The 51,075-nt window shown below is 45.9% G+C and overlaps 1 protein-coding gene and 1 long non-coding RNA gene across 2 annotated transcripts; one reads left to right on the top strand and one right to left on the bottom strand.

The window, feature by feature from the left end:
* Positions 1-33,883: 33,883 nt before the first annotated feature.
* LOC113835612 lies at positions 33,884-38,549 on the bottom strand. Its single transcript, XR_003485273.2, has 2 exons — positions 36,825-38,549; positions 33,884-34,223 (listed from the first exon to the last, which is right to left on the bottom strand). It is a non-coding gene; the product is annotated as an uncharacterized LOC113835612 (long non-coding RNA).
* A 2,408-nt stretch (positions 38,550-40,957) lies between these two features.
* Higd1a (HIG1 hypoxia inducible domain family member 1A) lies at positions 40,958-50,763 on the top strand. The gene is made up of 4 exons (XM_027415458.2): positions 40,958-41,098; positions 46,758-46,874; positions 49,978-50,112; positions 50,607-50,763. The coding sequence occupies exons 2-4, from the start codon at positions 46,778-46,780 to the stop codon at positions 50,654-50,656; spliced, it is 282 nt and encodes a 93-aa protein (XP_027271259.1). The 5' UTR covers positions 40,958-41,098; positions 46,758-46,777; the 3' UTR covers positions 50,657-50,763.
* Positions 50,764-51,075: the final 312 nt, after the last annotated feature.

Below are 51,075 nucleotides of genomic sequence, written 5' to 3'. Positions count from 1 at the left end.
GTCACTCCCCAGCTGTGACACCTAAGTGAGTCACTCTCTGGAGTACAGGAAAGGTGGCTGGGAAAGTTCACAGTTCTGCACAGGCAGCCAGGTTTCCATGGAACTCACTGAAGCACTTTCCCAGCAAGGCTGGTCCTTCCCTGAAACTAGTGGGTTGCAGGGGAGTGCGTCAGAGCCCCGGAGACAGTGCAGAAAGAGCCGCCTGTCCCTGACATAGCATTAGTGAAGGCCTGTGAGGGTCTAGTTCCTTCTGGTCAAGAGGAAGAACCTCTGGCCTGGATGGAGATCTAACATTCCAGTTGCGGGGTGGGGGTGGCTGGCTGGCTCAGGAAGGAGGGACTATCTCTAGAAAGGCAGATGTGCCTTAAGCAATGCCAAAATGTAGGAGTAATTAGTCCTTTAATGAGTTACTAGACCTTTCCTTCCTGGAATCCCCCTCCCTAACACAGTCCCTACCAGCGGAACCATCATGAGGTTTGGTTGAGTCTGCCCTCCTTTATGGGGTGCCAATTTTCTGAGGTCTTTCTTTCTGATGCCTGCCAGAGCCCATGCAGGCTTTTTAGGCACTGTGGTGCTTCCATACTTTTTCTAAAGCTCCTCTCCCAGCCAGTGGCCTCTGTGCTGGTGTAACATGAATGTTGTGACTTTTCCCTTCTCCCCTTCAGGGAGCAGCTGGAGTTCACAGCTTCCTGCCCTGGGGAGTTTCTTGAGCTTCCATTTGAGTTGCTCTCAAATTCTTTTATCAATGAAACCAAGAACCCCAAGAGAGATCTCTGGTTCCCTGTATCCGCCACAGGGCCCCAGGCCCTTCCTTTGTCCTCTAGTCACACATCTGCCTTCCAATGCCACCAACCACATACCCTGAGTCCTTCCTGCCTCCATTGCCCTTCCATCAGGTCTCTGGAGTGGTGACCAAGAAGCCCACATGGACAGCTGGCAGTAACTGCCCAAATGCCTACAACACGGAGAGGACGTGCTCTCCACCCCACAGATGGCTACCAGCTGTTTTATACCAGCCATAAGGCCAGCCAGTAAGTTGGAAATGGAGCTCAGACTGAATGTGGGGAGGCATTCGGGAACCCCCTGCTTCTCTCTTCTGCAGAGACCCGAGTGTAAACCTGGGAACCAGTGACTGGCCAACCTTTGTGTTTTCCACCACCTAGCTCTAGCCATCTCCCATGAGCCTCCTGTATTCTCCAGGTCTTCCCAAACCCCTGTTCTGATTCCTCTCCCACTCTGGGGCAAATGAGCACACAGGGCAATCTGCGATCTGCCACAGCTTGCCTGCACTCAGTATGGGTGGACCTGTCTCAGCCTCTGCCTCACTCTCTCCCCTTTCTGCTGTCTTCCTGGGGTGAGTTCAGGCTGTTCCCACTGAGCATATGAGGGACCACCTAGTCTTCCTCCAGGCTCCTGCCACTCTGGGCTCCTAACCCCACAACTGCTCTGTAGAAGAGATGCCAAGCAAGCGAGCCCACTTTTACTCACATCGTTAAGATGCTGTCTGCTGGCTGCAGAGGGCGTCTCGCTGGCCTTCTGGCTGGTGTTGTCTCTTCAGCACATCTGGCCACAGGAAGAGCTCTGGGCTGCAGGAAGAATGGAGATCTTCTACTGATGGGAAGGTATATAACCCTTCCCACAATTCCCAGTCTCTTGTCTCTGGGGAATGGGGAGATAGCTCAGGGGGTAAAGTGTGCTGGCCTTGCAAACACAAGGACCTGGGTTTGAAACCTGAAACCCAGGTTTAAAAAGGTAAGTGTGGTGACAGACATTTGCAATCCCAACAGTGGGGAGGCAGCATGCAGCCCCAGCCACAATGGTGGCCTCTCCCGGGGCAGGCCAGCCAGCCTAGTCTAATGGAGGAGTCCCGAGCCAATGGGAAACCCTGTCTCAAAATAAGGTAGATGGTGTGTTCCTGATGCACACACCAGTGCCATTTAAGAGCCTCAGATGCACGTTATGCTAGAGAGGGGATACAACGTGGGAAATACCAATACAGAGCCAGGTAAAAATACAAGGGAAGTTAATAGGGAAAAGTTTTACTTACAGAGCGACCCAGCCAGCCGGTGGGGCAGCAGTAAGAACAGCAAGCCGAAGATGAAAGGGAAAGCAGGGCCGTCACCTGAGCGCCCTCACTCTTAAACTTTCCCTACATCACCCTGGCCACGCCCTCTAAGGCGTGGTCAGGCACACCTGTAGCCAGCCCCTAAGGAAGCGTGGCTACAGCATCCCCTACAATTCCCCTTTTAGTCTAAAAGAGGATTAAAACTTAACAGTGTAAAGTATCCAAAATTAACAATCATAAAGGTGAAATATAAGGTATAACAATCTGCTTATGTTACGTCCTAACTATGTCTATTTTAACTAAACCATAAAGCCATCTGAAAGAGGTGTCCAAGCCTGAACACCTCCTTCCACTCCCAACCATAAACAATAGGAAGCTATCCCTAACTAGGTATATACACTATCCTAAGTGACAACAATGGGGAAAGGGGGTGTAGCATCCTCCAAGTTACTTCCTGATGAAATGGGATGACGACAGCCTTGTGGGGTCCTGTAGGAAGAAAATGTTAGTATAGTGAAAGTCTTGAATGGATTGTATCCAGTCCATGTTAGATGGGATTCATTTGATTGAAGATCTTGCTTGAAATCCTCAACTTGATTGAAGTCAGTACCCAAAGCTCTGGCCGAAGTGTCCGTTAAAATGGAGCAAGATGGATCCAGTGCAGTCAAGGAGGTATGGCCCAATTTCCTTCGGGAGTGTCCAGGGATTGCTGTCAGGCAGGTCTTCATTGGGTGTGTGGGACTCAGACATAAATGTTAGCAGAGAAATGTTTGCTTGTGTAAGTATGTATACTGGAAAAGGCAACCATGAGAGCATAACAATATGACAGGGTGTACACCTTGAAGGAAAGAGCCAAGAAAAGACAAAGACAGGCCCCAAATTCTCCTCTTATTCTGTATTACATCAATTGGCTTCTTGATACAATACAGAAATTCTAAAGTTTAGTTAGACAATGTGCTTGGATTTTAGAGGAGGAAAGTCAAATCCACCTCTAAATCCAGCATTGGTTTAATTGAATAGGGACTAGAAATAAAGAGAAATAGAGTTCTCCGAGAGACAGCTGTAACGTTTACTGTATAGCATGTTCTTTTTGTTTGATGGTTATAGCTACCTTCTCTTCTTAAGCATCTACCCATGCAGTGTCCTTTGACTTCTGGAGATGAGTTTTCCTGTGAAGATAAAAGCAAAACACTTCCCTTTCCTTTGGGAGGTTTCTATTTTGTTTATGAGATATAACTTAGTAGAATACCTATCATTTCTCCTTATCGAGAGGTTTTTCCTTTTCCACTCGAATCTTGATCACCTTTAATGGTATCCAAAGCTTTTCTTCTCCTGTGGAAACAAATGCAAAACCCCTACCCCAACATAACACATGTTCTGGTTTCTATACAGAGGTTAGTACATCTTTGAAGTATACCAGCTGATTAAATTCAGCGTTTTTTTTTCCGTCGTCCAGTATTGTTCTATAGCCATTTGTCCTTTCTCATTGGCATTAAGAAAGTTTAGTGTTAATAAAGCATTATGCAACCTATGTTTGGGGGGGTTTGTCTTCCAAGCTTGTTTGTGGAGCATCTCCTTAAGTGTTCTATTAGATCTCTCAACCACTGCTTGTCCTGTAGGATTGTGTGGTATACCAATGACATGCTTTATGCTATAATATTTGAGAAATTGTTCCAATTTTGTAGAGACATATGCTAGAGCATTGTCAGTTTTTATTTGTGCAGGTATACCCATAACTGCCATCACCTCTAGCAGGTGTGTAATAACAGAATCAGCTTTTTCAGAGTTAAGAGCAGTAGCCCATTGGAACCCTGAGAATGTGTCTATAGTATGATGCACATATTTCAAATTTCCAAACTCTGCAAAGTGAAAGACATCCATCTGCCAAACCTCATTTCTCTGAATGCCCTTAGGATTACAACCTGCTGGCAATGGAGTTTGATTATAAAAGGAACAAGTAGGACAGTTTCTCACTATCTCCTTGGCTTGTTGCCAAGTGATGGAGAAGTCCTTTTTCAAACCTTTGCTATTTACATGATGTTTCTTATGAAATTCTGAGGCTTCTAGCACACTTCCAATTAATAAACAATCAATCTCATCATTGCCTTGTGCTAGTGGCCTGGCAGACCTGTATGGGATCTGATATGTGTAATATATATAGGATTACTTCTGTTTCTGATAGTTTCCTGTAATTGTAAAAACAGAGAAGTTAATTCTGTATTATCAGGCATGAATTCTGCAGTCTCAATGTGTAAGACGACTCTCTCTGCATATTGAGAATCAGTAACTATATTAAGAGTTTCTGTAAAATCCACAACTACCATGTGAATTGCATATAATTCTGCCTTCTGTACAGATGTATATGGACTTTGAACTACTTTACTTACCTCACCTGCTTTATAACCTGCCTTACCTGATTTGTTGGCATCAGTGTAGAAGGTAAGAACTCCAGAAATGGGAGTTTGTCTTACAATACGTGGAAGAATCCAGACTGCCTTTTTTATGAATTTAATTCTGTCAGTTTGGGGATAATTGTTGCTAATCGTTCCCAAAAAGTCAGTAAGAGCTATTTGCCAATATTCATTATCCTTCCACAAGGAAGAAATTTCCTCATTAGTTAAAGGTACTATAATTTCTGCAGGATCTTTCCCAGTCAGCTGACAAAGTCTTAATTTGCCCTTTAGAATCAAATCAGAAATCTTTTCTATATATGTCTTTAACTTTTTATTCTGTTTATGGGGCAGAAATATCCACTCCAATATGGTGTCTTCCCTCTGCATCAGAATCCCAGAAGTGTATTCTCTGGATGGCAAGATAACCAGAATACAGTCTAAATCAATGTTTATCTAATCTACGTGCACATCCAATATTCTGTTTTCTACCCATTGTAATTCTTTTTCCACCTCAGCAGATAGTATTCTCAGACTGTTTAGGTCCTTATCACCTTTAAGAGCCATTTTTAAGTGCTTTAAGTCATGTCCTTCTACACCAATAATCATTTGTAATTGAGAAATTTCCCCTAATAATTTCTGAAGAGAATTAAGAGTTTGTTAATGATCCCTTCTAATTTGTACCTTTTGAGGTCAGATTCTTTGTAAGTCTATCTTATAACCTAAATAGTTAATAGAATCTCCTCTTTGTATCTTTTCTGGGGCAATCTATAATCCCCAACGAGGCAGAACTTCCTTCACCATTTCAAACATACATTCCAGAGTTTCCTTATTAGAATCTGATAAAAGGATGTCATCCATGTAATGATAAACAAGAGATTGTGAAAATTTCTTACGAATTATTTCCAAAGGTTGCTGTACAAAGTGTTGACACAAAGTAGGGCTATTGAGCATTCCTTGTGGCAAAACCCTCCACTAACATCTCCTAACTGGCTGTGAATTATTAAGAGTTGGTACAGTAAATGCAATTTTTTTCTATCATTTTCCTGTAATGGTATTGTAAAAAAACAGTCTTTCAGATTGATGACTATGATCGGCCATCCTTTAGGTATCAAGGAAGTTAATGGCATTCCAGGCTGCAGAGAGCCCATTGGTTGAATTACCTTATTTATGGCTCTCAGGTCTGTCAGCATTCTCCACTTACCTGACTCCTTTTTGATAACAAATACAGGATAATTCCAAGGACTGGTAGATTCCTCTATGTGTCCAGCCTCTAGCTGTTCCTGTACTAACTTTTTTAAAAGCCTCTAGCTTTTCAGAGGTCAAAGGCTATAGTCTTACTCAAACAGGTTCATCTGTAAGCCACTTCAATGGCAGGGCCTTTGGCTCCTCTGAAGGTCCATCATTTGTACCTAGTTTCTGTACAGCATGGATGGTTGGTAACCTTTTTCCATAGCGTCTTACCAGATCTTTTCTACTATCTAAAGATTGTACATAACTTGCATCTGACACTGGAGGAATATTAATCTGAGTATTCCATTGCTGTAAAAGATCACGACCACAGAGATTTATAGCTATATCTGCCACGTATGGTTTCAGTCTCCCTTTTTGTCCATCTGGTCCAATGCAGACCACGGAATTAACACTGTTGAACTCTAGAGTTCCAATTCCTAAAATTGTACATTCGCCTCTCTAAGAGGTCATCTCTGAAGCCAGGACTTTTGGGTAATAATAGTCACATCCACCCCAGTGTCTACTAAGCCAGTAATAACTTTATTATTAATTTTCACTTTCAACTGAGGCCTTTTATCATTAATAGAAGTTTGCCAAAACATGTGTTTCTCATTTTGTCCATTCACACTTGATTCTTCATCACTATTCAAACTACCATCTAGAGCAGTATCATTTTTCACAATAGGCAAAGAACTATCTATTTGTCCTGTGAGAGATTGTCTTTCACTGCTACTGGGAACCACTAGACCTTTCTTGATGTGGGGACCTTCTTGAGGTCCCCCTCGGGGTTTCCCGACCTTAAGGGGTTTCCTTGCATGTCCCTGGTCGATCTACATTCATTGGTCCAGTGTCTGCCCTTACCACATCTTCTACACAATCCAGAAGGCAGTGGCCTTCCATATGAGGCATTGTTAGAATTCGTTTGTCTACAATTTCTCTTGATATGTCCCATTCTACCACAGCTGAAACATCTAGGTTCCTGGTGCCTTCGTGGTCTCCAGGGGAAGGCTCTTCCTATCCAAGGTTCTGGTTCATAGTAGTAGTAACCTCTGGCCTCTTGGTACCTATGTTGACCTTTGTAAGGTGCTTCTCCTTGCCAAGCCCTTACATCCTCACCTCTAGAACTTTTAATCTCCTGTTGCCTTTTTTGTTTGTTTGTTTGGTTGGTTGGGGTTTTTTTGTTGGTTTGTTTTTCGAGACAGGGTTTCTCTGTGTAGCTTTGGAGCCTATCCTGGCACTCACTCTGGAGACCAGGCTGGCCTCGAACTCACAGAAATCTGCCTGCGTCTGCCTCCCGAGTGCTGGGATTAAAGGCGTGCACCACCAACCCCCGGCTTTCCTGTTGCCTTTTTTAAACCTTTCGAGATGGCTTCTCCTACCCAAGCTCCAGTATCTTTCACATTATAGTCAATGTTGGCTGCATGCAAAACCTATTATTCTAGCAGAGCTGATCTGATCTTTAAAGGCAAAATTATTCTTTTGCATATTAGGTTTGCATTTTCATAAGCTATTGTATATACAATTGATTGTCTTGTTTCTGGATCTGTTACCTGTAATTCTACTGCCTTAGTTAACCTTTGTAAGAAGTCCTGGAACTGTTCTGTTGGTCCCTGTTCTATTCTAGTATAAGCTTCTAGGCGTTCTCCTGGCTCACGAAGCTTATCCCAGGCGTTTAATGCTGCTTTCCTGCATAGGGACAGTATATCGTCATCATATTCAGCCTGAGCCTGTGGGTTAGCATAAATACCCTCATCAAGAATCTTATCTAGGGGGGCTTCAAAACCTTCCTTTATGCCTTGCTGCTCAAGGAGCTTCACTTCCTCCCTGACCAATGCCCTCCACTGGATTTGGCATGAATTCTCAAGTACAGCTGCTACCAATTGTTCCCAATCTGTGGGTATCACCCTGTTAAAAGTTGCCCATGAATGTAATAGCTGTTTTATGTATGGGCTATGGAGACCATATGACACAACTGATTCTTTAATTTTCTTAAGATCCTTCAGCTGTATAGGTTGCCACACATAAGCCATCTGTCCCTGAGGGTGTTTCTTAGAAGATGGCTTTTCTACCATGGTAGCTGGGTAGACTAATGGTGTACAAGTAACAACCTTAGAAGAATAGTTATGATACCTGGGTGGAGTTGGTGCCTCAGACTGGAGTGATTTTGTCTCTGAGGCATCCCAATGATCTTTAAGCCTAGTAATGATATCCTCATGAAAAGTTTCAATCTCCTTAATCATAAAGGATTCCAAGCATGTTAGTGAATCTGTAAATTGCTCTAACTGCTCCTCTACATGTTTTTCTAGGTCTTTAATATGCTTGTCCTTAGACAGCATCTGGATGGTATGGAAACTGCCTTCTAAGTATTGGAGGCTAGATTAGAGGTCATGATTTGCTGATTTGGAGTCCTCAGCATTCGACTTATGGACCTATCTAATCTGTCAGTCCTGTTCTGTAAATTATCTTCCAAACATTCAAATCTAGACTCAAATTTGTCATCTGCTGCCTTAGATGCTTCGATAATTGGGTGAATGGCATTGTCCAATTCTTCAACCTTATCCTGGGTATTTTGCACCTTTGCATCTAGTTTCTGGGTCACAGAGCTTATCTGAGTTTCTAGCTGGCTACAGATATTCTTTAGTTCGTCACGGTCCTCTGACAGCCTAGCCTCTAATGCCTCAGACATGGAGTATCTCTCTGTGTTTATCTTACCATAAATACGCTGCATCTCATCTTGGGTAACAGACAGCTCTGTCTTTAGCGTATTGGAGATAGAGCCAAGCTTATCATCCAACTCCTGTTCCACTTGCTGCACAATTGTGGTCTGAATTAATCTGTTCTTCAAAACCTCATTTCGTAAAGCTGTTATTTCCCGTAAGTAGGTGGTGAGGTTACCTTTGTCCCTGTTCCTGAGGACTCTGGCTAGTAATGTGATTTGTACCAGCAAGCTAACTGCCATTACTGCATATAGCCAGGTAACTGGCAGATTAGCGTCCTCCTTGAACATTGAATTCATGTAATAAGCAAAAATATTACCAATTGTAGCAAATGATAAATATTCCACCATGATTTTACCTGATTGCTACTCCAGATGCAGTAACTATCTTTGACCAGCAGGTGGCACAGACGTTCAGTTAGTCCGTGTGGCTTTTGGCAATGGTGGGTCAGGCAAGATGGCGGTGGTGGCAGTGGAGCTGAGGCTGCACTTTAGCTGGGAGTGTACAGCCTTGCAGCCACAACCACTAAAAGAAGTGCGGCTTTACGGCCACCTCAGCCAGGGGAAGCCACAGGCCCTGCTGAAAGCGAGCCCTACTCGGCTCAAGGGCAGGAGCCTTCTTGGCGTGGGTAGGCCACAGTCCAGACCGGTCTCGTGAGCACAGCTAGAAACTGTGGCGGCTGGGCAGACGGTTCTGAGAGGCTCAGCAGCAGCGGGAATGCACTTTTGTGTTGCAGCGGGCTGGCTGCGAGCTGGGAGCACCTGTGGAGAGAGGAAGAGCTGCTTTCCCAGCATAGTCTGCCGTCCTGGGGGGACCAGCAGGCTGTCCCAAATGGGGCCTAGGTTTACAATATCCCGCTCCTGACAACCGGATAATGTGGAAATACTAATACGGAGCCAGGTAAAAATACAAGGGAACTTAATAGGGAAAAGCTTTACTTACAGAACGACCTAGGCAGCCAGCAGGGCAGCAGTAAGAACAGCAAGCTGAAGATGAAAGGGAAAGCAGGGCCGTCACCTGAGCATCCCTCACTCTTAAACTTTCCCTACGTCACCCTGACCACGCCCTCGCAGGCATGGTCAGGCACGCCTGTAGCCAGCCCCTAAGCAGGCGTGGCTACAGCTTCCCCTACAGGGAGAGGCTGTGCTTCTTGGGAGTGTGTGACCAGGGGTCAGAGAGAGAGTGACACCTGACTAAAACTGTTGCTAGGAGCGATTCAGTCTCCTAATTCCCCCGTCCCCACGGCTGACTCCCCTCCTCACCCATAAGCTCTTCTCCTCAGGGAGTCACACATGAGTGTCTGTGGCCCTGGAACATGGATTTGGGTTGTGGTGATATTTCATTTATGATCTAATAAGGCTTGCCTGAAGATTAGAGTGCAAAGCTAGCCACAGCCATAGAGGCCAGGCAATGGTGGCACACACCTTTAATCCCAGCAGCCATAGTAGTTAGCCATAGAAGCTGGGCAGTGGTGGTGCACACCTTTAACCCCAGCACTAGAGAGGTAAATAAGACATGAGCTCAGGGTCTCATTCAGTATTCAGCATTCAGTTTCCAGTCACAGTGAGGACAGGATTGCCCCAGTCTGAGGTAGAGGTAAGAGCAAGTGGCTGGCTGTTTTGCTTTTCTGATCTTCAGCTTGAACCCCAATATCTGTCTCTGGGTTTTTATTATTCATACTATATCAGGTTGCCCCAGATACCATGTTCCATCATGGTAAGGGATTTACAAACTGTAACAGTCACAGAACAAAGGAAGTCATGGAGCAGGCACTTTACGGATGCTTTGGTGGAAACATGAGGTAGACCAGCATTGCACTCACCTTTACCCCACCTTCAGGCATCTCTGCTATGGGTCTCAGATACTAGCTGGTAACATTCTTAGCTACTGTGATAAAGCTAGAGGGCCTTTTCAGTTAATACATTTCAAAAGGATTCATCTGACAGTCACGAAGATGTTAGGTCAGACACAGAGGTGAGCAACAAATGGCTACCATGAGGGCTAAAGACAGCCCACGATAATTTCCCTGTGTTGGGCCAGAGCCCAGATGAAAAGAAAGATGAGTAGTGTTGATGTTTGCCCAGTGCTCGGGCTGGAGGCACACTGCTTTAAGGGCTCCATGTATGCCTCTTGTGTATTCCGCCCTCGGCTCCATTTTAAGAGAAAAATTATGCACAGAGAGATGAGCTCATTCAAATGTCAGGACTTGGATCTGGACCTGACTGAGTGAACCACACCCTCAGCCTCCACCCAGATGGCTGTCTGCACCCTCTGTTATGAATCCAAATATTTATCTTCTTCCTGTGCCTCTGTATGCTGTGGGTGTGTGTTTGCATGCTTTGCTCATGTGTAGGAGCATGTGTATTCCTCAGCGTGGTGTGTGTATGTTTTTGCGTGTATGTTTTGTGTGTATGTGTAAAAGCATGTGTGTACAACATCAGGAGTCTTCCTCTACTGCCCTCACCACTCCCCATTCATTGAGGCAGGTCCCCCACTTGAACCCAAGCTCACCAATGCAGCCAGTCCAGCTAGCCAGCTTGCTCCTGGGAGCCTGGCTCTGCCTTCTGAGAGGTAACGTTTCCTATGTAACCAAGCACCTGAGAAGAAGGAACCTAAAGGAGCTTGAGCTCAGGGCTTAAGAGGGGACGTAGTCCATCATGGTGTTGGGGAGGGACGGTGGCAGGGGCCAGAGGTCATGGTATGGAAGCGACGACCATGAAGCAGACAGTGGAGCAGTGGGGCGCCACCTCCTAACTGTTCCAAGGGTCTCCATCACAGCACCACCAGCTGCAGGCCAAGCATTACGACCTATGAGCCTGGAGGAGGTCAGTTTGGAGGCCTGGGCAATCTATGGGGCCTCTGGTAGTGGATCAGTGTTTATCCCTAGTACATGAATGGACTTTGGGAGCCCTCTCCACATAGAGGGATACTCTCTCAGCCTAGACACATGGGGGAGGGTCTAGGCCCTGCTCCAAATGATAGGACAGACTCTGAAGATCCCCCATGGAAGGCCTCGCCCTCCCTGGGGAGCAGGAAGGGGTTGGGATGGGGGTTGTGGGGCAGGGGAGGAGGGGAGGGAGAGGGAAGTGGGATTGACATGTAGAAGAAGCTTGTTTCTGATAAAATAAATAAATAAATAAATAAATAAATAAATAAACAACATATGAGCCTGTAGGGACAATTTCACATTCAAATCAACACTGCAGTTCAGGACGTACCCCATCAAACATGGTCCCTCAAGTTGCCAAGTAGGCACCCCTAAATGAGTCAGTAGAGAAAACGCCCCTTCCTGTCTCCTTCCCACCAGGAGGTCACAGGGGCCGCTGTAGATGACATGCCACACAGGAAACACAGAACAGAGCGAGGAAATGGTGGGAGATAGAGATGTGCCTGGAACAAGCAACCGGCTGCTGGGAGCAGAGGGCCTGGGTGTGGCTTGGAGTCTGGCTAAGGGAGGAGGGACAGCTGTGAAGCACTCGGGACGTTAGTCCTGACTTGTTTTCCCAGAAAATACAATGTCGAGGAGCTGAAGGATCTTGACGTATCAGAAGGGCTCTAGGACACTTGTTCGATCAGAGCCCCCAGCACAAACCTCATTTAACCACCCATTTGACTTCATCTGACCCTTGGTTCAGAGGTCAGAAGGTCTGGCACAAAGGCTACAGACACTCCAGGAACAGGGCAGAGGAAGGAGTGAGGGGAGCTGGCACGCTTACACCCAACGCAGCAGGACTGCTTTTGACACCCCCTGGTCCATGGCACACCCCACAGCACAGCTCTTCTGACTACAAAGCAGGCCCCACTGTTTCCTTGTTTTGTGTTTGTAGAGTTGGCTGTGACTCTTCCCCTACTTTCATAAGCCTCTGCTGGGTGGTGGCCTTAGTTTTGAAATGCTGCCCGGGAACATATTCAGAAGTGAGGGTTGAGGTGATCTCTAGGCTTTTCCAAGATTCCACGTGCCTGCTGTCAGCTCTGTGTCCCGGTCGGACTTACAAGGAGTGCCGAGAGGGGCCAGAAGAGCCCTGAGAGCCCCTCAGGTGAAGGTGGCTCCCCATTGCTCACACATTGTCTGGACCAGGCACTGCCACCGTGGGCATGCTATTTGACGGGTCTTCGTGTCACCTGTGGTGTGTGTCACCATGAGAACTTTCTCTGACTGATGTGTTACATCTCGAAACCTAAACACTCAGTATAGCCTCAGCTTATGGGGGAATAGTGGTAAAACCATGACTCTGATGCTGTCCTCAATGAGATATGAAAATAAAAACATGCTTGTCTATGTCCAGTCACCAGGTAGGCAGCCTTTTCCCTTCACAAAAGAGGGACCTGGCCTTAGCCCAGCCCTGCTGTCCCTGGGGCTGGGGGGACAGCTCAGTCAGCATGAGGACCTGAGCCAGGGTCCCCGGTGCTCAGGTAAAAAGCCCAGTGTGGTGGTGCACGCTCATAGCCTTGGCTTTGAGACAGCCTCTTGCTGTGTGGCCCAAGCTCCTTGGCACTCTATGGTCAAATCAGTGAGCTCTGGCTGGGTATAGTGGCAGTCTCCTTGTCTCTGTCTGTCTGTCTCTGTCTCTGTCTCTGTCTCTGTCTCTGTCTCTGTCTCTCTCTCTCTGTCTCTCCCTCTGTCTCTCTCTCTCTCTCTCTCTCTCTCTCTCTCTCTCTCTCTCACACACACACACACACACACACACACACACACACACACACACACGGTGGAGGTTCCTTTCCACCTTTTCCTGTCTACATCCCCAGTGACATCATGACTAACTTTACACCTGGAATGTGTTAGTCACCCCTCCTTAAGAATGAAGAGCTGAGACACAGAGGTTGAGGAGATTTGCACTAGGGCATGATGGGACTCGGTTTTCAATCTAAAACATCTCCCGACTGAGTTTATATGCCTAACTACTAGGCTTTACTGTTCCTTGAAGCTGGCAGGGCAGAATATAGCTAGGTGGGGAAATCGAAACAGAGAAAAAAGGCAGAGAAAGAGAGATCATGTACCACCAAAGAAGTAAGGTGCCTGAACATTACTGGTAAGCCACAGCCACGTGGTGATACACAGATTAGCAAAAATGGGTTAATTTAATTGTGAGAGCTAGTCAGTAACATGCCTGAGCCATTGGCCAGACCCTTATAATTAATATTAAGCCTCTGAGTGTTCACACGGGAACTGGTGGGCGGGAGAGAAATGTCCATTTACAACCTGTTGTCTTGTCAAAGGAAAGAACTCAGCGGAATGATATACGTAGTTTCAAGCAAAACTTTACTTAGCAAAACAAACACTTCAGAGAGAATGCAGGCAAGACACTCAAACACACAAAAGATTAAATTTTAAAAATTAAAAGGAAGAAAAGCCGGGTGGGGCAGCACACCTGTTTTCCCCTGTTGGAGAGACGGGCAGACCCCCTGGAGTTCGCTGCCTGTCTAGCAGAACTGGTGAACCCCATGTTCACCATGGACACATAGATATACCCCCATACAAGTAACATAGAAAAACATACAGTGTACCACAATCATTTTAAGTTATGGCAATTGATCCAGGAATGGTGAGACACACCCATGATATCAGCACTCAGGATGCTACGGCAGGAGAACTGAGAGTTCGGGATATATATATATATATATATATATATATATATATAGAGAGAGAGAGAGAGAGAGAGAGAGAGAGAGAGAGAGAGAGAGCGTAGGCTATACAGAGAATCTGTCTCAAAAACTAAATATTGACAAATGGTTATTTCAATAGACCTGGTAATCATGTATTCTGTTCCATGAGCTTAAAACCCCACTGTGAGACAGACAGCCTTGTAAACTTCACCAGCTTTCCAAAGGAAACCATGCATGAGTCTGTGGAAACATTGGACTAGAACTGGATTTCAGAGTCTCAAGTTCAAGCCTCAGCTCTGTCATTTATGTACTAAATGATCTGGGCCCCGGTCCCCCTCATCTGAGGTGCTGTGTTCCCATCTAACACCTAAGAGAAGATTGCCAAACACACACTGGGCTGCCTGTGAGATTCGGGGCCTGGAGACAGTAAAGCCCTCTGCTGGATAGGACACCCTTCCTATATCCTCCCTGCCTCCCCCACAGAGAGGTCATCTGGCCTCCTTGGCACGGCTGAGCACAGCTTTCTTTAGTAAGACCAAAAGTCTGACTTCAGACCATCATAGTGACCTAGACCACCTAAGAGGTGCTTGGTGTTTACTCCCAAGGAAGACTTGAGAATACCTGTAACTCAGTCTTCACTTCATGAGAAGAAAAAGTCCACAGGAAAACCCGAGCATTTGGCATAAGCCTAAGAAGAAGCAATGTAGCTCTCTCTGGCTTAGACAGAGGCTGTGAGGATGATAGGGGGTTCCCCATCCCACAGGCCGAGTTTTGTGAGATTTAGGCCTCCCATCTGTTCCAAGGAAGGGAGCCCCTGGGAACCTATAAGCTTGTCTACCTATGGGGCATGGAAGAGCCAGGCAGAAGTTTGAAAGCTGTTGGGAAAAAAAAACAGGCCCATCCTGTTCTGCCCTTACACAAGCCTGCAGTGTTGGGTGTGTCCCTGGGGATGCGATGCTATGTGTGAGTCTCACTTTGATAGATAGAACAGTCTCTCAGTGATTCTGCCAAATTACTTTATACCCCAATTTGTTTGTGCATTTGCAGGTGAAGGACATTTGTTTCCGGGTTTTGTGTATAAACAAAGCAGCTCAAAGTGTTCACATGCAAATCTTGCATCATGTCAGCTTCTTGTACTTGACGAACACTGAGAGCAGATTGCATCCGTGTGTGCTGTGGACCCCGACTCACAGATACATCTCTGCCTCCCACCTACTCTCAACTCTGTGCCTGAAAAAAAAAAAAGCCCACCAAGTCCAGTTTGTGCTGCCCATAAACTCACAAGTATACACACTGAGCATCATCTACCAGGGGCCACACCTTTAAAGAAAACTGACTCTACTCTGCCTCTGCCAGAAGCAGTCGGCTGTCTGCAGCACCTCAGTTACAGGGTGAGGGCTCCTAAGGCGTGAGTTGTGAGGGAGATTTCTAAAGATCTGGGGACACCTCTTTAAGGTTTTGTGTCCTTTTCTGTTCACTTGGAGCCACATTTTGTGTTGGTTCCTCACAGAAATGAGACAGCTCTCAATTTACAAGCCCTCAGTGACACCCTTGTAAGCCTGGCCTTCTTATAGAACCCCCACAATCACAACAGCTCTCCCAAGGTCAAGTATGGCAGAGAGTTGAGCCTCATCAAGGTCTCACAAAATCAAATGCTCCTAAAGATGAAGAGGTCTCTGTTAAATCCAGATCAGACACCTGCTCTGTCCAGGGGCCCCTGCAAAAGCTTCTCTTCCTTCCTTCCTTGCTTCCTTCCTTCCTTCCTTCCTTCCTTCCTTTCTTTCTTTCTTTCTTTCTTTCTTCCTCCCTTCGTTTCTTCCCTCCCTCTCTTCCCTCCCTCCTTCCATCCCTCCCTCCCTCTCTCCTTCCTTTCTTCCTTCTTTCCTTCTTTCCTTTCTAGGATCTTTACTTTTATATGTTTGCATGTGTGTACGCTCATTTATGCACAACTATGTAGGTAACCACAGAAGCCAGAAAAGAGCTTCAGCTCCCCTGGAGCTGAAGTTATAGGGGGTTGTGAGCCACTTGACATTGGTGCTGGGAGCTGAACTGAAGTCATCTGGCAGAGCAGCTCTTATCAGCTGAGCCGCCTCTCCAGCCCCACCAGCCACTGTGAAGGAAATGGCAAGCGCCCTCTACTGGGAGCATGTCTGTGACGCCAAAACATCCTAACAGACTCCACCCCACAGGTGCCTGGTTGCCAGAGTCTGGAACATCCAGGGACACGCGTGCCCACACCCACATGTCCTCCTCCTCACCACGCCCACATTCTTGTTGCACACTCTGTCTCGGCAATGAAAGGTCCCCTCCCCCCATGCTTATTGGGGAATCAGAGGCAGTGTGACCCACATGGAAACTCCGCCTCCCTCTGAGACCTATAGGAAACCCCACTCTGCCTCGAGGGTCTCAACTCCCACTGGTGCCCCCACCATGCTGCTGTCTGTCCATGATGTTCAGAACTAACTCTGCTAACTTTACTCTTACCTGAGAGGACAATCTGCCTCAGTGTCCTGCCTGTACCCCAAACCCAAGACCTTACACTCTGTGACCCCAAACAACCAGCCGATCCACAGTCTGTGGCAGGGAGGATCGTGTCTGAGGTAGTTAAGGGGTGGAAGAAATTTGCATAGAGTTTAGCAGATGAGAACTTTAAAGACGGTAATGCCTGCTGCGCACTACGTCCAGCTCATCTCTGCAAAGACTTGAAAGAGGGAGACCTGTGGGGAAAGGCAGGGGACCAACAAATGACCCGGTTAATCAAGATGGAGATTCATGGGCTCGCTGTATGGTCAAGGCCCATGAAGCAGGCTCTCCCTTCATGTCCTACACCCGAGACAACCCCCTTGGCGTCTGCAGACAGCGCCAGGAACCTTTTGAGTGCTCTTACCCGGCCCATACCAGGTGCCTCACAGTGCACGGCCTCTCTCGCCAGGCTGCGACTACTCCAGGGCTTCCGTGGTCTCTGAAGTGCATCCAGGCTGGGCTCATTCAGTTTGGGGTGTTTTTATTTTGTCATTTTTGTATCTTCAAAACTGCTCTAGAGCCCTGTGAATTATTCAAATGTTACCAGAGTTTTGGATCAAAGTCTACCTAGACTCTGGTAGTCCCAATAAGCTAGGTTCAGCCACCCATCCCCAGTATGCCACACGGGGAGTCGAGTAACGGTGGAGGGCAAAGAAAGGAGATGTACTCAGTGTGTGGCTGCACAGGGAAGAGGAACAAATAGAGAGGCCCAGTGGCCTTGTGTCTGTGTTCAGGGTATGGACACAAGGCTTAGACCATATGTCTGTGTGTGTGTGTGTGTGTGTGTGTGTGTGTGTGTGTGTCTGCCTGTGTGTGTATGCCTGTGTGTGTGTGTGTGTCTGCCTGTGTGTGTCTGCCTGTGTGTGTCTGCGTGTGTGTGTATGCCTGTGTGTGTGTATGTGTGTGTGTGTATGCCTGTGTGTGTCTGTGTGTATGTCTGTCTGCCTGTGTGTGTCTGTGTGTGTGTATGTCTGTCTGTCTGTCTGTCTGTCTGTGTCTATGTGTGTGTGTGTATGTGTGTGTGTGTATGTCTGTTTGTGTGTAGTGTGTGTGTGTGTATGTATGTATGTGTATGCCTGTGTGTGTGTCTGTGTGTCTGTCTGTGTGTGTGTCTGTCTGCCTGTGTGTGTCTGTGTGTGTGTATGCCTCTGTGTGTGTGTCTGTGTGTGTGTCTGTCTGTGTGTGTGTGTCTGTGTGTGTGTGTCTGTGTGTGTGTATGCCTGTGTGTGTGTGTGTGTGTCTGTGTGTGTGTGTGTCTGTCTGCCTGTGTGTGTCTGTGTGTGTGTATGCCTCTGTGTGTGTGTCTGTGTGTCTGTCTGTGTGTGTGTGTGTCTGTGTGTGTGTATGCCTCTGTGTGTGTGTCTGTGTGTCTGTCTGTGTGTGTGTCTGTCTGCCTGTGTGTGTCTGTGTGTGTGTGCCTGTGTGTGTGTGTCTGTGTGTGTGTGTCTGTGTGTCTGTCTGTGTGTGTGTATGTCTGTGTGTGTATGTGTCTGTGTGTGTATGTATGTGTGTATGTGTCTGTATGTGTGTGTGTGTCTGTGTGTGTGTCTGTGTGTGTATGTATGTATGTGTGTGTGTATGTGTGTGTGTATGTGTCTCTGTGTGTGTATGTGTCTGTGTGTGTATGTATGTGTGTATGTGTCTGTATGTGTGTGTGTGTCTGTGTGTGTGTATGTGTGTGTGTCTGTGTGTGTATGTATGTATGTGTGTGTGTCTGTCTGTCTGTGTCTATGTGTGTGTGTGTATGTGTGTGTGTATGTCTGTCTGTGTGTGTGTATGTATGTGTGTGTCTGTGTGTGTGTGTATGTATGTGTGTGTGTCTGTCTGTGTGTCTGTGTGTGTGTGTTGTGTGTGTGTATGTATGTATGTGTGTGTGTGTGTATGACTGTGTGTGTGTGTGTCTGTGTGTGTGTCTGTGTACCTGTGCAAGCTAGAGGTGGATGTCAGTTGTCTTCCTTGCTCTCCACCTTATTTTCTGCTTCTCTCACTGAACCTGGAACTGATTCCAGTAGACTAGTTGGCCAGCAAGCTCCACCTCCCCAGCACCAGGATTACGGGCAGTTACCACCAGGTCCAGTTTTGTTCATGGGTGCCGGGGATCCAAACTCAGGTTCTTTATTGCCTGAAACAGCTCCTCAACCAGAGGTTTAAACAGAAGGTGAGCATCTTTATAACAGTGCCGTCCTGGTAAAGGCATGGCTCTGATCACCATGTCTAGACTTGTTTCTCCTGCAAGTCTGACTAGTTGTCAAAATTGTGTAAAATCTCTCTGGAGACACGTTTCCCATGTAGCTGGCATTAGCACTTCAGGCATTCCCTGCCCCTAGAATCTCAAAAGAAATTTCGTTCTTTGTGTCATTTTTCAGTAGTCTGACAGCCAAAGAGGGAGACACGGATGTATCTTTGTTCCTGCTGGGATAGTTACAGGGAAGGCCATGCTTAAGAGACAGTCAAAGACACTTTCTGTAGTTGGTTGTGTTTTTTACTCTTTGCTCTTTGGGGGCATGCCACCCAGCTCCCAAATAAATACATGGAAACTTATTCTTTCTTATGCACGCCTGGTCTTAGCTGGGCTTATTTCTAGCCAGCTTTTCTTAAATTATCCCATCTACCTTTTGCCTCTGGGCTTTTACCTTTCTCTATTCTATATGTCTTTATTTCTTCCTCCATTGCTGGCTGGGTGGCGGGCCCTGGCGTGCTCCTCTCCTCCTTTTTTCTTGACCCTCCCTCTTGTTCTTCTATTTATTCTCTCTGCCTAGCAGCCCTGCCTATTCTCTACTGACTGTAGTACCATCTTCCTGCCAGTAGGGGTCGCCCTGGGCTCCCCAGAAGGTAAGCATAACAATCCTGCAGAAGACTCCCAGCTAACACGCCAAATATCTCCCACAAGGTGTCCCCCTGCTTTTCCAGCGCTGAAAAACTGCCTAATTTTTTTCTGAGACAGGGCTTCTGTGTAGCATTGTAGACCAGGTTGGCCTCGAACTCACAGAGATCCCCCTGCCTGTGCCTCCCAAGTGCTGGGAGTAAATGTGTGAGCCACCACTGCCTGGCCAAAAAACTGATTAATTACAAAAGCCAAGTGCATAGCAAGAATTATATTTTTAGTCACGTTCCTTCACCCAGTCCTGCTCCTTGAGAGTGTCCAGGCTTAAGTGGGTAAGAAGAACACAGGACCTGGGAGGCCTCGGCCCTTGCACAGAGCCTGTCAGTGCAGAGGAGGAAGGTGTCCAGGCAGACTCCCATACCAAGGCCCAGTACTGCAGGGCACATTACAGGTTGGGCTGCTTCTGTTAAACTCTTCTCTTCATCTTCTTTGATGCTTTAAGCTTCTTTCTGGAATCCACTAGGTTGAGCATGTAACAAAAGTCTCCAGGTTCCAGGCACTTACCTGCTGAGAATAATTGTCTAGGTCTTAGCCGCCAACACCTGAGGCTGGCTCTATCTGACTCTGTCTCTCTCTGTCTCTGTCTCTCTCTCTCTCTCTCCATATATATATATATATATTATATTATATATATATATATATATATTTGAAAACCTGCTGACCAGGCTGGCCAGGGAATCAGGTAAGCAATCTTCACTTCCGATACCCCTTCATGATAGAAAGTTCTGCAGAGTTGAGGGATGAATGGGACAGACCTCAGCACAATAAAGGTGATTTGCACCAAGCCCACTGCCAACATGCACCTACGTGGAGAGGAACTCAAAGCATTCCCACTAAAATCAGGAACAAGACAAGGTTGTTCACTCTCTCCACCCCTAGGCAATGTAGCTCCTGAAGTCTTTGCTAGAGCAATAAGACAACTGAAGGAGATCAAGGGGATACAAATAGGAAAGGGAGAAGTCAAAGTATCTTTATTTGAAGATGATTGTATATATATAAATGACACCAAAAATTCCATCAGGAAATTCCTACAGCTGATAAACTCTGCAAAGTAGCATGACACAAAATTAATACACAAAAATCAGTAGACTTCCTGTATACAAATGGCAAATGGACTGAGAAAGAAATCACAAAAACAATACCCTTCACAACAGTCACGGGGAAAAAAATGCCTTGAGGTAACTAATCAAGAAAGTGAAATATGTGTATGATAAAAACTTAAAGACACTGAAGAAGATATCAGAAGATGGAAAATCTCCCTTGCTCATTAATAAGACTACTATAGTTAAATATTAATAGGACTAATATAGTGAAAATAGCCATCCTACCAAAATCAATCTATGGATTCAATACAATTCCCATCAAAATTTCAACACAGTTCTGCACAGAACTTTAAAGGACAATTCTCAGCTTCATATGGAAACACACACACACACACACACACACACACACACACACACACCAAGATACCTAAAATAATCCTGAATAATAAAAGAACTTCTGGGGGTATCACTGTCCCTAATCTCAAATTGTACCACAGAGCTATGGCAATAAAAACAGCATGGTATTGTCATAAAAACAGACAGGTCAATCAATGAAATCAAATCCAAGACCCATATATAAATCCACACACCAATGGACAGCTGACTTTTTTAAATAAAGAAGCCAGAAATACACACTGGGGGGGGAAAGACGGCATCTTCAACAAATGTTGCTGATCAAACTGGATCAGCGACTGTGCGAAGAAGATTGCAAACAGCTGCATCCTTATCACCGTGCACTACAAACAGCTGCATCCTTATCACCATGCACTGCAAACAGCTGCATCCTTATCACCGTGCACTGCAAACAGCAGCATACTTATCACGTGCACTGCAAACAGCTGCATACTTATCACCGTGCACAAAACTCAGCTCCAGATGGATCAAAGACCAACGTAAGATGAGACACCCTGAACTTGATCAAAGAGAAGGTGGGGAACAGCCTTGGGCTCATTGGCACAGGAAAAGACTTTCTAAACAGAACATTGACAGCACCGACACCGAGACCGACGGTTAATGAATAGAATCTCACGAAACTGGAAAGCTTTTGTATGGCAAAGGACACCATCTTTCAGATAAAGAGGCAGTCTACAAAATGGGAAAAGATTTGTACCAACTACACATCCTTCAGATAGTTAATATCTAAAATATGTAAAGAACTACAAAAAATGGGCATAAAAATAAATAATCCAATTAAAAGATGGAGTACAGATCTCAAAAGAGGAAACACAAATGGGTGAGAAGTGCTTAAAGAAATTTTCCGCATCCTCAGTCATCAGGGAAATGAAAACCAAAGCTCTTTGGGATTTTAGCTTATACCAGTCAGAACACTCTAGGTCACTGAAGACGTGAAGTACGAGAAACACGCACCCATTTCTGGCGGGCGTGCACTCTTGCACAGCCATTACGGAAACAAGTATGGCAGTGCCTCAGAAAGCTGAGGCTAGGATCCTGCTATGCCACTCTTGGGCATAAGTCCAAACGATCCTCTCCCTATTTCAGAGACACTTGCTCAGCCGTGTTCACTGCTGCTCTATTCATAAAAGCCAGAAATTGAAACAGACAAGATGTCTGTCAATGGGTGAATGGCTAAAGAAAATGTGGTCCATTTACTCAACAAAATATTACTCAGTTGTTTAAAAACTGAAATCATAAAATTTGCAGGTAAATGGATGGAGATAGAAAACAAGATCATCCTAAGTGAGGAAACCCAGACCCAAAAGGACAAATATGGTATATATTCACTTTGATGTGGCTGTCAGTTGTTAAGGCTTCGATAAGCAAGCTACAATCCATATAACCACAGAGGTTAGATGGGCAATGGGGAGCTGGGGGAGGGTTGGAGCACCCTAGGAAGGGGAAATAGAATAGTTATGGATTGACAGGGGCTGAGAAGGCTGGAATGGGAAGATTGAATTAGGTGGAGGAGAAACAACTAAAACTCTAATAAACTAAACTAAAATATATATACACATGAAGGCAATCTAAGTACCAAGTAACGGGGTAGGTGGAGCCCCACTGGCTATCTCTCAGTACTGAGAATAGGTTACATCTAATTGAGTGGTTGGGCAAAGGGACCCCATGGGAATCCCCAAACAACTCAGGCTATTGCCAAAGCTGTACATAGCTCCCCATGAGCTGGTGGCAAGATCCCATTGCTGAAGACAACACCTACACAACTGACTGAACATGGAGAATTTGAGCTGGTGCCTACCAAGAGCCTTTGCCCCTTCTGACTAGTGTTCATGGTACTGGAAGTTACTCTGCAGGCTACCGAAGGAGAAGAGTAACCACCAAGCCAACAACAAACCCTTTGATCTACAATATGACCTGCCTACAAGGAGCATTAGTGCAATAGGGACGCAAAGCTTGTGGGAGTAACCAACCAATATCTGACGGGATTTAAGGCCCACTCCATGAGATGGGATCCATCTCTGACGCTAATCTGGGTGGCCAAGAACCTTAGACTATATAGACCAGTGACCTGGAGGAAAACCGAATACTACTGTTCTGCTAAAGGAATGTAGCAATAACATGACTCCTTACAACATTCTGCTATACTCATAGGTCAGTGTCTTGCCCAGTCATCATCAGAGACTTCCTCCTACAGCAGATGGAAACAAATACAGAGACCCAGAGCTGGACAACGTGCAGAGTGAAAGGTTTGGAACAGTCAGTCCTAAATGGGACATTTCTATCGAATCCCTCCCCCAGGGCTCAGGGAACCCTGAGAAAGACAAAGTGGAAAGATTGTAGGAGCCAGAGGGGATGGAGGACGCCAAGGAAACAAGGCCCTGTCAACACAGCAGGGCCAGTGCACACAGGAACTCACAAAGCCTGTAGCAGCACACAGGGCCTGTGCAGGCCTGCCTGGGCCACATGGCGTCCCGGCACTGAGAGGAGAAATGGACATAAACCCCCATTCCTAACCCAGACGCTATCTCCAACTGATAACTACTCACAAATGAAGGATTCATTTTCTCCAGTGACGCTCACTGTGGATACACAAACCACTCTTAAAGACTGGGTCTGGGCCCAACAATAAATGGGAAACACAAAATGAACTCAGCAACATTCTGGGATTTGTATACATATAATGGTTTGTGGTTTGTGTTTTTATTGGACTTCTATGTGTACAAATGTGTGTCTATATGTTTCTTATACTTTTTCCTTGGCTCTTTCTCTTTCATATGTTTGTTTTGTCCTCTATTATTATTATTATTATTATTATTATTATTATTATTATTGCCTGTTTTTATTCTAATTAGAGAAAGAAAGGCTGTGGATTTGTGTGGGCCAAGAAATGAGCAGGATCTGGAAGAGGAAGTCACAATCAGATTATATTTAAAATCTATTTTCAATTTTAAAAATGTAAATCTAAATTGCTTGGATATTTCAAATCTTAGTTAAAAGCTGTCATTCTACTGGACCAAATATGTCCCCCATGACAAATACATGAAACATCAAACATGCAAAGTCCCTTCTCTGTACACGATACTAACAGGTTTCTTTTCTTAGGTATTATATGATGATTCTCTTTATCAATGGCTAAAACATTTCCAGAAATCACAGTCCAGTCCATACTGTCGGGGTCATTTCAGAAAAGCCACAGGTTTTGAGCCAGTGTGGGTACATTGGCCCAGAACTAAACAGAATAGGAAACAAAACATTCACCATTATCTGACTTTGGAGAGGCTGAAGTTCCCTTGCTTACCCAGGTGGGAGCATCTGTAGCATGTCTACCTGGCCTAGGGGAAAACGGAGTGCATTGATTTTGAAGAGTTTGCAAAAGGGAGTCTAAGAAAGTTCAGACAGCCCAAGAAAGACATTGAAGGCTCCATTTCTCATGCTCTCCTTGAGCAGCAATGCCTTGCTAAAAGAAAGCTCACTCAGAATTTAGACACAGCATCACAAAGAGCCAGAGGAGAGGACACAAAAGCCAGACATTGCAGCAATCCAAGGGGGCGGGGGGTGGGGGTGGTAATCAGTCAGTTGTCATGTCTGCATTACAGCTCTGATCCTCTTGGGGGCGCTGTTCCTCGCCTTGTATACTACGATTGGTGGGGGAAGGCACAGAGAATATTAAAATGAGATTTTGCCCCTTTTAAGAGCTGCGTTGCAGAAGGCACAAGGGCCGGTATTGCTCATTGGTCAGGGGCTAAAGCTCTGCACCCTGGATTCTTCACAATAAAGCATCACATGTCCTTTAATATGAACAGGGACCATGAGCCCCCTTCTGGAACGGCCACCTAGTCAGACATTAGTGACTCTGAGACATTTGGCAGGAAAGATAAGACCTCATTATGTTCACAGTGGAGAGAAATGTGGACCCTGAACTAAATTAGTAAATGCCACAATGGGTATTTGGAAACAGATGCTGGAAACCCAAACTTAAAAGCAAGTGACTCTGATATTTGTTTATTAGAATTCCAGTGTCTTTTAAAGGAGTCATGGTGTCTGTGAGTTCAAAGCACCAGTCTTGTTCTGTTTTAACTGTTAGGTCCTGGGAGCAAACTCCAGGCCTTGTGCATGCAAAGCAAGCTCTCTGCCACAAAACTATGTCCCTGGCCCTGAACTGAGAGCTGAGACAGGATTGTGTAAGCTGGCTTCCCCCAAGAACACAGCCATTGAGGACAACCCTACCCTCAACTTCTCTAGCTCTACTGGTCCCCCAGGCACTCTGCCATGGAGGGGAACATCTTCGGTTTCCCTGTTCTGTTCTGTGTCCCTTCTGCCTCTCAATTAGCAAGATGAGGACATAAAAGGACTAAAGCTGAGGGGCGGACGGACCCAGAAGCTGGTGGTCAAGAGGCCTTTCTCCCGGCCACAGCTCTGAAGTCCTGTGCTGAAGCAGAGCCGTCCACTCCCTGGGATTCAGGGTGCCCTCATGTAAAACTTAAGTCACTCCAACTGACCGACAACTTGACAGGCTCTAGAATCACCTAGCTGGAACCTCTGGGAATATCTTCAAGGGAGTTTCCTAGATTGAATAAAATAGAAACAAACCAATCGACAGTGCTCATCCTTCTCTGCTTCCCAGCTTCAGATGAGATGTGACCAGCTGCCTGACTCTCCTGCTGCCCTGCCTTCTCCGACATGATGGACTGTCTATACTGTCTAAGCTCAAACAAACCCTCATTTCTTGGGCTGCTCCTGGCCAGGTGTTTTGTCATAGCAACAGAAAAAGAGCGAATGAACAGGGTAGAGCAAGCGGTGGGCACTGAGAAGAGGCCAAGGGAACAGAATGAGGCCCAGGAGCTCAAGCTCTCACTTGGCCTCCAAGTTGGGCATAGGTGACCACCGGCTCACACTGGCCCAGCCCATAATACCCATAATGGCTAACCTCTCCCGAGTTCCTTGGGAAGAGAATTTCTGAGCAGTTATAGGTAATTACCTTAGTCATGAGTTAAACAGGGGCTATTGCCTGAAGTACAGCAAGTTCCATGGGTAATCTATTTGCACCCAGTGAGCTAATCTGTTTAGAAAGCTGACACTCCCATGTGAACAGGAGCAATTCTCCTGTGCTTTGATTCTTCCAAAGTCCAGCCCTGCCACCGACTGGACACGACACACGGACGAATGCACACCTTACCTTTTCTGACTTCTGTGGTCCTCTCGCTGGCTCTCCTGCCACCCCTCTTCTTGCCCAGAGCTCACCCATTCTTCTCACTCACTCAAGCCCCTCCCATTCCTGTAGAGCTGCTCTGAGCCACCTCCAATGCTCTGTCTGACTCCTGACCTCAGGGGGCGCCATACTCTCCAGGAACATCCTGTCCTCAGTAATGTCACCATGTAATAAATGATGCCATGATGATCACATTGAAGGCCCACTTGTGTCAACCAGCATGCGCTGGTTACAGACTCCATGCGCCATTGCTCATATTATACTCCTCCTCATTGTACGTGTACCATTAACCATGCATGGATTGTGCTCCATAATAAAATTCATCTTTAGGATTACTGAGAAGAGCTGGTATTTTCACACACTCTATACCTGATAAGAAACTTACAGGAGTCCTTCAGGAAGCCCAGACATAAGCAGTCTTTGTCCTGAATTAGAGATCAAGTGTCAAGTTAGCATGTGGAACCTGTCTACCTCTCTGTATCTGCTGCCTCCAACTCTCTGAGCACTTGCACAACCAGTTTGCTGGATTTGTGAGACTGGGAAGTCTCAGAAACAATTCCTTTTGCCAGGGGCAGTGGCACACACCTGTAATCCCAGCATTTGGGAGGTTGAGGTACAAGAATCTTGAGTTTGAGGCCAACCTGGGCTACAGAACAATACCTTGCCTCAAAAAAGGAGAACTAGGAGGAGGGGTGAGGGAAAAGAGGAAAAGGGGGTGACAATTCTATTTGCTTTCTCCAGGAGAGGAAGGTTCTCAGGGACCACTTGGCCTGGCATATGTTATCTGAAGTTCAAATGTAGGTCAGCATCCTCTGACCTACCTCACTGGGACTCGAGTTTATAACTGGAGTGTTTTCCTCTTCCTGTTTACTTCATCTACATTCTTGCAGCAAACATATCTTTTATGGGGAAGATATGGGTATATGGTGATGAAAGACAATTCACCTTTCCTTCACTGCCCAAGGCTGTCAGACAGCTGTCATCGGGTTCTGATGGGGAGTTTTGGGGCCTCTCTTGTGGAGGACAGCCCAAGCAGAGGCCACTGACCAGCAATGACTGATGGGTAGGAATCGGGAGTCCTGGGGCTGCTTCCAACCTCACAGCTCTGTGAGTTTCCTTCCCAGCCCTGGGGAGGAGGGACAAAGGGGATAAGCCCCAACTCCCATTGGACATATCAAACCTTGAGGGTTTCCTGGGCAGATACCTTGTTTTCTTAACTGAACAGTAGGCTCCATAGCACCTATGGCTTCCTGGCTTTTGTTCCTGTCTCCACGATGCTTAGGCCACAACTCAATAGTCTCTTGCATTGTCAGCCAGGCCTCTATGAATCTTCCCTGGGAAACTGAGGTCACATGGGATACAAACAGAAGACTTGAAGTCATCTGAGATAGCACAGAATGTCAGAGAAAGGGGTGCTCTAAATTGAAGAGCTCAGTCCTATGGATCCCAAGGAACCCAGGAACCAGGGACTGTTGGCGGACACCTCAGCCCGGGTGGACTGTTGGTGGACTGTCTCTGAGCAACAGCCCAGTTTCTGGAGAACCACAAGCTGCAGAGCAGGCTAGCCCAGTCCCCCTGCCTTCGGGTTTCCCTCTCATACAAGGCAGCAGGTTAAGTTATTAGCTTATTTGAATTTGCTGTTGTTTTGATACCCCCAAATCCTAAAACTCTCTCCTGGTCACCACAAAGCAGGGTAGAAGAACCTAGAATGTGATCTGTTCTGATCAGGCAGAAAACCTCTTTTTTCTAGTCTACTCTGGGCAGCAGGTCCCTCCTCCTAGCAAAGGCATCAGCACTGGGAGTCACGCAGGGCCACCAATTTGGGTGAAGTATCTGTTTGTATAATCCACTTTTCTCCTAGAGCTGTAAAAGTAATTGCTCATTCATCTCTGGCAAAGGAGACCATTACTGCAATTTGGATCTAATTTAAATGTCAGCTCCATTTATGAGCCCACAATTCATTAAGCTGTCAAGGCAAACAGATGGTGCCTCTAATGGGGGTGAGGGTAGAATGCTTGGAGAGCATGGAGATCGGTCAATAAAAACCTATTTGCACTGCCATTGAGTGTGGTGCTCCCTCCTAGAAGAGGCACCTCACCTGAAAATTAGCAGACCATAAACAGACCTGAAACCCTTGTTGAGAGAGGGGGAAGCTGGCATCCTAGGCAGACTGTAGTTATGAAAGAAGACTATAAATGATGGGCAACCAGGGAGGTTCAAAAGCCCACTGCAGGCTAGGTGTGGGGTTACACACCTACAATCCCAGCGCTTCAGAAGCTTAGGCAGAAGGACTGCTAGTTCAAGGTCAGCCTGGACTTGCGTGAGGCTGTCTTAAAATGGAAAAAGGAAAACTCCTATGCAGCTGTCCACCTGACACTGAGGCCAGTGTCGCTGCATGCAGCTGCTCACCTCTGCAAAGACAGCCTGGAGTCACTCACCCAGTCCTAGGGTTTGATGGAAACGTCTGTGTGCAGGACACCAGCAAGCCCTGCAGTGACAGAAACATGGATACAGCAGTAGTTCTAATCCTGGGTGCTTGTAAGGCAACACTCACAACTACAATTCAATGTTGAGTGTCAGTCATGGTGCAGGTCCCAGCCAGAGAGAGACCTCGGAAGCAAAACTGCTCTTCCACTCCTTCCTTTGGGAGGGGTTGTCTTCCTGAAGGATACAGAGAGCTCTGCTTGCAGATCAAATAAAGATCATAAAAATAAGCCATTCTTTTCAGTTATGTTTATTAAGTTACAAGCTTGATCTTCTAAAATGTCAGCATATAACCCATTTACAGATGAACATTAAAGGAGAAAACTCTGCCTACTTGCCATCTACTGGGAAAAATAATGACAAAATATATGTGTGTGATGTAAAATTACAGAAATTTTTATAGTACTGAGTGTCAAATGTGAGCTTTGTGGATCACTAGCCAAGCACTCCATAGCTGAACTATATATATTCCCACCCTCCTGACTATAGCTTAGTTTTAAGACTTTGTTATTGGTGTGTGTATGTCTGTGCATATGTAATGTGCGTGTGTACATGTGCCAAGGCGCACATGTGAAGGTCAGGGGGCAACGCTATGAGGCTATTTCCCTTCTCCCACCTTTACATTGGTTCGGGGATCTAAGTCAGGTTGCCAGGTTTTTGTGGTCTCACTGGCACACTTTTTTAAATTTTGAAATAGTGTCTCAGCACCCAGGAAGGCCTTGAACTTCCCATTTCCCTGACCCCACCTCCCAAGAAGGCCATAAAATTGCACCACCAAACTCAAAGGAAAATTAACATAAACAGCAGCAATCCTGAGTCCCAAGTGACCCCAAACGCCACATTTTTTCCTCACTGGCACTTACTAGATGCTCTACTGTCTTGAATAATAACAAATTGTGCTAAATACGTCAGTGAATAAATCAACTCAAGACTAAAATATTTAAAGTATAATATTTTTGTTCCTGGTTACATAAACACATAAATCCTACTGCCTTTTTGGCTACTAATGGAAACTTTTTTTTTTACATGGTTGACTGAAAAGTAAGAAATTATGTAAACTAGAGATAAAGTCTACCTTTTCTTCACTTCTCTGCTAGTATACCAAACTGCTTATGAGCATCCTGTATTGACAGTTCCTATGCATCTCTTGAGTAATCAATATTGTATTTGTAGGTTAGCTAGGTAGGACCTAAAGGAATACACACACACTGAGGGGGCAGAAATGTCATGATGGTTGCTTATGCATCGCTTACGGTACACCAGACTACATTAGGACTTTGCTGTTATTTACTACCTACTCTTAGAGATCGGTCAGGAGCATCCTATCACAGATGAAGGAAGAGGTATGTAAGCTCCTCCCAAATCATTTAGCTCAGAAGCAGCAAAGCAAACTCAGTCTGTGGACCTTGTACTGTTGGAACAGACCCAGGCAGACATTTCATTTCCAGCCCATTTTACTCCTCTGCCAAGAACTGTAAATGTTCTCTGTTCTTGTCAATATCCTGCTTGGCTACCTTGACCTTCAAGAGAAAATACTCTCCGTTTTAGGAGGTGGGCCAGGGTGGCATTCCTGAAACTTGCTGTGTGGTCAAGGATGACTTTGGACTTCTGCTGTCTCTCCCTCTTGAGTGCTGGGATTAGACATATGCACCACCACACCCAGTTTATGCCATGCTGGAGACTGAACCCAGGACTTTGGGCATGCTAGCCAAGCAGTCGACCAACTGATATACCTGCCAGCCTCCCTGGTATTTTTCAGAAAGGGTCTCATGTAGCGCAGACTGGCCTCAAAACTTGCTCAAAACTTAGGGTGGCTTTAAAGTCTAACCCCACAGTACTAAGATTGCAGAGTGCATCACCTCAGTCAACACTATCCACAATCTTTAATAATAATGTAAAGCAAAGTCCTCCTGACTGTGACTCAAGCCTGCTCTCCATGACTAGGACTCTGCTTTTATCATCGTGGTTTCCTTTCCCGCTCACAGGCTCCAAGACACAGCTACCTTCTCATGGTTCCCACCATTCTCTAGGCAGGTTGCTTTGTAAGAGACACCCTCTCCATCTCTGCATTCAGTCCCCAGACCCCTTCTAAGAGCTGCCCTTCCAGAGTCTTTTCTAAGACTGAGCACAGTCAGGGTGGGATGGCCATGGAGTAGGTGACTTTTGACAATGTCCCCTGTACTGTGACAACTTCCTGAAATTCCACCCAGAGCACTTGCACTTTCTTTTCTGTGTCTATAGATCCATTCCTTCAACCTAACCTGACTGAATTAGTTCTAGGAAGTTACTGAGTCCTAAGTTTAGAGTCTAGCATCTGAACTGTCTGTATGTCTGCATTCCTAATCACTGATGATGGTCAGGTACAGTTTTCTCAAAAGGTCTGACACACACTTAAATCTGCTTTTAAAGGTGTTGATGGTGGGAGGAGCCTTACTCCTCTGCCCATGCATTCACAAGACAGACGAGCAATGGGGACAGTGTTCCCATGCTCCCAATTTTGGGGCCGGCCCACCCACACCAGAACTAACAGGGTTGGCTCTACTGGGTGAGCCAGTCCCCAAGTTGTGAGCATGGGAAAGCTGTCCCCATTTCACATCTGTTAGACCAACCCTGCAGCTGTCCAGGCCCAGAACCAGGGTTCTGACTTGGCCTACCCCAACATACACCCCGTCTATGATCTGCTGGAACACTTGAAGGAGCCTGACCTGCAGACCCCATGCTGCAGGATCTCCACAACACAGAGCGGCAGCAGGATGTCCAGGAGGAGCCCTAGGAAGGGCCCAACATGCGTGGTATAGTAGAAACCAGAGGCCCCTAACTAGACCAATGACCCTTTGCAATGAACACTTTCAGGTAAAGGTTATATGGATAAGGGGATTTACAGTGTGACTCTGTGTCACACAGTAGTTTCCATGATGAGATTTTTTAAGTTTTTCCCTTTATTTTTTCCTTTTTTCTCTTAAATTTTATTTTATTTGGGAGGAGGTGCAGGGGTGGCAGGCAGATCCGAAGGGACAAGGAAATGAATGGGATCAAGATGCATGATGTCAGGCTGGAGAGACGGTTCAGGAGTTAAGAGCACTGGCTGATCTTTCAGAAGTCCTGAGTTCAATTCCCAGCAACCACATGGTGGCTCACAACCATCTGTAATGAGACCTGGTGCCCTCTTCTGGGCTGCAGGCATACATGCAGACAGAAGATGCATGATGTAAAAGACATATAGAATAAATGAATGAATGAATAAATGAATGAATGAATGGTACTGAGAACAAGACAATGACACTTTAAGACTAAATGAACAACTGAACTCAGAGGCCTCTTTCCCTAGGACCTCATGTAAGAGCTGCTTGGTGCATGAACAATGGGGAGTCTCAAGAAGGGACAAGAGCAGGCTTGGTGGGTGCCTCTGTGTTACCTTTCTGTCTACAAGCACATAGGTGAGCTGAAATAATTTACAGGAAGGAGCCTGTGAAATGGGTCAGGGAGTAAAGGTGTTTGCAACCATGCCTGATGACCCACGTCCCATACCCAGAAGACACATGGTACACACACACACACACACACACACACACACACACACACACACACACAAATACATGAATATAAGTTTTTAAAAACTGTCATGGCCCGGCATGTCTCTGCCCCAAGCCACATTAGCCATGAGGTTCAGCCTGTGTGGGGGAGTGTTGACTTGGAAACTCCTAGCAACCCAAGGGGGATAAAGACCAAACACAGGCATCTTGTCATCTTTAGAGAGCTCTCAGTTCCATGCTGCAGACTGGAGTCTGTTCTTTATTCAGCACCTTCCTGGCTGTTCCTAACCATGCTTCCCTAGCCACGAGGCTGTTATTCTCTCCTGCTGTCGACCCCTCTCTAACTCTCTCTCCTCACTGGTTACTTACACACCTGGCTCTCCACCCTGGTGCAGGCCTATTCAAATGCTTAGTTCTGTAGAGATGCAAACTAGGGGACATTCCCCCCACTGAGGTCATGATATTCAATAGCAAATCAGCAAACAGGAGCTGGAGCTCCCGGTTACTGGAACCGCTGGAAAATTCACAGAGAACCCCTGTCTTGAAAAAACAAAAACCATAATTACTTACAGTAAGGCCAACGTGGTGATGCACCTCCTCTGTTTCCTCTCCATTCCATCTGCACCATGATAGGTGTCTGTCTGTCACTGTTGTAACGCCATGTGGAGTCAAGCACAGCAGACCCCTATAGCGTCTTCTGGGTGCTGGGTGCTCAGTGGTCCTGTGCTTGCTCGGCATGGGCAAGGCCCCAGATTCCATCTCTAACTCCGCAGGGAAAGCCCAAACCTGATGGGGAATGTACTGTGTATGTTTATCTTATTGTTAAATAAAATACTGTTTGGCCAATGAGACAGCAAGTTAGGACTAGGAGTCAAAGAGGATTCTGGGAAATGTAGTAGAGAAATGGTGATCCAGGCAGGAAGTGACATAGCAAGGAGACTCATATTTAAGAGAAGGAGAAACAGGAAGCGTCTCTCTTTTCCCCTCTGCTCCTGCTCCAGCAACACAATGTGATCCACCAGCAAGGAGGGACACCAATAAGGCGTCCGATAAGATAAGTCTTATAAAATATATAGATGTATGATAATTGAGACTGAGCTAGCAGATGAGAATCCTAGTCATTGGCCAAGCAGCTTTGAACCTAATACAAGTTTCTGTGTATTCATTTGGGCCTAACTCGGGTGGGCGGCTGGCGTAAAGCTCACACGTGGCGGTGGGGCTCAGGGGATTTGGTGGAAAGATTTATCCTAACACAAACCTTCTGGACCACATTAAGTATCAGATGCTGACCACCACCACTGCGGCTCACAGCCTAGCAGGAGGGCCACTACTACACCAGCGAGTGACAGGCCTCACGTGCATGGACCGGCACAGACAGAAGCTGTCCCTGATCAACTCAGCAGGCCTCAGGGGCCCAGAACAAGGGTGGGGTTATTCACCCTGCCATGAGAACATCACCACCTCACTATGGAACAAATTCCACATTCCATGCCCATCAGCTTAAAACAGAGTTTAAGTGGTACAGAAAAGAATAAAGGCACACTGGACTGCAGTGACAGGCTCCAGTGGATGACTGACTCAGGGGGACTGCAGTCACTCAACATTACCACTCGAACAGCCCTATTTCAACAGACCAGAGCTGGGCCTGGTGGTGTATGTCTGCAACCTCAACGCTTGGGAGGTTGAGGCTGGAAGATTGCCCCCTGAAAGACCCCACAGGGTGAGATCCTGGGGTGACCTCTCGGGAGCAGCAATCCCAGTCACCAGTCAGAGGCAAGAACTTGATGCAAACAGCAAGAGGCTTTATTATTCAGCAACCGGTGCACCGGGACCCAGCACGTTACTCACGCAGGAGCAGAGAAGCTGGACCCCGAGCTGTGGACTAGGGGCTTCTTAAAGGCAAAAACTGCAAACAGATGGGGTCTGGGGTGAGCGAGGGTAACAGTTCTGATTAGCTCGTTCCAGGTGGCCAACCGCAATCTCCAAGTGAGCGCAATCTCCAGGATCATGGGTCATTCAGGGCAGTTACATCTCTGTCTCTGGGAACCATTTGTTAGGGTGGAATTCTTCAATCTCAACTGCTCTTTCCTGTTAAGGTCATAAGTTCAGGTTCTCATGTATCTGCAAAGAAAACATCTTAGGCTGGGGTCCTTCAGGATCTCATTGCATAGTGGGCAAATGAGATGCCACCCAGCCAAAAGAGAAACTTTTTAAAAAGGCAGACCATAACGTTGGAGGCCATAAATTACTGAGTTTCCATGGTTACTTAAGGTCATACAAAGTACAGAGTTAGTTAGTAACTATACATTTTAAGGGAGATACATTTGACTGAGATAAGACAGGGCCTGGGCTTGCAGGGTTACAGAGTCACTGGGTCTGTCAGTTATCCCCAGGGCTGGGAGATCTTTATGACCAGCAATTAGCAAAGGAATGTTGACCAGAGTGTTGGACAGTTACCTCTCTTTCTCTGAGAGCAGGGGATCAGGCTCCAGTCATGGCACTCCTGATTTAAGGAGTTAAATTTCCTTTATCATTAGAGTTCCCTAAGTTTTTAAACTTTTATTAATTTGAATTTTTGGTCCTTCACCTCAAATTCAAGGACAGCATGGGATACATGAGCTAGCTTGGGATACAGAGCGGTCTCACAGTGTGGGGGATAAAAGATAAAACAAACCAAAAACAAGGAGCCATTGCTACAGTTGCACTTGGGGCAGCGGTTTGTTTTACTTTCATTGTTCATATCTTGTTGTAATAATCCTGTTGCTTATGTATCAGGATTTACAAAGTTTTATTTTGATTAATATTCATTGCACTGTTCAAGTAAGTGTTTACCAACCACCTTATTACAACTAGAGTTTGAATCAAAAGAAGCCTGGAAGCTACCAGTCCTTTATACCACATAGACCTGAGCACCTGCCCTTGAGCTGGCTCCAGAGAGGGCTCAATTACTTAGCGTCTGCCTGTGTGTCATCTAAACAGGACATTTAAATTCTCAAAATTTGTATTCCCATAAAAAGAAAGAAATGGACTGGGTAGTTTTAACGCCTTTAAAAACAGCTACCACAACCTAGCTCTTTATAAAAAATATAGAATGCATTCTTTGAAACGTTTCTTAATGTTTGTATTCTGTTTCTCTGTATGATCCTTACAAAGTGTTGAATACACGGAAGAAAACTGTATCCAGTTCATGATTTTTTTATAAGTGACTGCCATGCCAAAATACAGTCTTTATGTGCATGGATGTTTTGTCTGCATGTATTTCTGTGCACCTCATGTGTGTCTAGTGTCCAAGGAGGCTGGCAAAGGGCTTCAGAGCCCTGGGACTGGAGTTACAGACAGCAGTGAGCTGCCATATGGACGCTGGAAATCAAAAAACTAGGTCCTCGGGAAGAGCAGTTCTTAACCACGACCCATCTCTCCAGCCCCACAAAATGCAGCTTTACGAGAGTGCTCCAACAAGGCCTGGGCTGTGAGTCACTGCACTGAACAGCCCCCAGGGAAAGGACAGGGCAGGGATATGTGTGTCCCTTCTTTCGAAAGAGGGAGGATATGGAGTTGGTTTACCAACTGGTCTCTTTATTAACAGCAAGTTTATTTCAAGGTGATTTTCTCCCTCCCTTCCTCCCTCTCTCCCTCCCTCCCTTCCCTTTATGTGCATGTGCGTACACAGGCCTTAGTACAAGTGTGGGAGTCAGAGACAACTTGTATGAGTCCTGGAGATGGGACTCAGGTCATGACCTTGGTGACAAACTTTCATGTTTGAGCCACTTCACCATCCCTCAACTTGACTCTTAATTCGGTACTTTAATCAAGTACCAATAAACTTTTCTAAAAGCTAAATCTATTTTGTGACTGAGAAAATTCAAGATTACTTTATTTGTTTGTGTGTTGCCTGCATGTGTGTTTGTCTATCTTGTTCAAGGCTCTGGTCAATCCCCAGTACCACAGAGACGCTCAGAGGGTCCACCCTTATCAAAGCCCTGGCTCCATTCCCAGCGCTGAGGGGCAAAAGTAAAATAAAAATCCAGCCTTTTTTCTCATCTTCAAAATTCAAATTGCTTCAAAGTGGATCAGAACAAGGGAAGTCCCTGCAAGCAGAATCTAATAGTGGCCCCAGGATAAAGAGTTTGAAAGTGCATTTTCCACTCTGCTATACATTCCCTTAAATTACCTGTGTGATTCTATCCCACACACAAATTATTCCTGAACTCTCAGGAGAATGAGTTCAATATGTACAAAATGCAATTCTTTTTCTGTCTTAAAACTCACCTGCTTTTATAGCAAGTTTCCTACTTACAAGGGAAAAAATGTCTATTTGATCTCTGCTGTTTCCTAGTTTTTAAATTTTGTTTAATTATTTTTATGTTATGGGTGGACCATGTGTGCACTGGGAACTAACTGAAGCCAGGTCCTCAGCGAGAGCCACAAGTATTCTTAACTGCTGAGCCATCTCTCCAGTCTCCCAGGGTTTTTTTTTTTTTTCTTGTTTTAACATTTATTCATTTTGTGCAGGGTGGGGCTATAACTTGTCTCAACTTGTGTGTGGAAGTCAGAGAACAACTCCCAGGAGTTGTTCCACCAAGTGGGCTCTGTGAATTCAACTCAGGTCACTCAGCCAGCCCAGCAAGCTGAGCCTCTCATTGGCCCCTACTTCCTAGGTTATAGCATTTATACCAGCCATCATGTCTATTAGTAATTGGTTTAATAGGTACATGTACTTACCATGTAAGCTCCAAGGAGGACAAGTCTGCCTTGTCACACAAAAGCTACACTTTTTATGCCAGGCATGAGGCTAATTCTAAACAGGGTTCCTCATCCACCTCAGCTGGTACCCATGTCTCATACATGAAAAAAAAAAAAAAAAGAGTGACCGTCAAGCATGGTGGCACACATCTGAACCCCAGTAAGAAGGCTGAAGCAGAAGCATTACAAGCTTGAGGCCAGCTGAGACTACACAGTGAGATCCTATTTTTTAAAAGCCATTGTTAGTATGTTGTTAAGTTGGGACTTTCACCCAGGTCCGAATGAGCCTGTGTTTCATTTTCTGGAAACTGACAAGTTAGCTAAATTTTTCTGAAGTATACAAATCCCTGTCAAAATGAGTATGTTTTGGTCATTGCTAGTGCTAGCCCTTGCATGTCCAGGACCGAGGAACTTAATGACTTAAAGTTTATCTCATATTGGTCAATGGGGTTAAATTTAATAAGCAAGCTATGTCACAAACATGTTTGTATCTTTCTTCAACGTCAGAATTTATTGAATAACAATAAATCCATAGCTATGTCCATTTCATTAGCTTCAAGGAACCAAGTAGTCTTGTTTCATTTGGAACAGAACCACTGAACAATCATTTTCTCTTATTCCACTCCAATCTTAGTTACTAATATTACTGACTCTCAGATCACACATTTCATGCCACACAAGATTAGGTAGATTCTACAACTACTAAGAAAAGGCCATGAGAATCACAGGTTTCAGAAAGGCCCCATTACAGGCAAAAGCAGACAGCTGACATAGATCTAGCGTCACTACTGATGGCTAGGTGTCAAAAAAAAACATCAAAATGCTATTCAGGGACTAGGCCGCCTAGGTGCAGACATTAGGTCTAGACAACTATGTAGTTCTAGAGGGCAAGGCAGGCAGGGTGATGAGCTGAGCTGAAGCCACAGAGGCAGAATCAGGACTCCATCCAGTGAGGAACACAGAGTGACTGAATGACTGGCTTGCAAGCCCCAGTGCAAGCTCCTCCTGTTTTTGAGCTAGGGTTTTACCCTGTAGCCTTGTTGGCTTCAGACTTGCAATTCTCCCTCACACGCCTAAATCCTGGGATTATAGGTGTCACCACACCCAGCAATGTCTCTTTGTATATGACTCAGGTGGGGAAATTACGTCAACCTTTGGTTTGGTGTGTCTGCTAAGCCCATGGCCCTGGTTTCTCTGATATGGTTTTGATATGCCCATTTGTTCTGATTTAATTTGGTAAGTTCATAGATGATGCTTTTTTATTTTCGAAAATAAGTCCATGCCTTGTGTTTTGTGCTGCACAGATGGGGACATTCTTTGTGATAAGCTGTGTGTGTTCAATGTCTAGTGGTTGTGTACTCACCAGTAAGTTACCCTGCCTCAGCAAGAGCTCTTAAAGATGGAACCAAGTGTTAATTGTACAAAATGGAAGAACTCCAGGCAACGCATAGACTCAAGGGTACTTTTCTACACCTAAGGGTAGTAACCCAGAGCAGGGCAAGCTTTTTCTACAGTTAGGTTCTTTTACCATTGTTGGTTCCTACTCAGCAAGATTGTGTTCCAGACACCTATACAAAAAGCCCTGCACCAACACTCCACCACTGCTGGTGGGAGTGCCAACTTGTACAGCCACTGTGGAAATCAGTATGGTGACTCCTCAAGAAAATGGGAATGAGTCTACCACAAGATCCAGCAATTCCACTCCTAGGCATATACCCAAAAGAAGCACATTCATACAACAAAGACATCTGTTCAACTATGTTCATAGCAGCACTATTTGTAATAGCCAGAAACTGGAAGCAGCCTAGATGCCCCTCAACCGAAGAATGGATAGAGAAAATGTGGTACATTTACACAATGGAGTACTACTCAGCAGAAAAAAACAATGGAATCTTGAAATTTGCAGGAAAATGGATGGAACTTGAAGAAACCATTCTGAGCAAGGTAACCCAATCACAAAAAGACAAACATGGTATGTACTCACTCATATGTGGACCTGCTTTATGATACATAGTAGTGACTGTGCTTTATCAGAGCTGTTTTTAATGATGTTGCTCAGAATGGTTTCCTTCCAGATGATGATTGAGAAGCTAATTAAAAAAAAAAATGGTGCCAAGTACCACAAGGGTAACAGAACTGTGCTGTTTTCTGGGATTTTGTTTTTTAAATGGAGTGTGCTGGATGTCTCTACAATTTTGTTCAAATGACTGCAGAACCTGGAAAAGCTGTTGCTGCTATTGATACATAACATACTGCTATATTGGTATATATATAATATATATAATATATATATATATATATATAATTTGAATTTTTGAAAACTTTAGCTGTCCTGTCAACTTTGGAAAAAAGTATCCCAGTTTACCGTGTTGAGCTGGCATTATACAGAAATTAGCAGCCATATTGGTCTAGAAATGTTGAACTTAATTTTTTTCTATTTGTACAGGGGTAACGCACTGTATTAAATATGTGAGGTCTTATCTACATGGGTTTGATTACAGAAACTAATAAAGTATTCTCTAAAAGAAAAAAAAAAAAAAGTCCTGCACCATCACCACCAGGCATTACATGGTTCTTAACCACTGAGCCAGCTCTCCACCCCCAATGTGTGAAGTTTTTATCGCGCATAACATGAAATGTTTCCTGCATAGGACGTAACTTTTAACCTGAATTAGATTCCCGGGGCCCATAGTCAAAAGACAGAACGGTCTCCACATTGCACATGTGCTCTTCCCCACAATAAATAAAAATGTAATAAAATTTTTTTAAATATTTAGGCACCAAGTTCGTTGTGTAGCTAGTTATTGAACGATAGCTCATAAGATTAAGGAAGCTATCGAAACGCAACCTTCAAGAAACTCAAGAAAATATTTGAGGGCCCAACAAGATGGTTCGTTGGGTTAAGGGCCCAGACAGTAGAAAGGCTGGCGAATGTTGTCCTCTGACCTCAGCAAAAGCTCACACAAACGAGTAACTGTAATAAAGCTGGTTTAGAAAGAAACACTGAGGTGTGGGAGACTTAGGAAGTTACAAGAATCACCAGGTGTGTGTGTGTGAGTGGGTGTGTGTGTGTGTGAGTGGGTGAGTGAGTGTGTGAGTGGGTGAGTGTGTGAATGTGTGTGAGTGGGAGAGTGTGTGAGTGAGTGAATGAGTGGGTGAGTGAGTGTGTGTGAGTGAGTGAATGAGTGGGTGAGTGTGTGAATGTGTGTGTGAGTGAATGAGTGGGTGAGTGAGTGTGTGTGTGTGAGTGTGTGTGAGTGAGTGAATGAGTGGGTGTGTGTGTGAGTGGGTGAGTGAGTGAATGTGTGTGTGAGTGAATGAGTGGGTGAGTGAGTGTGTGTGTGTGAGTGTGTGTGAGTGAGTGAATGAGTGGGTGTGTGTGTGAGTGGGTGAGTGAGTGAGTGGGTGGGTGAGTGTGTGAATGTGTGAGTGAGTGTATGAGTGTGTGTGTGTGTGAGTGTGAGTGGGTGGGTGAGTATGGGAGTGAGTGTGTGTGTGAGTGGGTGAGTGAGTGAGTGAGTGGGCGAGTGAGTGAGTGAGTGAGTGGGTGGGCGAGCTTCAGACTCCCTGGCGCACAGGCCAGGGGTGGCTGGAGCCTTTATTTCCCTTGGCGTGAGGCGGGCGCTCTACCCGGGACGAGTCACAGACCTTTGCCCCTCTCCCAGGAGCAGCCGCTGACTCGTGTCTCCGCAGGTCGCCACGTCCTGCGGTGCTGACGCGGACACGCACGGTGCCACAGCCTGCCTGGCTGAGCCCGCCACCCACCCTTCCACAGACCCTGCGAGCCCCCGCCCGGAAGCCGGCTGCCCGGGAGGTCACAGCTCTCCGCCCCGCACCGGCTCCAGGGAGGCGCCCGAAGGCGTCGCGACCGCGCATGCTCCCGCCCGCCGGGGCTCGCCTTAGCCGGGCGGGCGGGCGGTCGGGCGTGCGCGTGCGCGTGCGCGTGCGGCGCTCGGAGAACCAGCCGTGGGAACCGGGGAGCGGAGCCGGTGCCAAGCCGGCCGCCCAGGCCTCACGTCTGACACGAACGGCGTGCGACCAGGCGGCCCGACGAGCCCCAGCCAATCGGCGCCTCGCTGCGGGAGGCCCCACCCACCGCGCCCTCGCGCGTCCAATCGGCGGGACCCGGCGCGCCGGCCGTTGGCTTCTGATTGGCTGGGGCGAGCCGCGTCCGGAGCCGGGCGAAGCTGTGGGCTCGCTGGCACTCGGGGTGGCGGCCAGGAGCCGGTGGGACTGCTGGGGCGCCGAGCGTTGTGAGTGAGGGGAGCCGCGCCGGCCGGGAGCGCGCAGGGCGGAGGGTCACCGGGTGCTCGGGAGGGCCGGGGCGGCGGGCAGAGGGACGCGGGGCGGGGCGGGGAGAGGAGCCGGTCGGTCCCTGTCGTCCGGGGATGCGGAGGCCGAGGATCGAGGCCGAGGGAAGGAGACTGAGGAGGAGACACGGGAATCGTGCTGGCGCCCACGCCGGGAGCGGGGAGCAGGGAGCCGGGAGCGGGGAGCGGGGAGCGGGGCGCGGAGGGCGAGCGCGATCGCAGCGGCCGCGGAGGCCGGCCAAGGTCACGAGCAGGGTGGGAGATGGGAGCACCGCAGCCCGGCCTCCCCCGGGCGTCACCGGCGTTTGCGCCGACCTTAGGTGACCCCGTGTGGCCAGGCGCAGGAGGAAGGCCGTGGCGGAGTGCGAACGCCCCCGACGAGGGACGGAGGCTCGGAGATGGCGAAGCTCGGCTGGAGTCAGGTGTGCCGGCAGCGCGGGAGGCTCGCTGCTGCTCTCGGGGTGGGGAGAAGCCCTCTCTCCCTCCGGGCTGTGACCCCCGCCCACGGGATCCGCTCCCGGAAGTACCGCGGCTCTGTGCTGCTCCTCGGTTTGGATGCAGATTCTGACAGGTTCCGGTGGTTGTGGGAGCTCATGGCGTGTGTGCGAGGGGTCGTCTCTTCCTCTCTACACCGGCGTCGCTGGAAAGGGCTCCTGGAAACTTAATTCCATGTGTCCTGCCCCTGGTCATTTGAACCAGGATCTCCAGGCTGCCGCCTTAGCAGCCGTTTGCGTAAGCTGACAGGTGACTGATGCAAAATCAGTTTGAAACCGTTGTTTTGGATGGTAGTTCTCGGGATCAAAGAGACAGGCGGGGAAGGGTCTTCGGCTGTTGCCCCAACCGATGCTCATCCATTTTCTCATCTTACCTCTTCTAGGTTGCCATGCTTTCGGAAAGGGCTGTCCGTAGTGATTACCCGACCTTACAGAATGATAAATAGGTGTTCAGCAACTAAGTTTGAGTACTTGCTTATTGGTGACTTAGAAATATGTTCTACTCCCTGACAGATATAGGGCAGTCCCTGGGTGACTGGATGATAAAAGAAAATGCAGCGGAGGAGGAATATTTTCAAATTGAAACTGGGATTGTTAGCTAATTTATGTCTTCACTGGAGAAAGCCCATTTAACTTGGCATGACTTTCACAGCTTTTACAGTTCAGAGACAGTATTGGGGGCTTCTGTTGGGAATGTATTTTTATATTTTCAGTTCAAATTTCCACCTGTAACATAAAAGTGTTGGCTTAATAATAAGTATATTGTCAATCTAAAAGAACCGTGGACTGTGTGGGGAAAGCCGTATTTTCTTCCAGAGATGTACTCCTGGCGTAGAACAATTCACACAATCCTTCGAACCCTTCTTTTCTATCTGTAAAATAAACGTACTTCTCACCGTCTGATTCATTTCTCACTGGGGCTATGATTTGAGCTCACTGACCTTGAAACTTCAGAAGTGCATCCTTTTCATTTACGTGGTGGCATTCCATGCATGAACACTTGGGAAGTCTCTAGCTGATAAAAGTTATTATCAAAGTTACATATTTAGAATCCGTTTTCTATTTATGATGATTACATTAGAGTTACACCATTTTTAAGGTGATATAAAAGTCTAATTTGAATTTATAATTCTGGTATGTGTTGGACTTTATAAGAACTCCTCTTTCATCTGATTGTATCCTAAAATGTGCACATGAGTATTCCTGAATCAAAAACAGATAGTCATTAGTTCTTTCTTCTTCTTTCTTTTCTTTTTTTAACTCGGGGTCTTCCTTTGTAGCCCAGGCTAGCTTCCAACTTGAGGTCCCCTGCCTCCCTAAGTCTGAGGTTGAGATTACAGTCAAGTGCCACCACACCCAATTCTTCAGTTACTTCATCTTCTTTTTGTACCCCCTCCTGGTAGCTAATCGAATATATAATTGGTCCAGAAGCGCACTAATGAATTGGAGCAAATGCTTCTGTCGGCTAGGTCGTGTAATTATAGTTCCATCAACGAGGCTTTCTTTGAGCTCTAGACTTTTCTTCAGCTTCCTGCCAGACATCTGTCCCATCATGCCTTAGTTGTGTTTTTATGTAAATTCGATTTCATTGTTTTTGTTGGTGTCTGGAGACAGGGTGTTGCTATGTAGCCTAAGCTAGCTTTGAATTCATGATCCTTCTCCCTCTGAGTGCTAAGACTAGGCATGTATCACCACTCTGGCTATCACTAGTTCCCTAAAACAAATAATGGCCAGTTGGTGTGCCCCAATTCTTAAGGGCAGAGGCAACTTTCTGAAAGTGAACTCAAGTGCCCTATCTGCCTTGCTAGCTTGAGAATTGGTATCACAGGTGATGGAGGGAAAGACCCTGTGCCCTCTGTCCTTTGTATAAAGAGACAGCTGTCTCTCCCCAGTGAAAGGAGAGCCTTTTGCTTCATGAACCCACTGGACAGTTCCACTCATCCACATAGGAAATGGGGGAAAGAGGCCAACTGTGATTTGTTTCCTTAGTTGTGGTTGGTTATGGTTGGTTGGTTTGTTGCCAGTGCTGGGAATCCAACCCTTGACTTGAGTGCTAAGCAAGTGCTCCGTCACTGGCTGCATCCCCAGACAATTGCTTCCAGAGGTAAACTCACGAGATGAGTTCAGGAGGTATAAAGGCAATGGGAGGTTTGTTTTGTTTTGTATTTTGGGGATAGGGTCTCTATTATGTAGCTCTGGCTGTCCTGGGACTCAAAGAGATCTGCCTGCCTCTGCCTCCTGAGTTCTGGGATCAAAGGTGTGTGCACCACACCCAGCCATAAAGGGATGTTTTTAAAGTAGGTTGTAGTCAAGGGATCAAGACCTCATCAGGATATTTTTGTCATAGATTCTATATAAGAACAATAAAAGGAATTAACACTTAGGTATATACAGTTTGATGTTTTCATACTGCCTGATTAAACTCTTTAAAAGTATATAGTTGCTATTTTTACCATGTATGAATAAATTACCTAAGACTAATTATAAGTGTTGAGCATAACTGAATTTATTTACAAACATTTTGTACTTTACTTACTGTGTACAGGGCTTTGTAGCAGGCCCTGGGGGTAGATGCAAGCAGGGCAGGGGTAGCACCCTGACCTCAAGGGATCAAACAGGTGGTTGTAAGTGTTCTACAGAGTGCAGAGTTGTATGGGAGTCATAACCAAAGTGCTTATAAATAAATAAAGAAGACGTTCCAGAGGGCCAGACAGGTGCAAACCTACAAAACCAGGGCTAGCTGGGGGAAATAGTGAAGTAGACCGAGCGAGAGAGGCAAAGGGGAAAGCTGTCGTGACAGAGCAATCGCTCTGCAATTGTTTAGAAGAATACAGAACAGAAAAGACAGTTGCTGGGGTAGAGTTGGAGAGGAAGCTGGAAGGATTTGTTATAAACGTCGCCATCGACAAGAAACTTGCAGATAGATAGGTCTGAAGGAAGCTAATATACAGGCCTAAGTGCAGGGTGTCGTCCCTCCATAGAGCTCAGTCATGCAGTTCCTGAGGTCTTAGGTGTCTATGGAACCTCTCAGATCTCTTCTAGTTAAGGCATTTTTCTGTAGTTCAGTGTGGATTGTGTTATTGGCAATTAAGTACATTTTGTCCGTTCCTTTTTAAAAAATAATCTGGCTTTTGAACCATCAATTATTTCAGTGTTTGTTTTGGATTTCTGTGTATTTGTTTTTTCCTTCCAGTCAGGATACTCTCTGTGGCTATTTGGAGATTTTTTGTTTTGCTTTTGTTTTGTTTTTGTTTTTCAAGACAGGGTTTCTTCTCTGTGTAGCTTTGGAGCCTGTCCTGTGACTGGACACACTCTGTAGACTAGGCCAGCCTCGAACTCACAGAGATGCCTCCCAGGACAGGTGCACCACCACCACCTGGCTCGTTTTGCTTTCTTTAAGGTGGGGGTGTCATCTCTCTGTAACCCAGGCTGGCCTGGAACTCAAGATCCTTACCCTTCAGACTCTATTGGTATTACAAGTGTGTGCCACCACACCTAGTCAGTATTTTTTTTATTTTTTCAAATACAGCAGGTGTCTGAACCTTGTATATATAAAAGCTTAGTAAGGTTTATTGCATTTGGAAGTAGTGGAGTAGCAAAAAAGACAAGACTTAGTTCTCTTCTGAAAGTTCTAGCTGACAAGTTTTCCTCTCTCTCAGAAGACAGTATTGTCTCTTTACGGGATGTAGGGCTTGGAGAGATGAGCTCACTTTTCAAAACAAACTTTCCCCCAGTAGAGTTGAATCTTCTTTGAGGCCTTTGTTGCCACTTAACCCCCAGGAATAGCTATCTGTTGCCCTTGGACTTTTCTTACTGAGGGGAAGAGTCCAGGATTATATATAGTAATTGTCAGCAGTTGGTACCAGTGGAAGGTGTGTGTACTGTATGCCATGTTTGCCTCCGTTATTAAATCTGTGAATCAGAATTACAGGAAGTTCAAAATTGTTCATTAAAGAAATACACAATAAAGATGAACTGGATCTGTCGTTATTGCCTTGTGATGTCTGTGAACTTCCTGTGTGACTGTGGGGAGGGAATCTTTGTGCCCTGTGATGGTGGAAGTGAATTTTTTTTCCCTGATCCTTTATTCACACAATTATTCAGCTCATATTAGTCTTCTCTAAGTGCCACTGTGGGAATATTATAAAAGAAGACAGAGTTTTATAGAGGAAGGCTTGGGAACATTGGGAAGGTGTGTGAAAGAAGGCAGATCAGAAGCCTGTAGATGCCCATTAAGAAGGCCCTGGAAGAGTTATTTTGTGTTGTAATGATGTTAACAGTAATAGCCTCAGGAGAGAGAGAGAGAGAGAGAGAGAGAGAGAGAGAACGCACAGTGGGCATGGTGGCGCACGCCTTCAATCCCAGCACTCAGGAGGCAGAGGCAGACAGATCACTGAGTTCAAGGCCAGCCTGGTCTACAGAATGAGTTCTAGGACAACAGGGCTATGTAGAGAGACCCTGTCTCAAAACAAAGCCAAAAAATAAAATAAAATGCTATGCAATAAGAAGCTATTTCTAGCAGCATTTGCTACAAATTACTTTTTGTCTCAAAAGGGAGTAAATAATAAACTAGGTAGAAATTTTGTCTATAACTGCACTCTTTTTCCCAAAAGGCAATAAACATTAATGTAACAGACTAGAAACTATTCAGAGGTGAAAACTAAAGTTAGGTAGCATGTGGGAGCATTAAAAGACCACACTACAAGTGCTTAGTAGGGGGCAATGGCTCAGTGGTGAGGACCAGAGTTCAGTTCTTGGTACCCTGGTTGAGTGGCTCACAACCAGCAGTCACTCTGGCTTCAGGGATCCAACTCCTTGTGGCTGCCTCCAGCACCTGCAAGCACATGCACACTCACACAGACACACACCTACACATAATCTTTAAAACGATTGGTGTTTCTCACATCATATGTTAAAGAAAAATGTAATATGAGAGAAAAGGCAAAATGGTGGGGTAACAAGTGTTCACGATTAGCTTTAGCTGTGAAGGTTTATCTAAAATTGTCCAAGTTCACAGCAGATAACCATGGAAACTAGGCATAGTAGTTCTAGATGATAATATTCTATATGCTTTTAATTACAGAACCTCAAAAAAATTTCTCTTTCAGGAAGACTTCAAGAAATCACAATGTCGACCGACACAGACCTTTCTCTTTCTTCATATGATGAAGGTCAGGGGTCTAAGTTTATTCGAAAAACTAAGGAGACACCATTTGTCCCCATTGGTAAGTGGCTGATGCTCTGATGACCAGTCTGCTTCAAGCTCAAAGCAGTGCGAGTGGAGTATGGTAAATTGTATATTGAGTAGATCCTGAAATACCTTTTTTCTTATTTTGTTGAAGTATGGTGAGGTCAGCGTCATAAAAGCTCATGTGCTCGGATTTGTGTGATTGGTTGTTAGTTCAGGGACCCGTGCTGGACCAACCCTGACTCTGAGATTTGCCTGGACTCAAAACAAAAATACTGTAATTATGTCAAGGTTCATAGCACTGAAAGGATAGGGGTGAAAGTTAACAAAGGCGCCTGCAGTGAAGTCCTGGGGAAACAAGCCTCAGCTTGCAGAGTCTCCTTCTAGAGGACACTACCTTCTGTTGGTAGAATGGGCAAAGGAACGACTGCTGAACTCCAGCATTTACGGTGTATTAAGGTCAGTCACAGAGGTGTGCTATGTCCATGGCGGCCTCACAGCTCATGAAACAACGATATGATCAATGGAATTTCCAAAATCAGTACATTGGAATACTTTCTTCACTTCCAGCAGATACAGATTATATTTAGTGTTAAAGCACTAGGAGCAGTCAGTCCCTTTAAATGGGATGGGTTGGGGATCCATGTGAACACTGCTGTTGTTGCCTGAAGACCCTGACACTTGCATAGGACAGGAAAGGAGCCGTGTACATGCTTCAGGAAGAAACCCTGTTGGTCTGTGGGTGATATTAGTCTCTGTACAGGGAATACAAGAAAATCAAATGAGAAACTGCTAGACCAATTAGAGAAACGATTACTGTCCTAGGTATATGGCTGTTGCTGTGATAACATCCATCACCAAGAGCATCAAAAGGAAGAAAGAAAAGGCTGTCTGTCTTGAGCTTCCAGGTGGCAGTCTGTCATTGAGGAAAGTCGGGGCAGGAACCTGAAGCAGGAGGGAGACTGCTTGCTGGCTCACTCCCAGGCTCATGTTCAGCCAGCTACTATCTAGCCCAGGACCACCTGCCCAGGAAGGAACGGCACTGTTATGATAAATCTTTCTGCCAAAAGCCGCCTGAGCCCCACCGCCACGTGTGAGCTTTACGCCAGCCGCCCGCCCGAGTTAGGCCCAAATGAATACACAGAAACTTGTATTAGGTTCAAAGCTGCTTGGCCAATGACTAGGATTCTCATCTGTTAGCTCAGTCTTAATTATCATAAATCTATATATTTTATAAGACTTATCGGACGCCTTATTGGCGTCCCTCCTTGCTGGTGGATCACATCCTGCTACTGGAGGAGGCGAAAGGGGAAAGAGGGGCCCTTCCTGTTTCTCCTTCACTTAAATATGAGTCTCCTTGCTATGTCACTTCCTGCCTGGATCACCACTTCTCTACTACATTTCCCAGAATCCTCTTTGACTCCTAGTCCCGTCTACTTGCTGTCTCATTGGCCAAGCAGTATTTTATTTAACAATCAATAAGATAAACATACATAGTACATTCCCCATCACGGCACCACCACAGTGGACTGGGCCCTCCCACTGTCAATCAAAACAGTGTCCCACAGGCAATGACCACAGGTCAGTCTGATCTGGCCATCACCTCAATTCAGACCCCTTCACTTGACTCTAGAGCAGTGATTCTCAGCTTGTAGATCTCGACCCCTTCGGGGGTCAAGTGGCCTTTCACAGTGGTCACCCAAGACCATCAGAAAACACAGATATTTACAATTCATAACAATAGCAAAATTACAGTTTAAAGTAGCAATAAAAGTAATTTTAGGATTGGGGTCATCACAACATGAGGACCTGTATTAAAGGGTTGCAGTGTTAGGGAGGTTGGGAACCACTGTTATAGAATGTCACATACATGCTAAAGCCAAGTAGGAGAGTTACTTCATGAGTACATCAGAAGACATCTAGGAAAAAGTAAAACAAAGAACTATCTGTAAGGACACCAGTTGTATACCTGCAGATTGATAGGTGTCCCACCCAAATTTCCTTTCTCAGTTCTGTAATTACTTTCTTTTACGCATATGACAAATTATTTACTTTAAGGAATAGTGCTGTTGTTTGCTAACACAGTTACTTCCTAATTTTTTTCTTCGTCTTTTAACATCCAAGCCCTAACCTCTTTACTAGCTTAGTCTCTTTAGTGTGCAGGTATTGCCCGTTTTATATTGATGGTTAGGTCTCTGTGTACGTGTTTCCCACTTTATATTGATGGCTAGGTTTCAGTTTTAGGTATAAGTTTATAGGAAATTGCCTCACTGAATTCGGTTTTCTTTGTGGCTTATTGCACGATTGTCTCTTGTCGCAGCTTCCTAGACATTTGAGAGGACGTGTGCATGGTCTGTTTTAAGTTATTGTATATATGTGCATATATCACCGTGCCCAAATGTAGATCAGAGAATAACTTTCAGGGGGCTGTTCTCTCTTTCCATCCCGTCAAGGCAGCTTTCTCTCGTTTTCTCTGTACTACATACTCCAGGCTAGCTGGTCACTGACCCCCCTATGTGGTCCTCCTGTCTCCACCTTCCATCTGTCCATAGGAGTGCTGCTGGAATTACAGATGCTCATCGAGTATCTGACTTTAAAAAACTAACAGTTGGATTCCAGGGACTGTCCTTGTCAGAAGGTGCTGAGGTGTCTCACTGTCCTCCTCCAGTTCTTAAATCTGACGACTTACTCCACAAACCCAGTTTGTCAGAAGTAATCTTTAGCTCAGCAATGTGGCTTAAAACCCAGAACTTGGAATGTGGGGGCAGGAGGATCGGATTCAAGGTCATCTTCTGTTCATAACAAATTTGAGGTCAGCCTGGGATACATGGGACCCTTCACGGGGGGCTTCGGGGAGGAGCCCCGGTGCTTGATAGGCAGAGATAAGTGGACTTCAAGGCCAGCCAGGGCTACACAGTGAGATGCTGTTTCAAAAAAACAAAAGGCCCAAGAAAAAGATCCTATCTAGATTTGCTGCTGTTGGCTATGAATTCTAGATTTGGGCTTGTGAAACAAAAAAGATTGGGAACTGTGTGCTGATTATGGTCTGGTAGATGTCCTTACAAAAATAGAGAGCACATTGGTTAGTGGTGAAAGTGTCCTCTGCCTGTGCCTCACACGCCTGTGGCTTTGTTGTGTAGGCATGGCAGGGTTTGCGGCAATCGTTGCGTACGGGCTATACAAACTGAAAAACAGGGGAAATACGAAGATGTCCATTCACCTGATCCATATGCGTGTGGCCGCCCAGGGCTTTGTGGTCGGAGCCCTGACTCTTGGTAAGTTCGCCAGGACATTCTCAAATGTGTGCTTCTCATTGATGCTCTTCTTCACCAAGCAGTGATAGTTTTACCCACTGTGACTGATAAACCCTTATTAGAATTCCCTTGCCATCTGAATATAGGTTGGTAGTAAGTTTTCTGAGAAGAATGTGATTGTTGTACTGAGATTGGAAAAATAGAAAATACTCTATAATGTACATGTTTTACTGGCATCATGACGTAGTGACTTTATCTGCTAGTATATAGTGGGTATTTTAAAAGTTGCCAGGCAAATACTGGTTGTTCATTAAAGCACTGGGACATAGTGAGCTGACACACTGGGCCTACACAGCTGGGGAAGTTAAAGAGTTTTAGGATTGAACGTGAGGAGGCTGGGTGCCTCTGGTGTCCAGCTCTCCTGGCAGGCTGCCGCTTGTGACTGCCCTGTGGACTATTGCATGTTTTCTAAGTGCTGAAGGGGATGTTTTAACATGTCTTTTCTTTCTCTTTAGGTATGGGCTATTCCATGTATAAGGAATTCTGGGCCAAGCCTAAGCCTTAGAAGACGAGCTGCTGCCTTGGTCTGGGAAGTGCTTGCTTAGTTAGACGTCTCATATTGAGGTTACATGTTTGTGTCTACAATAAATAACATGGATTTAGACAACAACACAGTATTGAATATTGGCTTACTTTCTTGCCAGCTGGATTTACATGGTGACCAAATTGTTAGTCACCAGTTCACTAACTAGGTCACTTGAGGGGTGGGAGTCAAGTTAACACAAAAGAAACCTGTCACCTGAATGCAGTGGGTAACAGTGTTCTCCTTGCACCCTTATGAGGCAAGTTTTTTGAGGATGGTGAACAGTCCATACACACCTTGTGCTTCAGAGCAGGCCTTGCTTTGGAAGATGTCAGAAAGGAGTCATGTTTGCCCAGTTCATTTAGCCTTTTTTGTCTGCCTGTAGGCTGCCTTTAGAACTT

The sequence above is a fragment of the Cricetulus griseus genome, chromosome 4, assembly GCF_003668045.3.
Source record: "Cricetulus griseus strain 17A/GY chromosome 4, alternate assembly CriGri-PICRH-1.0, whole genome shotgun sequence".
In the NCBI taxonomy this organism is placed as follows: Eukaryota; Metazoa; Chordata; class Mammalia; order Rodentia; family Cricetidae; genus Cricetulus; species Cricetulus griseus.
The sequence above is the reverse complement of the archived record's forward strand: the minus strand, read 5'-3'. Positions and strand labels throughout refer to the sequence as shown.

Coding starts and splice junctions, on each gene's coding strand:
- Higd1a (XM_027415458.2), top strand. CDS start 46,778: ATGTCGACCGACACAGACCTTTCTCTTTCTTCATATGATGAAGGTCAG. Junction 46,875..49,977: donor GACACCATTTGTCCCCATTG/GTAAGTGGCTGA, acceptor TTTGTTGTGTAG/GCATGGCAGGGTTTGCGGCA. Junction 50,113..50,606: donor GGTCGGAGCCCTGACTCTTG/GTAAGTTCGCCA, acceptor CTTTCTCTTTAG/GTATGGGCTATTCCATGTAT.